Source organism: Prionailurus bengalensis, chromosome D1, assembly GCF_016509475.1.
Source record: "Prionailurus bengalensis isolate Pbe53 chromosome D1, Fcat_Pben_1.1_paternal_pri, whole genome shotgun sequence".
Taxonomy (NCBI): domain Eukaryota; kingdom Metazoa; phylum Chordata; class Mammalia; order Carnivora; family Felidae; genus Prionailurus; species Prionailurus bengalensis.
The window spans coordinates 91,757,881-91,829,969 of NC_057346.1; positions in this window are offsets into that span (position 1 = coordinate 91,757,881).

Genomic DNA, 72,089 nt, shown 5'->3' on the forward strand with positions numbered 1-72,089 from the left:
AACAAAACCAAAAAACAAAATGGATCGATGAAACTAGAAGTTGATTCTTTGAAAGAATTAATAAAATTGATAACCCCCTAGCCATATTAATCAAAATGAAAAAGGAAATGACCCACATAAATAAAATCTCAAATGGTAAAGGAGGGATCACAACCCACACTGCAGAAATACAAACAATAATAAAAGAATATTTTGAGCAATTATATGTCAACAAATTGGGCAATCTGGAAGAAATGGATTAATTCCTAGAAACATATAAACTCCCAAAACTGAAACATGAAGAAGTACAAAATTTGAACAGACCCATAACAAGTAAAGAAATTAAATCAGGGGATTGCCTGGGTGGCTCAGTTGGTTAACCTTCCAACTTTGGGTCAGGTCATGATCTCAGGGTTTGTGGGTTCAAGTCCCACTTCAGGGATCTGTGATGACAGCTTGGAGCTTGGAACCTGTTTTGGATTCTGTGCCTTCCTCTCTCTCTTCCCCTCCCCTGCTCACTCTCTGCCTCTCTCTCAAAAATAAATAAACGTTAAAAAAATTTAAAAAAATTAAATCAGTAATCAAAAATTTTCCAACAAACAAGGAGTCAGGACTGGGTGTCTTCCCAGGGGAATTCTATCAAAGTATAAAGAGTTAATACTTATTCTTTTGAAGCTGTTCCAAAAAATAGAAGTGGAAAGAAAAATTCCAAACTCATTCTTTAAGGCTAACATTATCCTGATTCCAAAAGTACACAACGACCCCACTAAAAAGGAGAATTACAGACAAATATCCCTGATGAACATGGATGCAAAAATTCTCCACAAGATACTAACAAATCAAATCCAATAGTACATTGAAAGAATTATTCACCATGATCAAGTGGGATTTATTCCTGGGCTTCAGAGTTGGCTCAATATCCACAAATCAATCAATGTGATATATGACATTAATACAAGAAAAGAACCACATTATTCTTTCAATAGACTCAGAAAAAGTATTTGACAAAACACAACATTCCTTCTTGATAAAAATCCTCAAGAAAATAGAGATAGAAGGACATCCCTCAACATTATAATGTCCATATATGAAAAACCCACAGCTAATATCATTCTCAATAGGGAAAAACTGAGAGCTTTTCTCCTAAGGTCAGGAACACAACAGAGATGTCCACTCTCACTACTGTTGTTCATCAGGTACTGGAAGTCCTGGCCTCAGCAATCAGACAACAAAAATATATAAAAGACATCCACATAAGAAAGGGAGAAGTCCAACTTTCACTCTTTACAGACAACACGATACTTTATGTGGAGAACACAAAAGACTCCATCAAAAAACTGCTGGAACTGATCCATGAATTCAGCAATGTCTCAGGATATAAAATCAATATGCAGAAATCAGCTGCATATCTATACACCAACAATGAAGCATCAGCAGGAGAAATCGAGGAATGGATCCCATTTACAATTGCACCAAAACCACAAAATACCTAGGAATAAACCTAACCAAAGAAGTAAAAGACCTGTGTGCTGAAAACTATAGAAACTTAATGAAATAAATTGAAGACACAAAGAAATGGAAAAATATTTCACATTCATGGATTGAAAGAACAAACCTTGTTAAAATGTCTATACTAACTAAAGCAGTCTATACATTCAGTTCAATCCCTGTCAACATTACACCTGCATTTTTCTCAGAGCTAGAACAAATAATTTTAAAATTTGAATGGAACCAGAAAGGACCCTGAATAGCCAAAATAATGGTGGATAGTCATAGCTAAAGGCATCACAATTCTGGACTTCAAGCTGGATTACACAGCTGTAATTATGAAGACAGTATGGTACTGGCACAAAAACAGACACATAGATCAATGGAACAGAATAGAGAACCTAGATATGGACTCACAAACGTATGGCGAACTAATCTTTGACAAAGCAGAAGAAAATATCTAATGGAAAAAAAAATGTTTCTCCAGCAAATGGTGTAGGGAAAACTGGACAGTGACACACAAAAGAAACTGGACAATTTTTTTATACCATACACAAAAGTCAGCTCAAAATGGATGAAAGACCTAAATGTAAGATAAGCAAATGAACAAAAACCCATCAAAAGCCTAGAGGAGAAAACAGGCAACAACCACTTTGACCACGGCCACACCAACTTCTTACTCAACATGTCTCCAGAGGAAAGGGAAACAAAGCAAAATTGAACTATCAGAACCTCATAAAGTTAAAAAGCTTCTGCATAGCAAAGGAAACAATCAACGAAACTAAATGGCAACTGACAGTATGGGAGAAGATATTTGCAAATGACATTGGCTAAAGGGTTAGTATCCAAAATCTATGAAGAACTTACCAAAGTCAACACCCAAACAACAAACAATCCAGTGAAGAAATGGGCACAAAACATGAACAGACGCTTTTACAAAGACACATCCAGATGGCTAACAGACACATGAACAGATGCTCAACATCACTCATCATCAAGGAAATACAAATCAAAACCATGACCAGATACCACCTTACCCCCTGTCAGAATGGTTAAAACCAACAACTCAGGAAACAACAGATGTTGGCAAGGATGTGGAGAAAGGGGAAACCTTTTATGCTCTTTGTGGGAATGCAAACTAGTGCAGCCACTCGAGAAAACAGTAAGGAGGTTCTTAAAAAAATTAAAAATAGATCTACCCTATGACCCAGCAATTGCACCACTAGGTATTTATCCAAAGGATACAAAAATGCTAATTGAGTGGGCACATGCACTCAATGTTTCTAGTAGTACTATTAACAATAGCCAAATTATGGAAAGAACCCAAATGTCCATTGACTAATGAATAGGTAAAGAACATGTGGTATATATATACAATGGAATATTACTGGTGATAAAAAAGAATGAAATCTTGCCATTTGCAACAATGTGGGTAGAACTAGAATGTATTATGCTAAGTGAAATAAGTCAGTCAGAGAAAGACAAATATGTGATTTCACTGATGTGAAATTTAAGAAAAAAAATAGGTGAACATAGGGAAGGGAAGGAAAAGTAAGATAAAAACAGAGAGGAGGCAAACCATAAAAGACTAATAAATACAGAGAACAAACTGAGGGTTGCCAGAGGGGTATTGGGTTGGGGGATAGGCTAAATGAGTGATGGGCAGGGCACTTACTGGGATGAGCATAGGGTGTTATATATAAACTATGAGCCACTAAATTCTACTCCTGAAATCATTATTACACTATGTTAACAACTTCAATTTAAATTAAAAAAAAAAAATAAACCCTATCCCCCAATGTATTAGGACTTCCAGCCAAATCTGACTTCCAGCCTCCAGAACTATGAGAAATAAACCTTAGCTGGGAATATGTGCATGGTGCAGTTAAATTTGGGGGGGGTGGGTATGTACATGCATATGTCCATGAATGACCTCAAAAGCACCACAAATATTACTTTTCTAGCGGTTAAATTTGAAAATGTGGAATTCATGAATAATGAGCAATTACATGGTCATATTTAGACATATTTTAACTTACAACTATAATAAATGAGTTTCTCTATCCACAGATATTATTCCATCCTCTCAATATATGTCATCCAGATCAATTGGGAAAAAAAAACAAATAATTGACCTCTTTATGTCATAGAAATAAATTGAAAATAGCTATCTTTGTTCCTTGTGGAATTATACTATATGGGGAAATGATTTTTCAACTGCCATGTACTATGTATCTAAACAATCAGAGGAATGTTAGAATCCTAGGTAGGTTTTATAGTGGTTCACTATAAAACATCATTGCCTTTTATAAAAAGCAATTATGAATAGATTTTGTTGCTATACTAGTGTCTCCTTTAACACAATCTGATTTTAAGATATATGAACCTTTTTTATTTGTACTTAATTTAGCCACTATGTGAAACCAAAGTTTGTGTAACAAGATCTTACTGTGTTGGTAAGACATCTTCAAAGCAGTTTTACATCAATGTATCTCTTTCTTCCTTTTCACTCCCACATTCCTTTGACAATCTACTGTCCACTGAGATTAAAGTCTCTAGACAAGTTTACTTAGAAGAGCAAAGGATGAATAGAAATAGTAACTTCATATAGAGATCATTTGCAGGCTCACCAACTCCATTTCTTCTATTTTCTCATGCAGGAAATATATTTGAATTGTTAGACTATGAAGGCCCTGATTTTTTTAACTTTAATATGGAAATGAATTTCTGACTCGAGAAAATGCTGTCAATTTTTAAATTTATTTGGCTTCTTCCATATACATTCCTGTGAATCCTTCATAGTTCTGTTTAGTCCCTTGTGGAAATATATTATTTATATTGAACTAGGAACTGACACTATACTACAACTCTTTCTCCAAATCACTTAATTTTAAAAGATGGAGTAAAGGAAAGACATGTTTACTTGAAAGACCGTTTTTTTGAGCTAAGCATTTACTTTTTGCCTGTGTATATTTTCTTTGCTTTCACCCCTGAAGCAAAATGAGAAAGAAAAAAAAAAGTACTACAGAAAAAACTTATTGCTCTATCTGGCATTTTTGCTGCAATTTAGACAAATAGTGGAAACTTAAAATTATAAAGATCAAAATATCTAAGTTCCTGTCTGAAGAGGCTCCATGAACTATTTAGTGCAGTGAGCTTAGAGGAAATGAAGAATTGCTTAATATTCCCTTTTGTATTAGAGAATGCCATGGCCCTATAGAGCAAATTGTTCCATAGACTGAAATTTTTCTATCACTATTTATTATCAGTATCTCCCTGGGGAAAAAAATCTGATCAGCTATAAAATAAAGGTGGATGACTGGTGAGGTTAGATAATGTAGGGTGTTAGAACGGCCAACACTTTACCCATTATCTCATTTCCCCAAATCTGTCTACAAATAATGACCTATTCTTCACAGAGAAGAGTAACTAAATTCTGAAATTCTTCCATACTTTTTTGTGGTATAATAATCATAAAAAAACCTACTAAGAATCAGTATTTTGTACCAGTATTTTGCACTATTAAATTTTATACCTAGAACTTAATAGCTGTTTGACTTTGGTCAAGTCATTTTCCTTCTCTGGCCCCAGTTTCCTTAACTGCTTTAATGGATACAGTAATACTTTCTCTTTTTATGGCATAGAATTTTGGTATTAAATAAATGGTGCTCTATAAAGTTCAAGCTGTTCGACAGGTATAGTTCTCTAGAATATTTGGGCAATATGATTTGAATAATTCACACCTGTGAAATAAAAATGTGTAACCAAATTTTAATTGAAAAAAATTTAAGTTTACTTATTTATTTTGAGAGAGAGAGAGAGAGAGAGAGAGAGAGAGAGAGAGAGAGAGAGAGGAACAGACTGAGATTGGGAGAGAGAGAATCTCAAGCAGGCTCCACACTGTCAGCATGGAGCCTGATGTGGGACTTAAACCTATCAGCTGTGAGATCATGACCTGAACCTAAATCAAGAGTTGGATGCTTAACAGACTGAGCCACCCTGGCATCCCTAAATTGAAATTTCGAACAACAAATCTGCGAAAGAACCTCCCCCCCCCCACCGCCAAAATCACCATATGTAAAATTTAAAAAGGAAGTCAATCAAAAATGGTGTCATGACTTTTGGAACCTTGGATAAAACGAGGCAATAAAAATGGTTTGGAGCTGAAGATATCCTTCTGGGAAGAGTGATAGGCTTTAAGTCCTCATTTTACTTCATGTGGAAAGTAAAGGAGGAGGCTGACTCTTGCTTCTGTTGTAGGGATGGAAGCTTCTTATAGTTCCTGTTTCCTGCAGCTGAGCACAATAGATTCTTGTTACCTGACCCATTCTTACAAAGCCAGGTAGGTTACAGAAAAGGGAGAAGTGATAGGGTGAGCTTGCATTTCCAGAATTTGTTGGGGACAAAGGATGTATTAGTGTGTATCATGCTGAAAAAAAAAAAAAGAAGAATCACCTTACAGACATTTTTCTCCCTTTATAAGTGGGCTGCCTAGAGAGGTGGACAAACCCAGAATCAAGAAGCTGGAAATGAATATAGAATTCTTTGGGACTAAAAGAATAGGAATTGATCTATTGGAATAGATGCTATTCTGCCCAGGGAAGAGGACCCAGTAATTATGCCCAGTGAAAGTCATAGTTAAATATTAGCCATTCCCAGAGGATAAACTAAATTTTGAGATGAAACAGTTTAAGAAAACCTTACCTGTGCTCTTACTACTTTTTCTTCCTTTGCTACCATATTTGACCCATAAGGGTTCCCATTTGGTAGCAAGCCAAAAGGGAGGAGAAAAAGAGAAAAACAAGTCAGAGGAACAAAGAATCCAGCTTTCTAACTACATGTCATTTTCCTACTATGAGTTTTCATTTGGTATCAGTTTTAAGCTGTTCAAATGAAAATTTACTGTCAAACCAGCTTACATTTTATGATTCATATCTTTTAATGCACATCATATATATTGAATAGAGACTGTATCTGTGACACAGTGACTCTTAGCCTGCCATTTTCATGCACAAAGTGCATGAACTTCTTAAAGTTTTCATTTTATGTCAAGGGAAAACCTTCCCCTACCAAAGGAAGTTTAATGGAAACAGTGGAAGACACAAGAGTGAAGTTGAATTTTGACCATGCCATGAGTAAAGTGTGTGCAGCATTTCTGTAATGATGGAATAAAAAACAAGGAAATCAAGCCCATCCTTTTTTCCCCACTCTTAAAATTTTTTTTTTCTTAATGTTTATTTATTTTTGAGACCAAGAGAAATAGCATGAATGGGGAGGGGCAGAGAGAGAGGGGGACACAGAATCTGAAGCAGGCTCCAGGCTCCCAGCTGTCAGCACAGAGCTGGATGCAGGGCTTGAACTCACAAACTGTGAGATTATGACCTGAGTTGAAGTCAGACATCTAACCGACTAAGCCACCCAGGTGCCCTGCTTTACTCCCACCCTTAAATGGGATTCAGCTTAGAAACCCCGCAATGCTTCTCATAGTCTCTTTGCCCAGTCACTTTTACCTTTTCCCATTTTTCTTACCATTCATATTGTCTAGAACCTCTTAATCACGAATCTCTTACCCTTCAGAGCTCATTTCTGCCCTTAGCACATGGTGTTTTACATGTCTTGTCATGTCATTGTTCTTTTATTTTTTCATTGTGTATGTCCACATAAATTCTTCAACAGATTCTTATTTTTTCCTTATAATTGTTTAAAGAATTTAGGGGCACCTGGGTAGCTCAGTCAATTAAGCATGTGACTTAGGCTCAGTCACGATCTTGTGGTTCATGAGTTCGAGCCCTGCATCGGGCTCTGTGCTGACTGACATTTCAGATCCTTGAGTCTGCTTCGGATCTGTGTCTCCCTCTCTCTGCCCCTCCCCCTTCTCATTCTAATTCTCTCTCTCTCTCTCTCTCTCTCTCTCTCTCTCTCAAAAATAAATTAAAACATAATTCTTATTTATTTTTAATTTAATTTAATTTTTTATTTTTTTTCTCCAAGATTTTATTTAAAGTCAAGTTAGTTAACATATAATATAGTACTGGTTTCAGGAGTAGAATTTAGTGATTCGTTAATTACATAAAACACACAGTGCTCATCACAGCAAGTGCCCTCCTTAATACTAGCACCCATTTAGGCCATTCCCCCAACCACCTCCCCTTCAGCAACCCTCAGTTCCCTATAGTTAAGAGTCTCTTATGGTTTGCCTACCTCTGTTTTTAATTGTATTTTTCTTTTCCTTCCCCTATGTTCACTGTTTTCTTTCATAAATTCCACGTATGAGTCAAATCATATGGTATTTGTCTTTCTCTGACTCATTTCACTTAGCATAATACACTCTAGTTCATCCACATCATTGCAAATGGCAAGATTTCATTTTTGTTGATGGCTGAGTAATATTCCTCTGTGTGTGTGTGTGTGTGTGTGTGTGTGTGTGTATACACACACCACATCTTCTTTATCCATTTAGCAGTCAGTGGCTATTTGGGCTCTTTCCATAATTTGGCTATTGATGATAATGCTGCTATAAACACAGGGATGCGTGTGCCCATTTGAATCAGTATCTTGTGTCCTTTGGATAAATACCTAGCAGTACAATTGCTGGGTCATAGAGTCATTCTCAATTTAACTTTCTGAGGAACCTCCACAATGATTTCCATTTGGCAGCACCAGTTTGCATTCCCACCAACAGTACAAGAGGGTTCCCCTTTCTCTCCATCCTCACCAACATCTGTTGTTTCCCGAGTTGTTAATGTTAGCCATTCTGACAGGTGTGAGGTCGTATTTCCTTGTGGTTTTGATTTGTATTTCCTTGATGATCAGTGATATTGAGCATTTTTTTTCCATGTGTCTCTTAGCCATAGGTTTGTGTTCTTTGGAGAAATGTCTGTTCGTGTCTTCTGATCATTTATTTCTTAAATGGATTGTTTATTTTTTGGGTGTTGAGTTTGATAAGTTCTTTATAGATTTTGAATACTAACCCTTTATCCAATGTGTCATTTACAAATATTTTCTCCCATTCCATTGGCTGGCTTTTAGTTCTGTTGATTGTTTTCTTCACTATGCAGTGAAGTGCACTTTTTACCTTGATCAAGTCTCACTAGTTCATTTTTTTAAAATTTCCCTTTCTTCCACAGAAGCCACAGTTGCAGTGGCTAAGGTCAGAGGACTTTGATGGTTTCCTGTCTCACATTTAGATCTTTCATCCATTTTAAATTTATTATTGTGTGTGGTATACAAAAGTTGTCCAGTTTCATTCTTTTGCATGTTGCTGTCCACTTTTCCCAAAACTATTTGCTGAAGAGACTGTCTTTTTTCCATTAGATATTCTTGCCTGCTTTGTCGAAGATGAGTTGACCATATGGTTTTACATCATTTTTGGGTTCTCTAATCTGTTCCAGTGATCTATGTGTGTGTGTTTGTGCCAGTACCATACTGGTTTGATGATTACAGTTTGGTAATACAGTTTGAAGTCCAGAATTGTGATGCCTCCATCTTGGTTTTCCTGTTCAACATTACTTTGGCTATTTGGGGTCTTTTCTGGTTCCATACATATTAGAGAACTGTTTGTTCTAGCTCTGTAAATAATGCAGGTGTAATTTTATAGGGATTGCACTGAATGTGTAGACTGCTTTGGGTAGTATAGACATTTTAACAACATTTGTTCTTCCAATCCATGAGCATGGAATGCTTTCCCATTTCCTTGTCTTCTTTAATTTCTTCCACAAGCTTTCTGTAATTTTCAGCGTATAGATCGTTCACCTCTTTTGTTAGGTTTATTCCTAGGTATCTTACGGTTTTGGTGCAATTGTAAATGAGACTGATGCTTTAATTTCTCCTTCTGTTGCTTCATTAATGGTATTCATATGCAACTGATATCTGTACATTGATTTTATATCCTGCGACTTTTCTGAATTCCTTTTTCAATTCTAGTAGTATTTTGGTGTGGTATTGCAGCTTTCCCACATAGAGAATCATGTCGTCTGCGAAGAGTGAATGTTTGAATTCTTCCTTGCCAATTTGGGTGCCTGCCTTTTATTTCTTTTTGTTGTCTGATTGCTGAAGTTAGGACATCCAATAATATGTTGAACAGCAATGGGGAGAATGAATATCTCTGTCGTGGTCCTGACCTTATGGTGAAAGCTCCCAGTTTTTCCCCATTGAGGTTGATATTAGCTGTGGGTCTTTCATATATGGTCTATATGGTATTGAAGGATGTTCCTTCTGTCCCTACTTTCTTGAAGGTTTTTACCAAGAAAAGATGTTGTATTTTGTCAAATGCTTTTTCTGCATCTATTGAGAGAATCATATGGTTCTTATCCTTTCTTTTATTAATGTAGTGTATGATATTGATTTATTTGCAGTGTTGAACGCTCCCTGCATCCCAGGAATAAATTCCACTTGATCGTGGTGAATAATTCTTTTAATGTACTTTAATGTAATGTACTTTAATTTAATGTAATTCTTTTAATGAGTTTGATTTTCTAGTATTTTGTTGAATATTTTTTTATCCATGTTCATCAGGGAAATTGGTCTTTTTAGTGGAGTCTTTGGTTTTGGAATCAAGGTAATGCTGGCCTCATGGAATGAGTTTGGAAGTTTTTCTTCCATTTCTATTTTTTGGAAGTGTTTCAGAAGGCTAGGTAGTAACTCTTGTTTATAGTTTGGTAGAATTTCCCTGGAAATCTACCCAGTCCTAGAACCTTGTTTATTGGGGGCAGGTTTGTTAGGTTATGTGTTTGAGACTTTTCTTCCTTCTTGATAAGCACCTGTATTGCTATATATCTCCCTCTTAAGACCATTGCAACCCAAAGGTTTTGGACTCTCATATTTTCATTTTCATTGCTTCCATGTATGTTTTTTTTTAATTTCTTATTTAATTCCCTGATTAACCCATTCATTCTTTAGTAGGATGTTCTTTAATCTCCATGTGTTTGTGGTCTTTCCAAATATTTTGTTGCGGTTAACTTCAAGATTCATAGTTTTGTCGTCTGAAAATATGCATGGTATGATCTCAATCTTTTTGTACTTTTTGAGGCCTAATTTGTGACCCTGTATGTAATATAATCTGGAGAATGTCCCATGTGCACTCAAGAAGAATGTGTATTTTGCTGTTTTAGGGTGAAATGCTCTGAATATATCTGTTAAGTGCATCTGGTTTAGTGTGTCATTCAAAGTGATTGTTTCCTTGTTGATTTTCTCTTTAGATGATCTGCCCATTGATGTAAGTGGGGTGTTGAAGTACCCTACTATTATTCTATTATTATCAATGAGTTTCTTTAATATATTATTATTTGATTTGTATATTTGACTTCTCCCATGTTGGGGCATAAATATTTATAATGTTAGATCTTCTTGTTGGATAGACCCCTTTATTATGATATGATGCCCTTCTTCATCTCTTATTAAGTCTTGTTTAAAATCTAGTTTGTCTGATAAAAGTATGACTGCTCTACCTTTCTTTTGATGCCAGTTAGCATGATAAATGGTCTAGAAGGGTCTTGTGATTACACAGTTGGATTTAAGGAATTTTCACACTGGCTTTTTTTGTTGTCAATTTTTTTCCCCAGTTTGAGGAAGTAAGTTAGTGTATCTCACATATGGATATATGTTTAGAAACTGTCAACTTGTTTTTTCCCCAGATTTATTGAGGTATAATTGACAAATTGAAACTTTCAACTTTTTAAGTCCTGCAGATAGCTGTGGTTTGCATTATATTATTTTGTTCTGATCCTTTGTTGACCAACATATCTGCCTACCATTTTCTCCATCCCAAGGTTAGAGTTACCAACAGTGAGAATCTGGTTGTCCTTCATAGTATAAATTATTGTTTATTACAGTATTACTTATTATTTCTAATTGTATATTATGCCAATGTAATTTTAGCGTAAGTGCTTCTAAGCTTTGAAGCTTCACTCGTGCTTACTGACAGAGAGCCCATGAGTATAGTTCTTCCATTTGGAGCACAAAGACAGAACAATTTTCCCTGGGTCACTGGCATTCAGTATTGAATTCAGAATATGAATTCCAGTCACTGTCCACCTTGTCAAATACTTGTTGTATTCCTATACATAAATGTCAGGCTTTATGGATTTCGGTCAGAATTGACCCTTACGACAGTCACTGTAAACTCTCACAAGCTGGCAGTGGCTTTCGCTTCGTTTCTCCTTCTGTGATTTCCGAGGCATAGTCTAACCATAATTCAGAATCACTTTATTTGGCTCCTAGTTCATTAAATTCCTCCAACTTCTCAAGTTTTTCTATTACTGGTTCCTATGCCAGCAGTTCTGAAGCTTACTTTCTTCATAGGTCTATTATCTTTGCACTTGTCCCCCTAACAATAGTATTTGCAATAACAGAACCCAGCATTGACCTTGAATCAGCTTTAAGAAATCTGAGATTACATCTCAATAGTTATACAAAGAGACTCAATTTGTTAATGAACAGGGAGTGAAAGTTATTTTTCAGTCTACTTTTTAAAGTTTTTCTCTAAATTTAGCAAGCTTCTGCATCTCTGAATACATTAAGTTATCTGCATGAAACATACAGTTTCAAATAACACATACTGCATGATTTGCAAATTTGAATTCTTCATTCTTTCCAAAATACTGCTAAGATGTTTCACTGCTCCAATGCCTCATAATTAAAGATTCATTGCCGTGTCCCATGTTCCACAATTTGACTCAGGAGAGTGTAGAGGAAGGTGTTAACCTGGGTGTACCTGACCATCACTTGTCTCAGAGAAACCTATTGGCCTCCTCAAATCCTTCTTATTTTTCTTTCTTTCTTTTTTTTTTTCTTGTTTGCCTTCTCAGATTCTGAACCTGTTGAAAGAGGCCAATGTTGCTTAATTTCTAAACATTATCAGAGTCACAAAACACTTTTTAAAAGCAAGAAACTAATTTTAAAAAGGTTTCTATCATTTATATTTATCCTTTAAACATTATAGGAGGGATCCTAGAGGTAAAGCCACAGTATACTTTTTTCTTTTCTCCATTTCTTCAAGGCTTTTATTTTCTAGAGATTCTCATTTACTCACCCCTCCCACCTCCCTTATCACCACCTCCTCTACATTTCCTGTGCAGTGTGTAGCTCCTTCTCTGGGGTTCTTCTTTACTAATTACCCCAGCCCTTTGCTATGTAGATTTATTTAGTACTTCTTGCTAAACTGTTCTAGTTCTCTTCTTTCTCTCAGATTCTGTACTTTTCTGATTATTCTTTGATTCTGCATCATTCTGCAAGGCAGGAATGAAAATCGTTACTTATTACAGTCTTTTCTTTCAAGAGCATTGTGAATATTTCTGCTTCCATGGTTTTCTTTTTTCTTTTTTTAATTTTTAAATTTTGTTTAAATCCAAGTTATTTAACATATAGTGTAATAACGATTTAAGGAGTAGAATTTAGTGATTTGTCACTTACATATAACACCCAGTGCTCATCCCAACAAGGGTTCTTCTTAATGTCAACACGCCTCCAGCAACCCTCAGTTTGTTCTCTATATTTAAGAGTCTCTTATGGTTTGCCTCCCTCTCTTTTATTTTTCCTTCCCTTCCCCTATGTTCACCTGTTTTGTCATGAAAACTATACCAATAAAGAGATATAGATTATGTAAGAGTGTGACAAGACATTTTCATAGGATCAATTAAAATCTTTATGAAAATGGTCATATTGCCAGATACCTATTGGGAAGTCTAAAAATTCATGGAATTAAAGTGATTCTATATCGAGTTAATTTTTTTACATCAACTTAAATTTAAATGGCAATATCATGGTGACGGCCCGTGCCTTTCCAATGCCTTTTTATTCTGATAACATTTCTGAAATGAAATACTTCTCTTTATTTCTTGGGTTACCCTATTTGTATACAATTTAGTTACATTCACATTTAGGGAAAGATAATAATATCTATAAACTCTCTTTCGGTCCACTGAAGGACATTCCCAAGTGTCCTCTCTACAAATATATCTGGAATTGCTCAGGAGGGCTTATATGTTTTTATATTTTCAGTCCTGGTTAAACTGTTTTTTTCCATGTAGGTGGAGAGAGAATTGAGAGGTAGCCCTTAAGTCTTAACTTTTCAACTCCTGGTCTCCCAAGATAGCTGGACCAAAGAAATAAAATGCCCTTCTTAGTCTATCTCACTGTTACCACCAGTGCCTTTTCAGATGTGAGAGATGTAAATTGTTTGTATTATATTATTTGAGAACACTTGAATTTGTTCTGGAGAACAAAAAAATCAAATAAATAGAACAATAGGAAAAACTTATGTGTTCAGTAAGGATAGTAATTAAATAAGTATTTTGTGAGAAACAAAATTCATAATGTATAAAGTACAGATAGTAAGTTAGTAAAACTGGGGAAATATGATTAAAAACAAAATCACCTCCCAACCTAGAAATCATCTCCACAAAGGTAGTAAAGAAAGAAAATGACTGTATTATTAAATAAGCATTAAATGATGATGTCATGCACATTTCAGGTAATCTGCTCAGAGATTACAAAGACCAAAAGCAATCTCATCCTTTGATATAGTTAAGCAGATACAACACATTACATACATGTTTTCAAGATAAACAAAAACTAGTTCTCAAGAAAAAGGATCTGAGAGCACCATCCTAAATGTGTATGGTACTTGGGGTGACCACTGTGTTAGCTAATTGACTTTATCCAGAGGAGAAACAATTATACTCTTTAAAAAAGTGATGCATGTACATACAATATTTCCATCCTTCATTTTATATGTTGGGTAAAGTCAGTATTATCCGTTTTAGTTTGCAAACACCTGGATGCAGAGATTACATCTTCTGGACTTAGAACGAAGGATGATTAACAAATCTCATATTCCTGGCTATAGTTGAATACTCTCTTTAGTTCAGTTTCAATACCATATAATTTTTCCACATCTGAATTTTATATATGCCCTTTATGCACATGCGCACACACACACAGACATACACACACACATATTACTCAAATGGTAATAGTGATTGTCTGATATTCTAAAAAAATTTTTTTAAAATGATCCAAAAAATAATGTAGGCTGTTCTCTAATGTAATTTATTTCTGGAATGCATGCCATGAAATAGATTGCCATAAGATTTTTTATTTTTACAAATACATTGAGGGTTTGTATCTCTTATAAAGATGAAGGGATAAATTAAACCAAAGAAATGACTAACCATAAGCCGTGAAAAATACATATAATTTTAAAAATGGTTAATAATGTCACACTAGATATCTTATATAGGTTTGAATATATATAAATATGTTATAATTGTGTGTATATACAACATATATATTGCATATACATATACATGCATTTATATACAACATACATGTTATATATACAATATACAGATATATGTATTATTCAAACCTATATAAGACATATACTATTATATTATAAACATACATATATATACATATATAGTAAATGTCTTATATAGGTTTGAATATATAAAAATATAGCATGTATTTGTAGTATATATATTATAATGCTGTTCTCATTGAAGTCCCCAATTATTTCTCTGCCCATTATGCTTTAACCAACAATAGTAATTAATTACCCATTGTCTTTGATACTTCTGACCAATAAGTCTCTTTTTCCTGTATGTTGGTTTTGAGAATAAATTCAGATTTTTTTTGCATTGCTTTCCTCCCCACCCCAGCTTTATTGAAGTATGATTTACATGTAAAAATTCTATACATTTAAAGTGTACAATGTGATGATGCAATATGTATTGTAAAATGATTATCACAGTCAAGCTAATTAATGTATTCATTACCGTGTGTGTGTGTGTGTGTGTGTGTGTGTGTGGTGAGAACATTTAAGATCTACTCTCCTAGCAAATTACAAATACATAATACATCATTATTAACTATAGTCAACATGATGTACATTAGGTCTCCAGAATATTCGTCTTTCAAGTGGAAGGTTCTACCCTTTGACCAACATTTCCCCTTTCTCCCACACCTTGCCCCTGGTAACTACCCATCTACTCTCTGTTTCTATGAGCTTTAACTATTTTAGATTCCACATAAGCAGGATCATGAAGTACATGTCTTTCTCTGACTTATTTCACTTAGTGTAAAGACCTCCAGTTTCATCTGTGGTGTCGCAAATAGGGGGATCATTTTTAAGGCTGAATCCACTCATCCGTCGTTGGACACTTAGGTTATTTTCATATTTGACTATTGTGGAAAATGTTGCAATGAATGTGGGGATGTAGATATCTCTTTAAGATAATGATTTCATTTTCTTTGGATATACACCCAGAGGTGAGATTACTAGATCATATGATAGTTCTATTTTGAATATTTTGAGAAACTTCTGTATTGTTTGTAAATGACTGTACCAATTTACATTCCTGCCAACAGTGTATCAACGTTCCCTTTCCTCCACATCTCACCAACAATTGTTATCTTTTTATATTTTGATGATCACATTGGTAACAGTTGTTAGGATATATTAGGATATATCATTGTGGTTTTGATTTGCATTTCTCTGATGAGTAGTGATGTTGAACACCTTGCATATACCTATTACCCATTTATATGACTTCTTTTAAGAAATGTCTATTCATGTCCTTTGCCCATTTTAGTCATATGTATGTATGTATGTATGTATGTATGTATTGCTATTTAGTTGTATAAGTTCCTTATGTATTTCGGTTATTGACCCATTATCTAATACATATCTGATATCTGTCATTCTGTGGTTTGCATTTTCATTTTCTTAATGTGTTTTTGTTTGTTTTGCTTTGCTTTGTTTTTGCTGTACAGAAACATTTTAATTTGATGTAGTCCCACCTGTTGTTGTTTTGCTCTTGTTGCCTGAGCATTTGGAGATATACGCATAAACCACCCCAAGACCAATGTTAAGGAGCTTTTCACCTATGTTTTCTTGTAGGAGTCTTATGGTTTCAGGTCTTACATGACCATATGAGGGAGCGTGTGGGTGGCATAGTCAGTTAAGTCTGGCTCTTGATTTCAGCTCAGTTCATGATTGCATGTTCATGAGACTGAGCCCTGCATCAGGCTCTGTACTGACAGCATGGAACCTGCTTGGGATTCTCTCTCTCTCCCTCTCTCTCTCTGTCAAGAATAAATAAACTTAAAAAAATGAAGAATATGACTCTCTTTTACATTGATTCAGTGTTCACTATATCAGGAGGATTTCTGGTTACACACATTATCTTGGGTGTTAGCAGGCTAACAAAGCTTAGTTCCAGGGAACTCAAGGGGAATGAGCCAAGGATTACTACTGTTGATAATCTTCTAATCCCTAGCTCTACAGAATATGATGATAAATGTTTGTTTTTTTCCATGGCCCTTCCAAATCCACTGAAGTTAGGAAACCCATTTAGCCATCCAAGTCTCTCACTAATATCCATGATTTATAGAGAAAAACTATTCTAGCACTTTTTAAAAAATAAGTTGTTCCACTCCTCAGCAAATTTATCAATATCTTGGTGAAAACTATGTCTTCTCATAAGTTTATAATGGAAAGACAAAATCTGCATTCATAGCCTCCAAAAATGATAGATTCTTCCCTGTACCTTTTACTAAATAATTTCTGGAATTTGAAATCTTTGTACCATGGACTACTGGTGAGTTGAGATCTCAGAAACATGTAGGAAGAAATTAGATTGAAACTAAAATATTTAATCCATGCCCTCTGGTGATTACATCTATATTAATAAATATCACATAATCTGAAAATTCTAGTCTTCATTTGGTTGGACTGTTTCTGAATTCATTTCTATAAATACTCTTCAGATTTATATCATTATGAAGTGGCAAACCTGTTCTTCTTGGTATTTAGGCCCTCTCATATATTTACTATAAAATACTTGACGGTATACTTGTTATTTTCAAATGCCTTAATTGTTTTTATTAAATTTTCTAAATGTTTATTTATTTATTTTGAGAGGGAGACAAAACGCAGGAGAGGGGAGGGAAGAGAGAGAGGGAGAGAGAGAACCCCATGCAGGCTCTGCACTGTCAACGTGGAGCCTGATGTTGGGCTTCATCCCACGAACCATGAAATCATGACCTGAGTTGAAACCATGAGTTGGATGCTCAACTGACTGAGTTACCCAGGTGCCCCTTAAATGCCTTAATTTTTATATTAGAGCTGCATTAGTTGATATTAAAGGCAACTGATGTTATTATTTGGGAACTCCAGAATTGAATAGCAAGAGTTCTTTCTGTGTTCTTCAACTCTGTGCCTGTAGGTGATAAAAATATTGTTACCATGTTCATGGACGCTCCTTGCGCTTCAGTATATGATTTGACCTGAACGTTTTGGGAGTGAAGATTATAATACTCTTTTCTTAAGCCATCCAGTGCTGTTTGAAGTAGTTATTACATATAATAATTATTGAAGTCCTCATGCCCTTTATACTATTGTATATTATAAGTACCTCAGTCTCTCAAACTTTGTCTTTCTCCTAGCTGACACAGTGATACATGAACTTGTAGTTTCACATCTGCATGCTGTATGTTTAGAGTTTCCTATCACTAAATATGTAGGGATGTGGTTTTCATTGTCTTCCAGATTGTTCCTGATTGTTGTGAACTTTGTTACTACTTCCAGACCCAATTCATGGTGTCATAAGAGTTTTTGTTTTCAGACAACAGAAATTAACTCTGATTAATTCAAGAAGACAAAGTATTTGCCAGAAAAATAGCAGATACTCACAAATTAATTGGACATCTGATAAATGAGTGTTAAAAAATAGGGATGTAAGACTAGGCAGTCAAGAACAAAATCACATTGCCCTACAGAATCAGTCTTATAACAATGTGTTCTCTGAAATAACTCCTCCATGGTACTAGATACCTCCATGGGAACAGAATGAGCATGCTGCTACTGTCAATTCAGAATTGATGCTAGTACTACTAGTGGTAAGGTGAATTTTAAACATCCCTGCTTCTCTTAGTCACTTTTTCAAGACTTAAAATCCGTTCTAGTTATACCAGCTTGGCTGAGATTAGATTAAATGTATTATATGGATAGATACAGATGTAGAAATATATCCAAGTATGTGAGCATAAATAGAGAGATACAGGTAGAACTGATAGATAGATAGATGATAGATAGGTAGATAGATGAGAAAGTATGTGTGTGTGTATAATGCATTATATGCAGTATTTTTATAAATACAAAAAGTGCTTCACAAAGTACAGGCACAAAAACAGGGCTCAAAAATATTAGCTATTGTTTACTCAAAGAGACAAATGAACATTGTTTTCTTCCCTTAGATGTATTTATAATTACTCTTAACTGCTATTTATTCTCTACTCTGCCCAGGTAAGAGAACTAGACATAAAGAAAGGAAAGGAAATAATTTTTGCCATAACTATGGTCTACTCAGATCATGCCATTGTTATACATTATATGTACAAAAGTTATTAAACAAGAATACAAAATAATAAACAGAAAAAAGTATTTGAACGAAATAAAATGCACCATCTTATATTGACTTATAATAGTGCATTTAGGTGGCCTTGAAATAAATGTCCGTTCATATGATATGAAACTTTGAATTTTTTTTTTTCAACGTTTATTTATTTTTGGGACAGAGAGAGACAGAGCATGAATGGGGGAGGGGCAGAGAGAGAGGGAGACACAGAATCGGAAACAGGCTCCAGGCTCTGAGCCATCAGCCCAGAGCCCGACACGGGGCTCGAACTCACGGACCGGGAGATCGTGACCTGGCTGAAGTCGGACGCTTAACCGACTGCGCCACCCAGGCGCCCCAAGAAACTTTGAATTTTTGAATTAATCACACGAATGTTTTTGGGTGTTATATATATATATATATATATATATATATATATATATATGTTCTTAGGATCTTAGAGGTAAAATTATGCTGCTTCTCAGCACTTAATCTTTTTCTTGTTCTGTTCCTTTTTTGATATTCTATGACATAAATACAATTCAATAAAATGAAAAAATAGAAGAGTAAATTCAATGCATTATTGTTCATTATTATGTATTTTTACTTTCCAGTAATTGAAAACACTGACAATTAAAATAGGAAAACATCTATAATATAAAGAATTTAGTAATCATATAATAGAATAATGTTTTCAATGAGTCTTCAAGAAAACTAGAGGCCATAAAACTTTTACTAATCTTGATTAAGGGTAGTATCCAACATTAATGACACTAAAACTAGATACTACATCCCTTCTCTGAGTCAATATTATTACAGCACCAAATTAGCTTGCTTGTTAAACAGCCATCATCATGGGAGATGAGCGTTGTAGTGGTTTATTAGTGACTGTCAGATGAATAATCCAGAAATTCCTATTTCAAAAATGTAATTTATTAGACAATTTATATTCTTTTCTTCAGATGATGTCTTTCCTTTCGTGTCTGTAGAGTTTAACTTTCAAATTCAGTGAACTGTTATTACGGGTATCAAGTTTTAGAACTATTCCCTGCCTTTATATTTTTAGACACTCAACTGGTTGGATTATTTTAATAGAATTAATCACATATATCAGTCAATATGGTAATTCAGTCCAATCTTTTTTGTCTGACTTAATTCCACTGTCAAGACAGATAAAATGCCCCCAGCCTAGTAACAAGGAAACTGAAAATAACTAACTATGCTTTGGGATTCGATGTTTCTTCTGGCAAGTCAGGTCACGCCTCAAAAAAAAAAATCCTCCTACCATATGAAAGTTAAAAAAATAATAAAACCCAGAAAAAAAATTAAATTGAAAAATTCAGCAGCCTGGATTTCTTGGCTCTGAACAATGCCATAAATTCATTTCTGGTAGAGGCCATAGAGAGCAGTACTTTATTTCTCCCTTGAGTTCCATAAAATCAATGACAATGAGACAGATGTTTGTCAAAATTTTTTGGAAGGTAGATGGCATAGAAAGCAAAGATTCCAGGTGACGAACACAGGTGCTGAAACGTGGATATTGCTGAAGGATTATTTGTTACATTTAAACATTTGGAACCTAAGAGATGTACCAGTCTGGGGTCAGATTCATAAAAGAGTTGAGGCCTTTCCCTGAATAAAAATAATAATAAATACAATGAAATAAGCTATCCTGGAAGCAGAAATAAATTATACATTGAATGATGGAATAATGTTAAACGCTAACACTGCATGAGGAAGAAACCTCCTAAATGAATGAGGTCATTTTTACCATGTTTTCTATAAATTGGTGGGAAGTAACACATCTGAGGTTGGATACTTGCCATTTTCTTTGTAAAACTGCCCCATCCTGTGGAATTTCAATGTATGGATGAGAAAGATCAATAAAACAATGTTGTAATTCACAGCTATAAGCACAAAGAAATAATTCTATCAGAAAGTGAATCACGTGGGTAGAATATCATCATAGATTTGATAAATGGTAATGAATTTCCTTTCAGGGAAGTACCAAACACCAGAAGCAGAAAATATTACCTATGAATTTTGCACTATACAGAGAACTGTGCTTCTTTTTAAAAACCTTGGAAGCTAGAGAACAGAGTATTTTCAGGGAAATTTCACGCTATGTTGATTCAATGAAAGATGTCTGAAAACTTTTAGTTTGGAATATAAATAACTATAGTTATTATACAGTATCTTTTTGACAAAATCTATTTTTTTAATGTACTACTTAGCTTTCTTTGCTTCTCTTAGAGAACTTTTCTGAAGGTCTTCTTAATTACAAAGTTTGCTTGAGGGAAGAACTTTATTTTTCTTATTTGGCTTCTACCATTGAATGCCCACAATGTTTGGGATAAAAATGAAAGCTTCTGACAACCAGAAAATAAATGTCTATCAAATGACATGATGCTGAACATTCCATAGTATCTATATACTTTTGTGTCTCCAGGTGATTGATTGTTACATATTGGGAATGTAGAAAAGCATTGTAGTTATAGAAATCACTTTTGATGCTGAAAGAGGCTACCGGTGGGAATATATCTGGGTTTCATGTAGCACAAAGATATATGTTGATACCTCAGGGCACCTGGGTGACTCAGTCAATTAAGCGTCCAACTTTGGCTCATGTCATGATCTCAGGGTTGGTGAATTTGAGCCCCGAATTGGGCTTTCTGCTGTCAGTGCAGAGCCCACTTCAGATGTTCTGTCTCCCTCTCTCTCTACCCCTCCCCCACTCCCTCTCTCTCTCAAAAATAAACAAACATTGCATAAAAAATTTTAATAAAATAAAAACATTTAGTAAAATAAATTTAGTAAAATAAAAAAAATAAATTAAAAAAATAAAAAAAAACATTTAATAAAAAATGTTGACAGCTCAAGAAATTATTTTCATAGCAACAAAGGCAATAATACAAAGATAACCTTTGAAAATCCTGAAAATTAGTGTTACCACCCATGTTCTAGGATGTAATTATAAAGTATGAGAATGGCAGCAGATTTTCAGAGATAAGATACATCTACTTGTTACTATTTTTGCAGGAAAGTTGCCAATGTGTCCCTACCATAAATAGGTAGATAGATAGATAGATAGATAGATAGATAGATAGATAGATAATGTGCTTATTTATGACAATGAAACCAACAAAATGGAACTTACTCTATGAACCAATGAAAATGGTTCAGTTTTCTATCTGTTTAGCAAACTCACGTTATTAAAAATTCTGCACATCTCAAATATTGGGAAACTAATATGCCTTTATAAATTAAAATATATTCTTATATAGTGAGTTTATATGTGTCCATTTTTTACATGGCATTGTTCCAACCCATTATCATGGCATTCAGAGTAAGGAAGCAGGAACTGGTGCTGGCAGTTCTGTTACGTGGTCCTGGAGTAATCATTTGAGTATACAAGGGTTCCGTTCTGAGTTCTTTGCTATATTAGTTGTGTGACAGGCAAATGTTTTAAATGCTTTGAGCCTTGGGGGCACCTGGGTGGCCCAGTTGGTTAAGGGTCCAACTTCAGCTCAGGTCATGATCTCAGGGTTCATCGGTTCGAACCCCGCATGGAGCTCTGTGTTGACAGCCCAGAGTCTGGACCCTGCTTCAGATTCTGTGTCTGCCTCTCTCTGACCCTCCCCCGCTCATGCTCTGTCCCTCTCTCTCTCTCTCTCTCTCTCTCTCTCTCTGTCTCAAAAATAAATAAACATGAAAAAATTGTTTTTAAATAAATGCTTTGAGCCTTCAGAAAAAAAACAAAAACAAACTTTCAGGGGCGTCTGGGTGGCTATGGTGGTTGAGCATCCTACTTTTGATTTCTGCTCAGGTCTTGATCCTGGAGTCATGGGATCGAGCCCTGTGTCAGGACGGATGCTGAGTGTGGGGCCTGCTTGAGAATCTCTCTGTCTCTCCCTCTGTGCCTCTCCCCTAATTGTGCGTGGTCTCTCTCTAAAATGAGAAAATAACTAAAATTAATAAAAATAAAAAATAAATTAAAAAGCCTTTGAAACAAAAAGGTATTACTTTTTATGTTTATTTTAAGGATAGTTATATGCAAAATGTTGTACGTTATGGACTCTTAAAATGTTAGTTTTTTCACGTTTCTTTTATCCTATGGCCTGACATTTCATCAACGAATGATTCATTGCTAATAATAAACTACTTCATTTAAAATTGAAATGTCTCTGTGAAGGTTAAGATTTTAATATCATATTTTCAGTTAGTTTAATTAGGTTACTTTATGCTTTTATCTAAACTCAATCTCCAAAATAGACTATATTATGGAAACTAGAGTTTTTATAGGGATGGCAGGCAGGTGATAACTGTGATTTCTGTGTATAGAACTAGAAAGAAATTCCATTTAGCTTAAAAGAATTGAACTCAGAATTTTCAAGGTTGACACTGAGAAAGAATTTTCAAATTCAGAGTAGTAGCTGATCTATTTACTTATAGCTCTTTTCTGCTTGGGTTTTCACACACTGGGGTTCTCTTATCACAACATGCTTACCTAATAGGAGAAAAAGGGAAGAAGTGTCGAGGGCATTTTCCCTCCAAACACTAGAAAAATCTCTTTTTCATTTCTGAGAGCAGAATTGAGAGAGGTGAGTCTTCAAAAAGATTCCCTTAATAAAGTACTATGGGAGAATTTAAGAGCAATATGTACAGAGTAGAGAACGAAGTGTTTTAAACATCCGGTTTGTCATCTCGTGGGTACTGGTCCAGCCCTATCTTCCTTGTTCTCTGGAACTCCCAGGATTTAATCCTTGTCACATAGAGTCCCATTTCCTAATCCCTGTACTGTAAGGACATCCTAGGGGATTTCCCTAGGAGAAATCTAGGTTCCAAATAGGTGCTTCCAGATCTGGCCTAGTGGTTGATACATTGTCACTGTGCCGGATGCATTTATACCTCACAATAACCCTGTGGAATGGGCACTGTTTTTTTCATCATTACTATTTTACAAATAAGGAAACTGAGGCCAGGCTTACTCTCCTGCTAACAAGTAATAGAGCTGGGATTAGAATTTCGGTATTTTATTTTCAATTCCAGTGCTTTAAAATACTTTTTTTCTCTTCTCATAGAGTAGAACAATGAAAAATGGAAACCATACAGGTTACAGGAGAACAAATGACTAACAAACTGAAGGGTATTTTTTAAAAATGTATCAATTTAAAGAAGGGGGAACCACAGCTAAAATCTATTGCTGTGAAATATTGGTAATACCCTAATAACAAAAGCTCTCTAACATCTCGTGATTTCCCTGTATCTGTACTTGGGTGTGTGACATTCAGTCTTGACAATGTTGCTTTGCTTTGGCTAAGCAATTAAAATTTATGACAGAACAGGAGCACCTGGGTGGCTCAATCAGTTAAGTGTCCAACTTCGTCTCAGGTCATGATCTCACTGTTTGTGGGTTTGAGCCCTGAGTCGGGCTCTGTGCTGACAGCTCAGAGCCTGGAGCTTGCTTTGGATTCTTTGTCTCCCTCTCTCTCTGCCCCTCCCGCTCTCTCTCTCTCTCTTTCTCTCTCTCTCCTCAAAAATTAATAAACATTAAATTCTTTTTAAATTTATGACAGCACATAAATGATACGTATTAGAATTTTTAGCCATTGAGTAACTTTGTCTCACCATTTTTTAATGTATCTATAAGATAGAAGAACAACTCACCAGTAATATGCCTGAGCAATGCATACAAATTAAAAATGGGTTGAGTGTGCAGGCTTTACGAACACACACACACACACACACACACACACACACGTACACTCAGTCAGTTTTGGGGTCAGTTCTCAGCCTACCAGGAAGATGCCAGCAGCCTGCTAGTTGCCTATGGACCATGCATGAGAACATGTCTTCTCCTCTCCAGGGAAGATAAGGCCATAGAGAGTTACTTTTTGAATTTTTGGAGCTTAGTCTTCCCTCTCTGTGGAAGTCCATACTGCTAGTTAGGCAGGATTTCAGTTAAGAGACTGACCAGGGTGAGAAGATCCCCCTCTGCAGATCTCTTGGCAACAGATGACAGGGGATGCTGCTGGCACTGCCCTTCAGCCTCCCCACCAACACCACCCCCTCAGTGTGTTGGCGTTACATTAATTTGCAGAATTTAATCTGTGGAGCAGAGGAGCCTGGGGCTTTTCTAAAGCTTCCCCATTTTCCTATTTGAGAACTGTTGGAGAAGAAGTTACCCATTTTCATGCTTTATTTCTCTTCTTATAATAGATTTGGAAATAACTGGGGCACTCAGCAACAATCCTTGGAAAATCTGCAGTTTCTTTCACAGAGCTCTGATATTGCCTTGGCTATACATCAAGCAACATCTGAAAGAAACCAGAGCCAATGGGCTGACAAAGTCAGAGGGAGGCACCTTAGCTCCTTTAAATCATGCATTCTTTTTTATTCCTCTCTTCTGAACACCAACTAGAATAGCTGGTATTCTTCCTGAATATCAAATCTAAAGTAGACCAGGTTCACAAAATGCTAGCTCTAAAGAGATTTTAGAGTCTCAACTGCTACTTATGTTCTTCTTGTAATAGAAGAAGAAATTGAGTCTTGGCCTAAAAAGTGATAGGACATTCCTAAGGTCACAAAGATACTAGCAAACCTGGAGTAGAGCCCTTTATCCCTGAGTCCTGATATTGTATTCATGCTTCCAAATTGTTACCTCAGTAGAATTAAAGAGTTAGGCTTTATCATAGAACTAATGCAAGTGCATCCACCCTCCATATTAATTTTTTGGCAATGTTGCTTGAACACACACCATTAGTCAATTGAATACAGTCCTATTTTACCAGTTATTTATAATAATGCTTAATCACAGTGTCATGATTACTCTGCTGATAATAATGTACAAGACACTTTGTTAAACATTCATATGCATCATTTATTTCCTTTAATCCTCACAAGAACTTTATACAAAAATAGTATTACTATTTGAATTAAAGATGAGGAAACTGAGACAAAAAAAAAAGGAAAACAAACAAACAAAATGAAGTCTCTGAAGTCTGAAGCCCCTTATCTAGAAAATGAATCTCTGGAGGCATGTATCTAGGATTGGTACAAGGAATCTAACACAACTTCCTTTTTTTAGTGTCCCTGTTATTTATTTTATTTTATTTTATTTTATTTTATTTTATTTTATTTTATTTATTTTATTTTTTAATTCTAGTGCAATTAACATAAAGTGTTACATTAGTTTTAGGTGTACAATATAGTGATTCAGCAATTCTGTACATTACTCAGTGCTCATCATGATAAGTGTACCCTTAACCCCCATTGCCTATTTCACCTATTCCACCCACCCCCCCTCTGCCAACCATCAGTTTCCTCTCCATAGTTAAGAGTCTCTTTTTTTGGTTTTCCTCTTTATTTTTTCCTTTGTTTATTTGTCTTGTTTCTTAAATTCCACATGAGTGGAATCATATGGTATTTGTCTTTCTCTGGCTTATTTTACTTAGAATGATACTTTCTCGATCCATCCATGTTGTTGCAAATGGCAAACTTTCATTCTTTTTCATGGCTGAATAATATTCCAGTGTGTGTGTGTGAGTGTGTGTGTGTGTGTGTGTGTACCACATCTTTATCCATTCATCTATCGATGGACACTTGGGCTACTTCCATATTTTGGCTATTGTAAGCAGTGTTCAATAAACAACATAAACAACATAAAGATTGTATATATCTTTCAAAACAGTGGTTTTTTATTCTTTGGGTAGATATCCAGTAATGAAATTAATGAATCATGTGTTAGTTTTATTTTTAATCTTTTGAAGCACTGTTTTCCACAGTGGATGTACCAGTCAGCATTCCCACCAACAGAGTACAAAGGTTCCTTTTAGTCCACATCCTTGCCAACAGTTGTTTCATGTGTTTTTTATTTTAGCCATTCTAATGGGTATGAGGTGATATCTCATTGTGGTTTTGATGTGTATTTCCCTGATGATTAGTGATGATGAGCATCTTTTTATGTGTCTGTTGGCCATCCATAAATCTTCTTTGGAGGAATGTGTCTTCATGTGTTTGCCCATTCGGTTATTTGTGGGGGGTTTTGGTGTTAAGTGGTGTAAGTCCTTTCTGTATTTTGAATTCTAATCCTTTATCAGGTATGTCATTTGTAAGTATCTTCTTCCATTCATTCGGTTCATTTTGTTGATTGTTTCCTTCCCTATGCAGAAGATTTTTATTTTGATGTAGTCCCAGTAGATTATTTTTGCTTTGTTTCCCTTGCCTCTGGAGACATGTCTAGAAATATATTGCTATGGACAATGCCTATTTATTTTTTGACTAAGCCATCTCTTTCCCTCCATTTGCAGCACCTCCTTTATTATTCAGAGCTCTTCCCTTGTGTGGTGATGGAATTTTTTCCAAATAACACTCATTCTTTTGACTGAAGTTTACCCCTTTAATTTTTAACCTGCTTTGTTTCAAATTTCACACTCCTCGAGGGATTCTAGTCAAGATGGCGGCGTAGGAGGACGCTGGGCTCACCGCGCGTCCTGCTGATCACTTAGATTCCACCTACACCTGCGTGAATAACCCAGAAAAACACCAGAGGATTAGCAGAACGGAGTTGCCAGAGCCAAGCGCAGACGAGAGGCCCACAGAAGAGGGTAGGAAGGGCGGCGAGGCAGTGCGCGCTCCATGGACTGGTGGGAGGGAGCCGGGGCGGAGGGGCGGCTCGCTGGCCAAGCAGAGCCCCCGAGTCTGGCTTGCAAAAACGGAGGGGCCGGGCGGACTGTGTTCCGACAGCAAGCGCGAATAAGCGTCTGGGAGGACATAAGTTAGCAGCTCTGCTTGGAAAGCGGGAAGGCTGGAGGACAAAGGGAGGGAGAGCTGCTGAGCCCCCGGACGACAGAGCTCAGTTTGGCGGGGAACAAAGGCGCTCGCCAGTGCCATCAACCCCGCCCATCCCCCAGCCAAAATCCCAAAGGGAACCGGTTCCTGCCAGGGAAATTGCTCGCTCCGCGCAAACACCCAACTCTGTGCTTCTGCGGAGCCAAACCTCCGGCAGCGGATCTGACTCCCTCCCGCTGCCACAGGGCCCCTCCTGAAGTGGATCACCCTAAGGAGAAGCGAGCTAAGCCTGCCCCTCCTGCCCCATGCACCTTGCCTACCCACCCCAACTAATATGCCAGATCCCCAGGATCACAAGCCTGGCAGGGTGCAAGTAGCCCAGACGAGCCACACCCCCCCCACAGTGAATCCCGCCCCTAGGAGAGGGGAAAAGAAGGCACACACCAGTCTGACTGTGGCCCCAGCGGTGGGCTGGGGGCAGACATCAGGTCTGACTGCGGCCCCGCCCACCAACTCCAGTTATACACCGCAGCACAGGGGAAGTGCCCTGCAGGTCCTCACCACGCCAGGGACTATCCAAAATGACCAAGCGGAAGAACTCCCCTCAGAAGAATCTCCAGGAAATAACAACAGCTAATGAGCTGATCAAAAAGGATTTAAATAATATAACAGAAAGTGAATTTAGAATAATAGTCATAAAATTAATCGCTGGGCTTGAAAACAGTATACAGGACAGCAGAGAATCTCTTGCTACAGAGATCAAGGGACTAAGGAACAGTCACGAGGAGCTGAAAAACGCTTTAAATGAAATGCAAAACAAAATGGAAACCACCACGGCTCGGCTTGAAGAGGCAGAGGAGAGAATAGGTGAACTAGAAGATAAAGTTATGGAAAAAGAGGAAGCTGAGAAAAAGAGAGATAAAAAAATCCAGGAGTATGAAAGGAAAATTAGAGAATTAAGTGATATGCTAAAAAGAAATAATCTACGCATAATTGGTATTCCAGAGGAGGAAGAGAGAGGGAAAGGTGCTGAAGGGGTACTTGAAGAAATCATAGCTGAGAACTTCCCTGAACTGGGGAAGGAAAAAGGCATTGAAATCCAAGAGGCACAGAGAACTCCCTTCAGACGAAACTTGAATCGATCTTCTGCACGACATATCATAGTGAAACTGGCAAAATACAAGGATAAAGAGAAAATTCTGAAAGCAGCAAGGGGTAAACGTGCCCTCACATATAAAGGGAGACCTATAAGACTCGTGACTGATCTCTCTTTTGAAACTTGGCAGGCCAGAAAGAATTGGCACGAGTATTCAGGGTGCTAGACAGAAAAAATATGCAGCCGAGAATCCTTTATCCAGCAAGTCTGTCCTTTAGAATAGAAGGAGAGATAAAGGTCTTCCCAAACAAACAAAAACTGAAGGAATTTGTCACCACTAAACCCTACAAGAGATCCTAAGGGGGACCCTGTGAGACAAAGTACCAGAGGCATCACTACAAGCATAAAACATACAGACATCACAATGACTCTAAACCCGTATCTTTCTATAATAACACTGAATGTAAATGGATTAAATGTGCCAACGAAAAGACATAGGGTATCAGAATGGATAACAAAACAAGACCCATCGATTTGCTGTCTACAAGAGACTCATTTTAGACCTGAGGACACCTTTAGATTGAGAATGAGGGGATGGAGAACTATTTATCATGCGACTGGAAGCCAAAAGAAAGCTGGAGTAGCCATACTTATATCAGACAAACTAGACTTTAAATTAAAGGCTGTAACAAGAGATGAAGAAGGACATTATATAATAGTTACAGGGTCTATCCATAAGGAAGAGCTAACAATTATAAATGTCTATGCGCCGAATACCGGAGCCCCCAAATATATAAAACAATTACTCATAAACATAAGCAACCTTATTGATAAGAATGTGGTAATTGCAGGGGACTTTAACACCCCACTTACAGAAATGGATAGATCATCTAGACACATGGTCAATAAAGAAACAAGGGCCCTGAATGAGACATTGGATCAGATGGACTTGACAGATATATTTAGAACTCTGCATCCCAAAGCAACAGAATATACTTTCTTCTCGAGTGCACATGGAACATTCTCCAAGATAGATCATATACTGGGCCACAAAACAGCCCTTCATAAGTTTACAATAATTGAAATTATACCATGCATACTTTCAGACCACAATGCTATGAAGCTTGAAATCAACCACAGAAAAAAGTCTGGAAAACCTCCAAAAGCATGGAGGTTAAAGAACACCCTACTAACGAATGAGTGGGTCAACCAGGCAATTAGAGAAGAAATTAAAAAATATATGGAAACAAACGAAAATGAAAATACAACAATCCAAACGCTTTGGGATGCAGCGAAGGCAGTCCTGAGAGGAAAATACATTGCAATCCAGGCCTATCTCAAGAAACAAGAAAAATCCCAAATACAAAATCTAACAGCACACCTAAAGGAACTAGAAGCAGAACAGCAAAGGCAGCCTAAGCCCAGCAGAAGAAGAGAAATAATAAAGATCAGAGCAGAAATAAACAATATAGAATCTAAAAAAACTGTAGAGCAGATCAACGAAACCAAGAGTTGGTTTTTTGAAAAAATAAACAAAATTGACAAACCTCTAGCCAGGCTTCTCAAAAAGAAAAGGGAGATGACCCAAATAGATAAAATCATGAAGGAAAATGGAATGATTACAACCAATCCCTCAGAGATACAAACAATTATCAGGGAATACTATGAAAACTTATATGCCAACAAATTGGACAACCTGGAAGAAATGGACAAATTCCTGAACACCCACACTCTTCCAAAACTCAATCAGGAGGAAATAGAAAGCTTGAACAGACCCATAACCAGCGAGGAAATTGAATCGGTTATCAAAAATCTCCCAACAAATAAGAGTCCAGGACCAGATGGCTTCCCAGGGGAGTTCTACCAGACGTTTAAAGCAGAGATAATACCTATCCTTCTCAAGCTATTCCAAGAAATAGAAAGGGAAAGAAAACTTCCAGACTCATTCTATGAAGCCAGTATTACTTTGATTCCTAAACCAGAGAGAGACCCAGTAAAAAAAGAGAACTACAGGCCAATATCCCTGATGAATATGGATGCAAAAATTCTCAATAAGATACTAGCAAATTGAGTTCAATGGCATATAAAAAGAATTATTCACCATGATCAAGTGGGATTCATTCCTGGGCTGCAGGGCTGGTTCAACATTCGCAAATCAATCTACGTGATACATCACATTAACAAAAAAAAAGAGAAGAACCATATGATCCTGTCAATCGATGCAGAAAAGGCCTTTGACAAAATCCAGCACCCTTTCTTAATAAAAACCCTTGAGAAAGTCGGGATAGAAGGAACATACTTAAAGATCATAAAAGCCATTTATGAAAAGCCCACAGCTAACATCATCCTCAACTGGGAAAAACTGAAAGCTTTTTCCCTGAGATCAGGAACACGACAGGGATGCCCACTCTCACCGCTGCTGTTTAACATAGTGCTGGAAGTTCTAGCATCAGCAATCAGACAACAAAAGGAAATCAAAGGCATCAAAATTGGCAAAGATGAAGTCAAGCTTTTGCTTTTTGCGGATGACATGATATTATACATGGAAAATCTGATAGACTCCACCAAAAATCTGCTAGAACTGATACAGGAATTCAGCAAAGTTGCAGGATACAAAATCAATGTACAGAAATCAGTTGCATTCTTATACACTAACAATGAAGCAACAGAAAGACAAATAAAGAAACTGATCCCATTCACAATTGCACCAAGAAGCATAAAATACCTAGGAATAAATCTAACCAAAGATGTAAAGGATCTGTATGCTGAAAACTATAGAAAGCTTATGAAGGTAATTGAAGAAGATTTAAAGAAATGGAAAGACATTCCCTGCTCATGGATTGGAAAGATAAATATTGTCAAAATGTCAATACTACCCAAAGCTATCTACACATTCAATGCAATCCCAATCAAAATTGCACCAGCATTCTTCTCGAAACTAGAACAAGCAATCCTAAAATTCATATGGAACCACAAAAGGCCCCGAATAGCCAAAGGAATTTTGAAGAAGAAGACCAAAGCAGGAGGCATCACAATCCCAGACTTTAGCCTCTACTACAAAGCTGTCATCATCAAGACAGCATGGTATTGGCACCAAAACAGACACATAGACCAATGGAATAGAATAGAAACTCCAGAACTAGACCCACAAACGTATGGCCAACTCATCTTTGACAAAGCAGGAAAGAACATCCAATGGAAAAAAGACAGCCTCTTTAACAAATGGTGCTGGGAGAACTGGACAGCAACATGCAGAAGGTTGAAACTAGACCACTTTCTCACACCATTCACAAAAATAAACTCAAAATGGATACAGGACCTAAATGTGAGACAGGAAACCATCAAAACCTTAGAGGAGAAAGCAGGAAAAGACCTCTCTGACCTCAGCCATAGCAATCTCTTACTCGACACATCCCCAAAGGCAAGGGAATTAAAAGCAAAATTGAATTACTGGGACCTTATGAAGATAAAAAGCTTCTGCACAGCAAAGGAAACAACCAACAAAACTAAAAGGCAACCAACGGAATGGGAAAAGATATTCGCAAATGACATATCGGACAAAGGGCTAGTGTCCAAAATCTATAAAGAGCTCACCAAACTCCACACCCGAAAAACAAATAACCCAGTGAAGAAATGGGCAGAAAACATGAATAGACACTTCTCTAAAGAAGACATCTTGATGGCCAACAGGCACATGAAAAGATGTTCAGCGTCACTCCTTATCAGGGAAATACAAATCAAAACCACACTCAGGTATCACCTCACGCCAGTCAGAGTGGCCAAAATGAACAAATCAGGAGACTATAGATGCTGGAGAGGATGTGGAGAAACGGGAACCCTCTTGCACTGTTGGTGGGAATGCAAATTGGTGCAGCCGCTCTGGAAAGCAGTGTGGAGGTTCCTCAGAAAATTAAAAATAGACCTACCCTATGACCCAGCAATAGCACTGCTAAGAATTTATCCAAGGGATACAGGAGTACTGATGCATAGGGCCACTTGTACCCCAATGTTCATAGCAGCACTCTCAACAATAGCCAAATTATGGAAAGAGCCTAAATGTCCATCAACTGATGAATGGATAAAGAAATTGTGGTTTATATACACAATGGAATTTACGTGGCAATGAGAAAAAATGAAATATGGCCTTTTGTAACAACGTGGATGGAACTGGAGAGTGTGATGCTAAGTGAAATAAGCCATACAGAGAAAGACAGATACCATATGGTTTCACTCTTATGTGGATCCTGAGAAACTTAACAGGAACCCATGGGGGAGGGGAAGGGGAAAAAAAGAGGTTAGAGTGCGAGAGAGCCAAAGCATAAGAGACTGTTAAAAACTGAGAACAAACTGAGGGTTGATGGGGGGTGGGAGGGAGGAGAGGGTGGGTGATGGGTATTGAGGAGGGCACCTTTTGGGATGAGCACTGGGTGTTGTATGGAAACCAATTTGTCAATAAATTTCATATTAAAAAAAAACAAATTTCACACTCCTCTAGATTCACTACCATGTAGTTAAGGCTGTGAATTCAAAATCCTAAAAACATTAGAAAATTTAAACTGCTTCATGTCAGTGTTACAAAAAATGCAATGCTGTACAAACTCTTCTTGAGAAGACTTCTCAGATAATGTAACAAAATCCACCAGGTGAAATCATATCTATATAAATGCTCCTTTTGAAAAGCATATTCAGTCAAAGAGTATTTGGTTTGAAAGTTAGATTGGTGATTACGAATCATAATCATAATGTCAGTTATATATGGATATATAGGTTGTATATAGTAGGTTGATATAAAGTATAAAGTAGGTTGGTAAGGGCACCTGGGTGGCTTAGTTGAGTGTCCAACTGTTGATTTTGGCTCAGGTCATAACCCCAAGGTTGTGGGATCCTGCCCCACCTAGGACTCTGCACTATGTGTGGAGCCTTTTTAAGATTCTCTCTCTGCCTCACTCCCATGCTCACGCTCTCTCTAAAACTAAAAAAATAAAATAAGGTAGGTTGTAACCTCATAACCTTATAAAGTATTTTTTAAAGAATTAAGTAAGGAAATATGTATAAAATACATGGTACAATGCCTGGAACACAATAAGTGCTAAGTAAATGTTAGCCATGATTATTATTAGTATTCTGACTTCACTTTTTCTCCTATTATTCTCAACCCCTGTAAACAGTTTATTTTCCTTGTTTGTTATCACTACTTCATTGATACTATTCTAAGAGAAGTACTAACAATCAGATTGACAATAGTAGTTTTTTAAGTGTTCTGCACTTAAAATATTGCTCCAAAAATATTGTATATACAGTTGTCTTTTCTATTCCTCAAAAAACTCTATAGGGGAAGAAGATGTTAACTATTCTTGTTTTTTAGATTGTATCAGTTAATGTCAGTTATCTATCACCTTGATAATTCTTTATAACAAACAACCACAAAACCTCACTGGCATACAACTATAAACATTCATTGTTTAAGCATGTGGGTGTAGTTGAACTAATCTTGGCTGGGCATTTTCATGTCTAAGAATTTCACTGGTTATTGTAGCATCCAGACCCATGTTGTTGACATGGTTCTGCCCATAAGTCTTTTATCCTCCAGCAGTTTAGACCAGACATATTCTCATGGCAGTTGCAGTGGTACAGGAAGTGGAACTATGTTATGCCTTTTCAGGCCCAAAGTTTAAATTTGTTCTTTTTTAGCAAGTCAGATGACTAAGCTTGGATTCAAAATATGAGGAGGTAGACTTGACCTTTTTAGTGGTCAGAAGTGCAAAATCAAATGTCCAAGAGCATGGTTAGAGGAAGAATGAAGAATTGAAAAAAAAATAATAATTCATCCCTTCAAAGAAGAAACTGAGCCTCAAATAAATTTCCCAAGTTCAGACACCTAGTACATTGCAGAGTCAAATTTCAAACCAGGGTTGTCTGATTCCAGAATGATGATCCAATACGTTTTGACTTTTCTTTCCATTAAAACCTCTTTCTTCCCTTGTCTTCTAGAACACACTTTTCCTGGATCTCCTCTCAATTCACTAATGATTAGTTATTTCTTTTTTGCTGATTCTTCCTCCTCTGTCTAATCCTTAGTCATTAGACAATGTAGAGATAATCTTATTACTTTACTGTAGACTTTCTTCTTTATCATTTCATTGGATGGAGGAAAAACAAAAAGATCTTGGGGCACCTGGATGGCTCAGTCAGTTAAGCATCCAACTCTTGATTTCAGCTCAGGTCATGATCTCATGGCCATGAGATCAGCCCCGCGTGGGGCTCTGTGTTAGGTGTGGAGTCTGCTTAAGATTTTCTTTTCTCCCTCTCCCTCTGCCCCTCCCCAGCTGAAGCAGTCATGCATGCTCTCTCTCAAAAAAAACTTCTTTTTTCACTAGTCTCTGACTAAAATGTATCTTTCTTTTAAAGTTATAAATGTAGGCTAAAAAATACATTAGCATTAGCAAGATCCTAGAGTCTGTCATAAGTAGAAATAACTGATAATTTCACCTCACATTACAGTTTTTTCAAGCATCTCAAAATACTTATGCTCATCCAACTTTGAAATCATGACACTTACTAAACTTCAGATAAATCTTGATATTTAGTATTTTAATGAAGAAACATACACTTAATTATATTAAAATTTATTTACTTATTTTAATGTTTATTTTTGAAGAGAGGGGGAGAGTGTGAGTGGGGGGAGGAGCAGAGAGAGAGGAGACACAGAATCCGAAGCAGGCTCTAGGCTCTGAGCTGTCAGCACAGAGCCTTATAGGGGGCTGAAAGTCACAAACTGCAAGATCATGGCCTGAGTCAAAGTCAGCGCTCACAGTCAGCAACTGAACCCCAAGGTGCCCCTAAAACTTATTTTTGGTAGTATATATTTTAATGCAGTTGACTTGCTACATGATTCATTATATTTTATTTATTGTATTTAAAACATTGATATGATAAGCATTCTTAGATATTATGAAATTGGAAAAATCTACATAGTTAAAAAAAATACATTTATCCCAGAAATAAACCCACGCAAATGTGGCCAGTTCATTTATGACGAGAATAAACAAAGGAGACAAGAATATACAATGGGAAAATAACAGTTCTCTTCAATATGTGGTATTCGGGTAATTGGGCAGCCACGTGCAAAAGAATGAAACTGGGCTACAATCTTATACTGTACACAAAAATTAAAATAGATTAAGGGATTGATCATAAGACCTAAAACCATAAAACCCTTAGAAGAAAACATAGGCAGAGGTGTATAAGTTTGGAGAAGTTATACATTACTCAACTACACAGTAGAGACATTAATGGTTCTTCTTATATGGTCATTTCGGGGCTTGCCTTAAATGTAATGCAATATAACATAACGTAACGTAACGTAACGTAACATAACATAACATAACATAACATAACATAACATAACATAACAAACATGACCTAACATGACATAACATAACAACATAACATAACATAAATGTTGTATAATAATATAGCATGCCATATTATATAATATATATTATAATACAACATGTAAGACATTATATTATAGTATATTTATAGCTTATATATATAATTAATATTTTAAGCACTCAGTGACTGTGGTATAATAATAACTATTTATCATAATTTATTAAATTTGAGACATCACTTTTACAAATCATACCACTCTTTAATGAACATTTATGAAATAAGAAAATACTGCAAATTAACTATGATATGCCACTGATTACAAGAAGTATCCTGATTTTAATATGAAAAAAAAATGTGCATTTCAGACTCAAAGAAATTTTAACATCTCTTAAATAAACATATAAGCTTTGTTTTCTCAGGAGGGAAACAAGCATAATCACATTCATAATTCACAAAATAATATTAATAAAAATATTTCAACTAAAAGGATGTATAATAATTTCATTCATTCATTTACATGTTCATCCAGTTAGTCAATAAATAATTACTAATTACCTGATAGTAATATTTTTTCATAATTTAAATGAATAAGCTCGATAATTAGGTGGCACTTCATATGCTCTATTCATATTTAAACAGAACATCTAATTTGTATCTGAAGAATCCTTTCTATTTCTTATGTATTTTGTGTCATGAAAATAATCAAAGTCAGTCTTCTGGATAAAGGCAAATAAATACATTTCCTCCATATAAACCTTTATTGCTACTTGTGTTTTACTACCACCAATCTCAGAGTTTCTGTGCGATTTGGCCATATGGGTTTTGTCCATCTCCACATATGGTTGGCACCCAACATATCTTTTTAATTGTCACAATAATTTCTTCTTGACTCTGAATTTTAACTTTTTATTCATGAGCAAATGTGGTCTTTAAATATTTCTAAGAATATCTATAGTGACACAGGATAAATTTTCCTGATCTTATAATTCCCCCAAATTTCCCAATCCAGCTGTTTTCTTTGAAAAAAAAATCAGTATCTCTTGAATGTCTTTGAGTAGTTGATTGCTTGTCATAAATGATGATCTCACTACCTTGCATAGTATACAGAAATACGAAAATTGCCCTTAAGATGCTTAAATTTAATTGGGGAAGCAAGATTTATGGAACAACAAAAAAATGTAGCATGGTAATGCTAAGATTATCAGAGAAAGAAAAAGAGGGAGAAAGAACTGTGTGATACAAAAGGGAAGAAGGGAAAGTGCTTCCCATAGGAGGTAGAATTCAGGTTGGCTTTTGGGAAATGGCCAGGTGAGCTATGGCCAGAAAGGATAAGAGGGCCGACCTCAGTGAGAAGAAAAATATATCAAAACCAAAATCAAAGTAAAGCTATGGCATATTGATGGTGAATTGAGAGGGTTGGTCTGATCAGGAATAATGCAAATAAAAGGGAAGAGTATGAGAAATGCACAAGTATTGATAGGCAGCATGTTTCAGAGAGATTTCACTGCAGTGGTTTTCAAAGTGAACTGGAGAAATGAAACATGTAGAAAAGCAATAGAAAATTCATGATACTTATCCTGCCATTTAAACTCCCAGTTCATAGTCACATCTGTATCAATCACAGTACCCTTTCCCCCCAAGCAATATGGGGTCTCAAAATCCATCACACATGACATCCCAAGTATTACTGCCAGTCAGTCAGACTTGGCAGTTGAAACAAAACCTTGAAAGGGTGTTGGACACGGATCAGAAAATCTAAATTCAAATCTTACCTCTCCCTCTACTTCTATCACCTTTGGCAAGTCACAGCTTCCACAAACTGCATTGTTTTCATTGGTAACCTGGGAATAGTGGTTTCTGAGGCCACTTCAATAACAGCATCAAATAAACTGATAAATAAACATCAAATAAGCTAATGCATGTGGGACTATTTTGTAAATAAACAGAATTGTCATGCAAAATTTAAGGAGACATTATTCTGTATCTTTAAGATATGGAGATACTACATTTTACATCTTAATTTCCATATCTAGTTAAGTTTGGAAAGCACGTATTCTTTCTGCTTTGAACTATGTATGTAGATTTGCCAAGGAAAGCAGCACTCAGACACCGATTTTAAAATACTTGTTCTTAATATTTTCCAGTTCTTAAGAAGGAGCTGTTGTTCATATACTGGTGACCTGTCTTGGTACATTTGGATTCGTGCACATAGTTTATTTTTTTCTTGCATAAAACCTATTTATAAGTGGCCTTTTTTTTGCTAATTTACCAGAATAAAAAATACTTTTACCAGGATAAAAGATATTTATTTTATTCCTGTAAGTAATGAGCTGATATCTGTTAAGATTTGAAGGTGTTGATAATTATGGAAGTATGAGGTATTTTACTTTTTTCACTCAAATAATTTATGCAAGTTAAGAACACAATAGGAAAAATAAGAGGTCACTTAATACATAGGTGGATATTCTGTATTCAGATGGATTAAATATTATTCAGCTGTTTCTTCCTGTAAATCATTTCGAAACAAAGTGCCCTGTTATTGTCTGGTCAGCCCTTGGGATGTGCAATATATTTTTCTGTCGCCTTCCTTATTCCATTTGCCAATCAAGTATATTATTTGGGGGATAATGCTCTGTAACTATTACTGCATAAAACATAAAATTTCCATATGTACATATGGGCCTTTAAACAAAGGCAAACCAAGCCCTGGATTACAGTTACGCAGTCATGACACAGACAAAATTAGCAAAGGTGAAAAGAGACTGGTAGCCGCAATCCCGTCATCATTCAGGACTGGTACTCAAAATTATGGAGGGGGGTGATTACATGTCTCATGATAGGAACTTCTGATAAACAGGAGTTGCCAGCTTTAGTTGTTATTCCTTTAAAGAGTGTCAGGGCATTATGGAGAGAAGCCATGCGATACCAAGAATGCCTGAGCCACAGTCAGTAAAAGGAAGACTAAAACACTAAAACAGGAAATTATGGCCCATGTGAAGGGGACATACATGCGAGGTGGAACAGATACAGAGAACCAAACTTCAACCAGACATTACTAATGAGACTTTCTTGAGATATTTTGATGATTGGATGTGTCTACTGGTTCTTACAAAATTTTCTTTTTAACTACTGCCCTACATCAGTTTAGTCATGTCGACTTACCCATCCGAGTACATAATGATTTTTTCCTTTCTGCAGTGAGTGGGGGTCTGGTTGAAAATTAGCCCAGATGGATGGTCACATTTCCACTCAGTGTTGGCCCTGTTGTTACTGAAGATGAGGAAAGAAACACCAAAGTGATAGGATTGTCAAATTTGTTGAGCAAAATGAGTTAAGTCGACAGTTCAATGGGATAAAGTCAATTAGTTCCACTCCAGATTTGTTATTTATCCAACACTATTAATCTGCCTAGCACGACCCCAAGAAATGAAACATAGTGAAAGTACTGTTACATATGTTTGAAAACTCTGTGGAATATCTCTGACAGCTTCCTTATACCAAATGTTGATTCCATTTAAGATGTCTAAACATTTTTTCTTTTTTTTCATAATATTTTCTAACTTACGAAAGGTACATTTAGAAAGTTAGACGTTTATTTGGAACATCATTCTACCTTCATCCCTCCCTCCCTCCCTCCCTCCCTCCCTCTCTTCCTCCTTCTTTTCTTTTTTCTCCTTCCTTCCTTCCTTCTTCCCTTCTTTCCTTCCTTCCTTTTTCTTTTTCTCTCCATCTTTCTTCCCTCTCTCTCTCTCTCTCTTTCTTTCAAAAATATCAACCATATTTGCTGACCCAGTAGAGTGGAGTGAATAGGAACATTGACTTTGGAATTGGACTGTTTGTGTTTTATTTACAGACCGACACATTTTAGATATATGACTTTACATAAGTAACTTAATTTCTCTGTGCCTTAGTTTTTCAACTATAAAATGGTGATATTAATAGTATTTATATTCTGTTTGTAGTTTGGAGTTAGTGCACTTTAGTTGCTGTGCACAGTGCCTGGCACATATACAAAAAATTTGTTTATAGCAAGAGCAGGAGCATAGTGATGGTAGTGAGAGTGGTGAAGGTTCTAGTGTTACTGTGTAAGACCCTGTATTATAAATGCAAAGATAACTTTCTCTTACCTCAAGGAATTACATTCCTATAATGACTTCTGTATTATCTGTAATGTTTCCCTGCGGGTCCGTGTGTGTATGTGTGTGTGTTTAATTCCTCATGTCACAGCTTTGTGTTCCTGGGAAGAGGAATAGCATAAAATTAAATTTACCTATCTCATCACCAACCATATCATCACTTTTTACTTATCTCAGAGGTGGTAGTGAAAACCTAGCTAAATGAATCTTTCTGTAAAATAGAAACCTCATCCTTGAATAATGATTCCCTATATGTTTATGAGATTTAGAAGCTATTTTAAGAATGAATTTTATTTTCTTTTTTTTAATTTTTTTTTTCAATGTTTATTTATTTTTGGGACAGAGAGAGACAGAGCATGAACGGGGGAGGGGCAGAGAGAGAGGGAGACACAGAATCGGAAACAGGCTCCAGGCTCTGAGCCATCAGCCCAGAGCCGGACGCGGGGCTCGAACTCACAGACCGCGAGATCGTGACCTGGCTGAAGTCGGACGCTCAACCGACTGCGCCACCCAGGCGCCCCAAGAATGAATTTTATTTTCTAATTCCTATATATTGTAGTAAGTTACAGCAACACTTCTATATTTAAGATCAGGATCGCTAACTTCTATTAAACACACGTTCCAGTTTAATTCAATGTCCTGTCTTGTTTATGTAATGTTATTTGACCATGGCATCAAAGCCCCCAGTTTAGTCTAGTGCTTTTTTGTTTGAAACTAGTGGATAAGTGATAAATGCCTCCCATTCTTCTTCTGTCAAACTCTAGACAATTACTGACCATATAACAAAAAAGAAAAGCAAAGATCACCAAGAAAACTGTGTTTCTCTCAAATCTCAGGATGATTGACATACTTTCTTCTTGCAGTCTCTAGACAAAGAACTTCTCTCTATTTTGGTGGGAGGCAGGGGGTTTCTGTCTATGATATCTGGCCTGAATGGGTTGGCACTCTATCACAGTGGGGTCAGGATTAAAGACTGGTCTGCTGATGGCCAAGTTCCATACATACAAGGGTAAACAACACTTCTATTTGCCAGTAAGAGATGAACTTAATTATGCTCACAGCTGTGTCACTCATGAGGCCACTCATACAACGGTCTGGCTCTGCGTCTCCTTTCCTAGAGTTCTGTACCATGGAGATGAAACATTCTATTCTCTGGTGCTTGAGCTCATGCTGACTTGACTCATTAACTGATTCCAGCTGTTCTTTCATAGCAACAGACAATTTCACATCTGCAGGGCCATTTGAATCTCAGATGTCAGTGGCAAAGATCACTGCTTGACTATGTTTTGAAATTTCAGGTTGTAGTTAGAATTGGAGTCAATTTAAAATGAACAGTTTTGATTACCTTATATTCTGACTACATGTTGACTTTCAACAAGCATATCTTTTTCTGGGTTGAAAACTAAACTCTACAATTTGAAACCCACGTTAAAATAAGTAGAGACTGCACACATATATAAACGATAAAAATCAGGGCTTAAAACTAAAAATAAACTGAGATCTATGATTAACTGTGAATGAAAAAAAAATGTTGAATTTCCACTAATGAGTTATCTGGCCCTAACAAGTCAACCAGCATCTTGTGTTGTTGGTGTTGTTGTTTTCCCATTTATAAAACAAGGTAGAGTTAGATGATCTCTAATGATATTTTGGTTCTTCTTTTTATGATATTACAATTTATGCTAAATAGGGAATAAGCATACCAAAATATTACAGTTATATGAGAAATGGAGTTTGCATTAGAAAACACAGAGTATATTGTAAGTAGAAAAGACAGTTCTGTAGATTCTAGAAAACCATGTGCTTTGTACAAAAAGTGATGAACAGCAGTGATCAATCAATAAATGGGAAGTGAAGCCTGCAGAGTAATGGCAACAGAATGCGTTATTTGGAATCTATTATTTTAGGAAAAAAAAGTGAATGGCAAAACTAGTGAGTTTAGGAAGAAGGAGATGGATGGGTTTGCCAGACCAAAATTCTACTCAGTCCAAGGTCTCCAAATGAGTGATAACATTGTTATTTTTAAAAGAGGAAACCAGAAGAACAGCATGCATATGTTTCCATCACTAGTGAATGTTTTCTTTCAAGCTAACAACCTTGTCTTTGGACCATTTCCTTCATCAACATATTATCTACTTGAAAGAGAACTTTCAAAACCTTCTGTTGAGAGGATTGTTTTAAAGATAATGGATCTTCCTGAGAGGGTAAAATACTATGCTCTATTTGATTTCTGCAGACATTACCAATTCAGATACTTCTCATTCAAATTTGGATTTTCCCTTCCTCCCTCCCTTCCTCCCTTCCTCCCTTCCTCCCTTCCTCCCTTCTTCCCTTCCTCCCTTCTTCCCTTCCTCCCTTCCTTTCTTCATGTATTTTCACACTGTCTGAATTTACGAAAGACTTCAGTAGCTTCAGTAAAGACTTATGTAGCTTCAAAACTGAATTATCACAATAGTCTCCCAACTGGTTTTCTTCTTGCAGCATTGCAGCCATTGAAATTATTCTCTTCATAATTGCACAGTTGAGAACATTTAATTTTTCTTCTAAAATTCTTTGATGGTTTTACATGTTCTCACACCCCTTGAAAATTTACTGAAACATCTCAACCTGGAATTCAAAGCTTGATTCATGTTAGCCCTGATTTACATCTCATAAACACACAGACACACCGACACAGACACAGACACAGACACACACACACACACACACACATGTTTTTACTGTAAAATAGTGTGAACATTAATTGCATTCTCCTCTAGAGCCAAATATTCTAATCACTACCATTTCAAAGTATCTGAACATTTCTGAATAACGCACCTTACCTCGTATTATTCATTATCCCTAAATTCCTCAGCTTATTTCTCTTCAGTTATGTCAGCTCTTCCCTAGGAAAGGCTTATTCAAGTCACACAAAATACCAAGGAAGACCTGATTGCCAGGTGGATGGTGGAAACTCTATACAGTAGAACCTAATTTATATCTTCATTTGTTATATATTCAGAGGTATATTAATACACTTTGACCACTCTTGGGGGCTGGTAGGGGAAAGATTGGTTTTCAAAGCTTATAGACTGTTGTGCTGTAAATATTCTGTGGCTGATTACCAGTACAGCGTCCTGAATGGAGAGTTACAAAAAGACATGAACAATTGGTTCTCGTTCACCGGTACCAACTGCCTATAGCAAGCAGGACTTGCTTCTTCAAACTGATCATTCTCAGAACCTTGAGTGTAGGTGATAGTTTAAAATATTTGAGCTTTCCACCTCTCCTTAACAATACTCGAAATATATTTGACATCTATAATGTATATGCATTATTAGAAATTTCTGTAATGGCTTTTTCTAGTTCCCTGGGATGTATGAAGATAAATGTGATCAAATGCCCCTGCCCCTGCCCCTGCCCCTGCCCCTGCCCCAGCAGGAAGATCTGATAATTTGATTCTTCACAAATAATGGTCTTTTCATGAGCAGTTTACAATTCACATTATCTTTTATAATTATTTATCCTCTTGGCATCTGTGTAAATAAATGACTATTCTGTGTTCACAGATAAGAAAACTGTGGGTCAGTTGAGATGAACAGTTGCCGCTAATGAAAGAGATAATAAGTGACAGAGTCAGGACTTACTCCAGATGTTTTGACTTCAGGGTAAGGAAAACAACAACAACAACAACAAAATCCTCTCTAACATCTTAGCAGAAGATTCTTGACAAGTAAGATGTTATCCTAACATCTTTAAATAATGCAGTAATGCAATAATGTGAATATATTTCTATCCCTTAATATCAGAATTTTATTTTGACTTCTCAATCCAAAAGTCCCCTATTTATTCTCAATCCAAAAACCCACCATATAGAAAAAAAATTGATTATTTTTATAGTGACCTCTGATAACCATGTCTACTAGATTTAGATGGAATATATTTCTTTATCTTAGATTTTTTTCGGTCTTTAGAGCTGACAGCTTTTTTCTAAACTAAGAGTCAACAACTTAAAATAGGTAGAATAAGGCCATGCTACATAAATTCAGTCGGCAAAATCAATACTATTACTGGATGAACATTTGAAGGTAAGTAGTTGGTCTTTGACTCAGTTTCCAAAAGCTTCTTTCTTCTTCAATTTCTCTGGGAGTCTCTCCACCCATCTTAACTCATGGCTCTGTATCCATCCTAGTTATGAATTGTCTAATTTTGTCCAGCTCCTCCCTTTCACAGTTTTACCTGGCTAACCACTGCAGATGGGAAATTCATCTGAGCTTCAATCTCTATCAAAGGCATTTGAATTTTAGTAAAGGGCTAATGAAGATATAAAGGCATACAAGAAAAAAGACTAGAAACTCAGTGATTATATTTTCAGATAATGTAGAATAAAATGTCTTAGTTTATTTACTCATGAGATCTGTCCAATTAATCTCAATAATTCAAATGTTGGGTTGTAGAGAAATTCTTAATATAATGAAGGAGCTAGGTCTTTAAGACACACTGCACATCCTCACACCATTTCATCAATCTTCTGAAACAGGAGTCTGTTTGCATGAAACTTCAAAGTCTTTCAAGTTAAAAGAGTTTTACATGAACTTAGATATAGATATTGCCACAGATCTCAAAGAACTTAGTAAGTGTGCCAGTATGAAAAAACAATTGAATCACTTGTCATCTTTGTCACTTCCACTCTCTTCTATATAAAAGACATAAAGAAATAACATATTTGACCACAAATAAGGGCAGAAGATACATTCAGCTAGGTAAGACAATGATCCAATATTTAAGGGTCCTTTCAGATAGTCATATTAAGTGCATTTTAGGAGAGAGAGAACTAGGCACATTTCACTGAAGAAAGCTAACGTAAACTTTTAAGGAAACTCTAAAATTTCTATCTTCTCTCTTGTAACTTCTATGAATACATGAATTTATAAAAAAATGAGTTTTATTGGTATATATTTTATTTTATGTCATTTGGTATATACAATACACATTTAGTAATATGTGTGTGTGTGTGTGGATATATATACACACACATATACCTATACATATATACACACCCAAACTTTACATTTAGTAGTGTATATTAATCATTCTTCTAAGCAACCTATTTCAAGCATTGATAGATAATACCTGCTGATACTGGTTGGTGGCTAAGTATGTGCAGATTTTTCTATTATGGTTGATCTCATAAACCTTGCCCTAGATATATAATTGCTAATTTCCCAATAGACCTAAGTTTCTGTTGTACGGAAACCATTTATTGTCCTTATTTCATTTTGTTTTTTGTTTTTGTTTTGTTTTGTTTTTGAGAGAGAGAGAGAGCATGAGCAGGGGAGAAAGGCAGAGGAGAGAATCTTAAGCAAACTCCACACTCAGCATAGAGTCTGATGCAGGGCTCGATCCCATGACCCTGAGATCATGACCTGAGCCACAATCAAGAGTCAAAGAGTCAAAAAAAAAAAGATGGAACTTCTTTGTGGAATCAGGAAGAGTGTGTTGGTGGAAAGGAATTGCCTATCTAGATTGGATATTTTGATTGTGCCATATTTTCAAGAGTTCATTAGAGATGGCTCAAAGATAAAGGAATGCCTGGTACTTCCTCCTATTCTTGGTTTTATAATTGTGGAACATGGGGAGAAAACAATCACCATATAAAACATGTAATACAGGCTCAATGACTGAGCTACCCAGGCGCCCCAAGCCCCTGGTTTTACATTACGCATCTATGGATGCTGTCTAGTGTTTGTTTTTGATGTATAGTAACCAACCAAGCTATGCTAATCAGTGTGTGGATACAGTGAATTGCTTTTCCTATTTAGGGATTTTCATAATGAAAAGAAACATGATTCATCCACAAATTCTAAATTACTCATGGGAAAACATTTCTTATTTTCCTTTCTATAAGTAGCAACTTGTCACATTCATTTAATAATTTTTTTCTCCATTTCATTAACTTATAGAATGCACATTTTATTAGAAAGGACCACAGACATTGAAGCAGGTCTATTTTCTTTGAGGGATTAGTAATAGAAGTGTGGAACAGTCTTCTTCCCAACATTTTTCGGTCTACTTCTGAACATACTACTGCTAAACACCAGAGAACTTTTCAGAAGAAGATGCCAAAAATGTCTTTTTTTTTATTCTGACAATAAAAAATAGGACTTTTCTCTAGATTCCTCAGATGGTAAAGACTCAGCAATATATATAAACAGGACTAAACAGATTTGATTTCATTAATTAAACACCCATGCTTAAACATAAAGCCCATTGTGTCCTGAAAGAAGCAGAAGAGGCAGAACTCAGAAAACTTTCCACAAACCTGCCCTGTCCTTTTCTTTATTTTTCTCCTAAGAATACTATATATGTGTAAAAGAAAAAAAAGTTGAAATATCCATATATGTGAACAAATGAAGAGGAAAGGTATGAGGGATCAAATACATTTGAATTATTTTTTGAAACCCCTTGAAGATATTTAAACAACACAAGGAGTATGTATTCATCATTAGAAACACCATAGAAAATAGAATATCTAATTGGATTGGAGAAGCTCATTTAATTTTTCATGCTGTGTTTATTGAAAATAATCTGCCACTAATAAGAAGGAAAACTCCACCCAAAACAAAATACACTAGAAATAAGTGGTAATAATGTATGTCTTTGAAATAGGATACACACACACAAATACACACACACACACACACACACATACACACACACATATACAGGACACTATGGTAAAAGTATCACTGAGTTATATATAATTCATTCATACTTAATGAAGAGTATTTCTGTATTTCTACTTTCTTTCTTAAATAAAATATCTCACCAATTGTAGGTCAAAAATGTTTTACATCAAAAATTATTTGTTGCATCTTCTCTAGTGACAAAGTATTAATTAAAACCATAATCTATGATAAGCTTCTCAATATAGGCAGGATTTTGTTGTGATCAGTGACAGTTAGGCAGATAATAGATTTGATTAATTTCATTTCATTTTTTAGTGCATGGAACACTTCAGTGGCCTTGAATTCTTACATGGGAGAGAAAAAAATGTTATTTGTCATTTTGGTAACTTTAAATTAGAATCAAATTCTTGAAGAATATTTTCTCACCTAAATAATGATTTCTTTATTTCAGACATCTTTTAACTAATTTTACTTTTTTTTTTACTTTTTTTTTTTCAACATTTATTTATTTTTGGGACAGAGAGAGACAGAGCATGAACGGGGGAGGGGCAGAGAGAGAGGGAGACACAGAACCGGAAACAGGCTCCAGGCTCTGAGCCATCAGCCCAGAGCCCGACGCGGGGCTCGAACTCACGGACCACGAGATCGCGAGATCGTGACTGGCTGAAGTCGGACGCTTAACCGACTGCGCCACCCAGGCGCCCCTTTTTTTTTAAATTTTTTTTTCAACATTTATTAATTTTACTTTTTACTATATCTCAGAGGCTTACAATGTGAATGTTCTATTCACCATTTATAGTTATCACTAACACATATAATACATTTTCTTACAATTAATTCAGTTTTATCTTTTTTATTTAAAAAAAATTTAATGTTTGTTTATTTTTGAGAGAAAGGGACAGAGCATGAGTGGGGAAGGGGGAGAGAGAGAGGGAAACACACAATACCAAGTAGGCTCCAGGCTCTGAGCTGCCTGTCAGCACAGAGCCTGACACGGGCTCGAATTCACGAAGATCATGACCTAAGCTGAAGTCAAACACTTAACTGACTGAGCCACCCAGGCACTCCACGATTTACTCAGTTTTAATGTGACTGCTAACATTTGCACATTTCTTTATGGGTACCAAGTCATAAATCCATTTTATCTTACTTACTTCTTACAACATTCTGAGATGAGATTTTTTTTTCTTTTATTGGTTTGCAGATGAACAAACAGACAATCCAAAGGACTAAGTAACTTTCTCATAATCATATGGCTAGGATGTCAAAATCAGACTTTTGGCTTTTTTTTTTTTTTTTCACTATAACATGCCATTATGTAGTTGGTTAGGAGCTTAAGTTCAAGGTATAACTTGAAATGATTAATTCATTTACTGGTTTACACATTGGTTCCTTCATTCCTCCAACAAATATTTGTTATGCACTTACCATACCTGAGGCACTATGCTGGGAGCAAGGATACCTTGACAAGGATTAGAGGGACCATTTCCTCACTGATTTCAAGATAAATAAACAATTGGGTAATTTCAAGGCAACACACTAAATACTTTAAGGAGGGGTGTCTGTAAAATACATGGTTACATGGTAACAGACAGGAAGAAAGACCTATGTCTACCTTCTGAAGTCAAGACAGCTAATGGGAGGGTACCCCTTGAAATTAATCTTGAAAAAGCAGGAAAGTTAATACACAGAGAGTTGGCAATAAGGTTCTTAAGAGCGAGAAAATAACATATTCCAAGGCAGATTAATGTATAGTTGGTTTTATTAATACTTTTAAAATTCTCTTCAGAAAATACACTCTTATTGTCTATGCTTAAGGCAATTTCTTTCACATTTGGCACTCTCCATAATAGGTAGGATTTCCTTAACACTTACTACATGACAAAAATTGTTATAAATTTTTGTATAATTATATTTTTATTTACGGAAATCTCTTTTGTGCAGTTCTTTCCCCATTTTACAGATGAGGAAATTAAGGAACAAAATGTCTAGGTATTTTATCCAAGTTAACAAAAGCAAAAGAAGAGTGGATTCCAGGAAGTTTGATTCCCAGATCCTTGCTTTTAATCTACCTTCTTTTTCGAGATATTACCTTATGTTAAGTGTCACCCATCCATTTGTATTTTGAAAATCTAATCAAATTCTTAACACAGAAAAATATTTTCTTTAAAATTACATGTATATCCACAATGGAGTACTACGTGGCAATGAGAAAGAATTAAATATGGCCCTTTGTAGCAACGTGGATGGAACTGGAGAGTGTGATGCTAAGTGAAATAAGCCATACAGAGCAAGACAGATACCGTATGTTTTCACTCTTATGTGGATCCTGAGAAACTTAACAGAAACCCATGGGGGAGGGGAAGGGAAAAAAAACGTTAGAGTGGGAGAGAGCCAAAGCATAAGAGACTGTTAAAAACTGAGAACAAATTGAGGGTTGATGGGGGGTGGGAGGGAGGGGAGGGTGGGTGATGGGTATTGAGGAGGGCACCTTTTGGGATGAGCACTGGGTGTTGTATGGAAACCAATTTGACAATAAATATCATATATCGAAAAAAAATAAAATTTTGACATTTTTTCATCAAAAAAAATTATATGTATATCAACCCGACTTCAGTGTTGTATGAATTTATTCCTTCAAGTTTCTTAGACAGGCAGTGGTATGGCTACTTAAGAATGTAAGCCAAACAGGGGCTCCTGGGTGGCTCAGTCAATTAAGCATCCAGCTCTTGATTTCAGCTCAGGTCATGATCTCACAGTCTTGAGATCAAGCACCACATGGGGCTAGGTGCTGGCTGTGGAGCCTGCTTAAGATGATCTCTCTCCCTCTCCCTCTGCCCTTCCCCCACACATGCATGAGCTCTCTTTTACTGTCTCTCTCTCTGTCTCATAAATAAATAAATAAATAAATAAATAAATAAATAAATAAATAAGTTGGTCAGTTGGTCAGTCAGCCAGCCAGCCAGCCAGCCAGCCAAACCGAATAACTTAACTTCCAAATCTGTTTTTTTTAATATAAATGTAAGTGTACATCTCTTATTTTTGGCCTGATCAAAATCTTTTCTACATTCTAACAATTTCAGTGTTTCTTGACTTTGTGAATATTACTATCCTGAAGTAAAATTAAAAAAAAATAATAATAAGTAAATATTGAGAAAATAAAGTGCTATTTTAGCTTTTGTTGTAGCAAGGGTAATCTAAATCAGCTCTGCTAAAAAGATAAATTCATGAAAGACATTGGCTTGGAAGTGAGCCACTGATAGAACATGGTCCATTATGCTGGCAAATATGGTGATGGAGGCAACCTGGTTCTGGGGTCAGTAACAGAAGTCCACTTAAGTGTATCCCACAGAGCTCGTGAGTCTTCTAGGTAAGCTCAGCCTTCCTGGTATTGTAGATAAGATAGAGCCTATATTTTTCAACCCAGGGATCAACACACCTAGCTTTTAGGACTATTAGGAGGATTTAAAGAATGGCACAATATAAAGCACTCAATCTAATTGCTTCCCACGATGAGGGCTCAGAAAATTATAGCTATTTATATTCAAGTTTAAACTCCTGCTACTGTGATATGATAAACATCTGGCAATTCTGTTATTTGATAACTCAGGTTGTGAATTGTTCCAGCTATACTCAAAGTATTCTTTCAATTTTTGTTCTCTGCAGATACCATACTGAGTCAATTTTAGATAGACCTAGTGCTCACTATTCATATTTTTAAAAATAGCAAATTTTGGAATTTTTATAGTAATTATCTCATCCTCATTTTATCCTACATTTTGTTGAATTTTGTGTAATTCTTAATGTTAAAAACTACAAATCTGTGAAAAATCTATTTTCTCCTTTAAGATAGTAAATTACATTTAGCACTTTAAAAAACAGTAGCATGTATATGAGCTGAGTTTGATTTATTATGACATTCATTTTCATTGGGGTTCTTAGTTCCAACTGATAATAAGCTTTCAAAGAATATTGATGATGTAGACATACAAGGAAATTCTAATATGATCCAAGTGATTTTCAACTGTAGATGTCCAAACGGCCATCATCTATTTTGTTCTTTTTTAGAAAGAGTTCCAGGTGAAAAGCTATTAAGAATATCTACCTCCTGAAAAATTCCTCTAGAAAATACAGCCATTTTTTTCAGGCACATACTACTGGTTAAGAAAAAAAAAAGTCACATAAGGAATCAGAAGGTGGTTAATTTATATTCAAACATCTTAGAAAGGAAAAGTTGCATTAACAGAAAATTCTCTTTTCAACCCTCAGGTGTTAATCATTAGAATATGTAGAAAGACGGAAACTAGGAAAACTAAGATCCAGAAAGCCTCTAATGATCTCTTTGGGGAATCTGTATATAACTTAGCCTCTGCAGATCAGGATGGGTTGGTTTGGGGGAAGAAACTTCTATTGTTCCTTCCCTTCCCTTCCCTTCCCTTCCCTTCCCTTCCCTTCCCTTCCCTCCCCTCCCCTCCCCTCCCCCCTCCCCTCCCCTCCCCCCTCCCCTTCCCTTCCCTTCCCTTCCCTTCCCTTCCCTTCCCTTCCCTTCCCTTTGTGATTCTATTTACAAATATCTTAGACTTTGCACATTGGAGACTGGGGAGAAAATGCTAAATAATCACATGGATTTTTTTCTTAGGTTATTCTCCAGACTTTTACTATCATCTTTAGTGACTAGGTAGGGAAACAGAGTTTTGAGGTACCATTGTTAAAAACTAAAAAAAGGAACCACATTTGGAAAGTTTAACGGCAAAGCAAATATTAAACAACTATTTCTTCAGTGTAAACTGTATGTTCCAAGCAATGTGCTAGGAAGTGAGAGTTGAAAGAGCTTACCATATTTTGTTACCTTCATGAAATTTACTGAAATTGCTCAAAAACTTTAAAAGTCCTCCCTCTACTCCCCTAAGATTGCCAACGCTAATCAATTTAATACTTTTATTGGTACAATACTTCTCTTAGAGATTTGTTAGTGTCATTACTTCTCTGGGACACGGCACTTTCCATGTTCCATGGTGCCTACATGAGCATTTTTTATGCCTCATGAACCCATTCTGCCAGCTACAATGTATTGTATCCAGAGTGGACACCTTTTACAAGGGCAGATAAGTTATTTGTGTATGGTCTTTCTGAAAAGAGATTTTTCTGGCCAATTATATTCTCACTGGAGTGAATATGAATTGGGAAACAAATCAATGAGTGGAAATTGAAGCTAAAAAGTTCATGAAAATAAGTCAGGAGCAGCTAAAGACACAATGACAATGAGGGTAAAGTTTTGAGAAAGAAATGATGAAACTAATTGGAAGAGAGAAGGAGCCAAACATTGATGGAGAAATAAAAATACCCCTGGAGAAAGACCACACAGATAAGACAAAAGGGAAAGCATTCCTATTATTTACATCTTAGTCAATTTTTAGTAACTCTTCATGTCCTGTCATTGTTAACCCTTAAAATAATCATCCCTCTTCCATTTCTTAAAGTAGCTTGGAAAAGATCCCTGTTTCTTTTAACACAAAGAGCATAATTAAATTCTGTGAATTTTCTAGATATTTTGTCACATATAGAATCTCATCATATTTCTATTTATCATGTCATAAAACAGAGGTAAGTAGGTGCTATCTCAGGCTAAAAATATGTTTATGTTTAGCAATACTGCCTGGATTAAAAGACTATGTCTCCTGGTTTCTTGTCAATTATCCTTTAAGGTATAGGTATTTAATTGAAATATGCCAGTAATCATTAAATGCTTGAGGTGAGCTAACTCTCTCTCTCCCCATATATATAATATTCTGTTTTCCAGGAAAATATATTTACCTCTAAAATAATATGTGACTTTATTCTAAACAATATCACACTGCATTAGCAATGTGTGTACCACCTTAGAACTGAAGAATAATATACATTAAGGTAATATACAATCTGTTCTCTGAAGACTATCATTATTTGACACAAACATAACTTCAAACGAAGATGAAAGGTATACTTTCTTTTTATGCAATAATAAATTAACTACATAACTTCCTTTGCAGAATTAATTGAATGAAATCTAGTTTGTTTAAATACAGTGTGGTGTTAAGCAATAGTCTTTGGAAAGCTTAAAGCTTTGTTTTGAGTCCTTAGTGTTTATATACTAAATTCATCCATTAATTAAATTTGTTTGCTGGAGTCTTTAGTCCAATTCAGTGTGGTATTTGGTGTTGGTAATATCAAATAGTCTAATGGTTCTCTGAAGGTACATATAACTTTTCGATATGCACAAGCATTGCTACTACCTTTCAGATCTGATACCAGCAAATTTTGTGACTCTGGGCCTTATTTGCTTCATGCATATAGTGAAGCAATTGAACTTGATGTGATAACAAATGGTGTACCTGTTGCCTATTTATTCCTAGGTAGGCTTCCTTCCATTTTTTAGAAAATGTATGCAATTTTTTTTTACACTATCGTTGGTGTCTTTAAATTCCACTGGAATGTATATATATTTTTAAATTATGTTCTTAGAATTTGGTAGTCCTATTCAATATGAAGTATTCAATTCAGGTAAAGTTTCTTCTCATTTAATCATCTGTTACATATTTTATAATGTATTCCTAATGGTTTTATATTCTTTGGTTTTACTATTTATATCATACAAATGGGCAAATGAACATTTGGATATATCCTAAATAATATCTGTATTATGGGAAAGAACCTTAAAAATTAACATTATCTTAAAATAATCTTAAAATTATCTTCTATATCATTAGTTTGGTATTAAACTCTGTTCAGTATATTTTTGTGTATTTTGTAATGAACTATATTTTGTATTCTGAATTTTCCAGAAATTTTTTCTTAGTCTTTGATTTTCCTTTTTGCTATGTGACCATATTTATACATAAAATAACCTCTTAAATATCTTAGGAGTATAAATTGTAAGAATTTTTCAAAAAAAATTTTCTCTCTCCTAATTTTGTTTTTCTATTTACACTATGGTGAGTTATTGGATATTTTTATCTTGGCACTTTCATTTCATGATTTAAGCTTTCCTTAGATATCTTTCAACCCATCTTTTCATACCTGTGACTATAGGCTGAAATGTTGTTAGTTTAGGATGATAGTGTGGGAATGATCTACAGTTATGCAACCAAATATGGTTTTACATTGATTTATTGTTAATGGAAAGTCATATACCTTTCCTTCTTCATAATCTTCCATACCAAATATACCCCACCTCAATACCCTTAGAAAACTCTGTCCTTTACTGAGATATCTCTAGCTCTAGGTGTCTGATTCAATGTAATTTATTGGTGGAGATATCTGAACCTTATCTAAGATAAGCTACCCTATATGACTCCTGGGGCACCCTCCACATTTCTCTTGACTTCTCATATTTTAATTGTTTATCTGGTGCATATCTTCTGTAGTGGGCCAAGTGTGAACTCTGTGCCAACCTTGTTCATTTCTACATCCTCTTTTTCTCTAGTACTGTGCTTTCCATGTCCCCACATATAAATCTAAGCTGAGTAATTGAATAATTTGATGAATTATAAGGTCTGTATTTATAATGTAATGCATTGGATATTACCAGAAATGCAGAAGGTTATAGCTGTTATGTACTGGTGTCAAACTTCACTAGGTCTTAGTCTTACATATATGTGATACTTTATATTTTTTGAGGATAGAGCTCCACGAAATCAGAGATTTTGTCTGTCATGTTTACACTTATATACCTAGCATTTACAAGAATGCCAAGTACATCATAAGCAGTCAATATAATTATGAGAGCACTCTATTTATCCAAAAATATTTTAGTTTTGTTTCCCAATATGAATTTTTATTTTGTCTACTCATGTATAATGTGGTCCAAACACAGATGGGTGCCTGTGGGCTGATGAGTCTCATTATCTATCACATAAATGTCATTTTTAAAAACAAAACAAAACAGAAAGCATTCTCTTTGGTTGCTAAGGAAGTGTTTCCTAGGCTGATTACTGGTGTCAGAGATGATAGAATTATTCAATAATTATTCAGTTATTAATGATAGCAAGATGCCCTATATTTAAATAATATCAGAAAATATTTTAGTCTTAGCCATTTCATAAATAAAAATAATAGGTGAGGCAGAGGAAAAAAGGGAAACAAATACATTTATTGCTCTTTTATCCATAAGCTTCCACTCAAAGTTTTAGTTTTTATAATTTTATCTGAAGCTATTACTCTCAAAATATTTTCCTAAAAATACAGTCTTTGTGGGGACCTTGGTGGGTCAGTAGATTAAATGTCTGACTCTTGATTTCAATTCAGGTTATGGTCTCACGGTTGGTGAGCTTGAGTCCCATGTTGGGCTCTGTACTGACAGCACAGAGCCTGTTTGAGATTCCCTCTCTCTCTCTCTCTCTCTCTCTCTCTGCCCCTCACCCACTCATGTGCCCACTCTCTCTCTCTCTCCCTCAAAATAAATACACTTTAACAAATATACAGTATATATAATCTTTGTTGTGGTTTTATTGGGGGGAAGTAAGGAAAAATAAGATGCAGGGCAATCATAAAATTAAAATTTAGAAAATAATATAAACATAATTTTCTCTTATTTAAATTCAAACTGATGATCACATGAATCGATTGAGCAATGTGATCATCTCAAATAAAACTTAAGGACTTAAGGTTTATTCATTTCTAGTCTGTTTCTATTAAAACTAGACAATGACAAAAGTCATTAAAATTTCTTTAGCTATAAGTACCACTCATCAGAATTCACTCATTTTCCAAAAAGATTTTTTTTCCCTAGACATCTAGCATTTCTTAAAAAAATTTTTTTTTGTTTATTTTTGAGAGACAGAGCATGAATGGGGGAGGGGCAGATAGAGAGGGAGACACAGAATCTGAAGCAAGCTCCAGGCTCTGAGCTGTCAGCACAGAGCCCGACACGGGGTTCAAACTCATGAGCTGTGAAATCATGACCTGAGCTGAAGTCTGAGGCATAACTGACTGAGCCACCCAGGCACCCTGAGGCATCCAGCATTTCTAATACAAACTGTAGGAATCTCAATATAATCTTTTTCTTTAATGAGCATTCAATGCAATTTTAGCAAATAAGCTATTAAGGGTAGAAACCCATCAACTTATGCAGAAAAATGTTCTAAATTATGCATGTTTCAGTCACTTCAGGAGAGCAAAAGAATGATTTTCAATTTAATCAGAGGCACTTGCCAAAGTTCTCTCTGTTCTGTGCCGTGCTCTCTAAGTTTACAGTTATCTATTTGATTTGGATTTAAAGTTTCAACAGAACAGAATATGGAGAGAATTCCCTGACGATAAAGTTATTGCAACTTGCACTTCACCCAGAAGGCCTTTCTGTATTGAGTTTCCACTGCTTAATTTTGCCACCACCACTCTTTCTACTCAGAGGAGCTGACAAGAAAGTGCAGAAAAGAAAAAGACTAAATAGCTCCATTTGTCTTAGGCTCCCAGCACATAGTTGCAATGCAGTGATAAATGGGCACTAATAAATCTGCTATGGACAAACAGCACTGTCATGTGAGTGTATTTTCTGTTCTTTGAATAATCAGGGGAGGAGGGTAGAAACAACAGTATTATTGACAACAAAACAACAAAATAGAAACACACCCATACACACAATTTTTACCTACACAGGAAATGATAGTCCCCAAACTTTCTTCCCATAATGTGTATATATCATCTTCACCCCTCAGTGTTGTTGACAGGTAGTATTTCTTTGTTGTTGAGAAACAACAAAGTTAAAGTTCAAAGTTCAAAGTTAATCTTCAGGAAGGTGCTTTATAAACCTGAGGTCTGAAAGAAATCTTATCTTTGGGGAACCATCAAGCTATAAATACATACATACATATACCCATATATACTTATCACTAATTGTATTCTTTTAAATGCTTAAATGTAGCTTCATGCTATTGAATGAGAAGACACTAAACAACAAAACCATAATTCATGTCAATAGATCTTGCCAGAGTTATTTGAGGACATTATTAAGGAAGGGTTATGTCATTGTAAAATTTAATTCTAGTTCCAATCAAGAAGGTTCTGTTCATGACAAAGGAATAGGATGTATCATTTTCCCCATTCTAGCAGTGTGTTTGAAAACGTTCATGGCAGCAAATATGGATGCAGGACCTAGAGCTCAAGTTTCTGAAGAAGAGAAGTAGATTCAAGAAAACAGACCAAAAAGGCTTTCATAAATTATTATCTAGATTTTTACGGAATGAACTGGAGGCAAACAAAGTGTATGTAGAAATTAATCTAACATTTCAGTACCTAAGGAGACTTTGGAGCATTTGAAAATGTTGGGTATTTATATCAGAAATTCATTTTGTATAATGAGTAATTATAAAAGTTTTATATTCCCAGAGAGGTTGGACATGTTCATGGACGACATATGGACAATGGACATGTCTATGCTCCTCACAGCTCTAGAGTTTAAGAATATCTCTGACTACAATAGACTGTATGAACAGCAAAGATTGTGATGCCTTCAGACACATCTGACCACTGGCAATAACAATAGACCTAAACTCTTTGTTTTGAATCTCTCAAATGTCATAATACCATACAAAATACCATACCATCTTGGTTCATCTAAGTTGAACCTTTAGTAGCCTTGCGTTTCAAGATCCAAAAATAAATCTGTAATACCTATATCTCCATTGATTTTAGTTAACATAAGCTGCCCACTTATTCCAGAAAATATTACTGCATCAATGCTTACTTCAGTATTACTCAGTACATTATCTATTCTCACTCCTCTCCCAATCTTTCCTGCTTTCATAAATGCTGTGCTGTTAAGTACTCTCAGAATCATATAACTAAATTCCTCCACAAAATCAATAATCTGAACTTCTTTCTTCGTCTTCACGTAGAAAATAGCAGTTCATATTTTTTAAGAATATAGACTTTCTTGGTGCACTATCAAGTGGAAAACATTTTTCCTCCCACAGCTCATGTAATTAAAATTTTAAGGTCTGTTGTGATCTCTCTTTCTTGCTTCTCATTTCCCATTTCTGACTTTGCACTTCAAACATTCCATATGGAAATTTCCCCAGATTAATCTCCTTGAAACGTCATACGGATTAACTATATAGGAAAACACATACACACAAATGCACAAATATACACTCACACAACATTAATAATAGAACTAGACGATAGGATATACTCACAAAACCCTATATATAGACAGGTGGAGGTAATCCACCAAGAGCCCAAAGACTTGCATTTTATCAGCATCTTTGTGGGAAGAAGCTGAGGGGAAAATACTGTATCTGACCTATCTGGTAAAAGAAAAAGCCTATTCCAACCAAGAAGGATTCACAGGAAAGTATCACAGGCTAATTTGAGAATATCAGTTGAACTTGGGAAGGATTTTGCCCAATTCAGTATCAGGTAAGTTGAAAATGTAAACTTTCAAATTGACCATACACATATTCCCTTCTAGTAGAATCAAATTGAGAGGAAAAGACAGACATAGGTTTCATGCAAGTGAGGGAAGGAAAGAGAACTGGAACATTCCAGAAAGCAAGACATTGTATTTTTAACACTACATGAACACCAAAATATTGAAAAGCTTTATAAAGAGCTATTTGAACTTCTGAACCATGGCTTCTAATTGAGCCACTAATTTTAAAATTTCAGAAAAACAAATTCACATTAACTTGAATTAGAGCAAAAGATCAAGCTCAAATCACACAAAAATTATTATAAGAAAAAGGAAGAATAAAGCATAGAAAACATTCCTGCATAGAAAATATGGCTACAGACAATGAAAGCATGCCAGAAAAGACCAAATTACAACAACAACAAAAAACTATTTCAAAAGAAGACATAAAAAAATAACAGTTAAGAGGATGATAAAATATAAGAGAAAAATAATCAAAATAAAAATAATAAAACTCCAAAATGAGATGACGGAACTCCACAAAAAGTTAGACATAAAAATAAAAAAATAATGTTATATATGACTACATATCAGTAATTTCAACAGGAAATGCAGATAAGCATGAATGAGATACACACACACACACACACAAGATTGTGATGGTTACTTTTATACATCAATTTGGCCAGGCTATCATGCGCAGTTGTTTGATCAAGTGGTCTATATAGGTAGGTATTTTTTTAGATGTGATTAACATTTTAATCAGTAGACAATGAGTAAAGCAGATTATCCTCCACAGTTGGGTGGGTATCTTTTAGTCAGTGGAAGGCATTACAAAAAAAAAAGACCCAGTTCCTCAGAGAGAAAGGATTTTGATTCTAGGCTGCCATTAGACTCAAGAATGCTACATTAGGGGTGCCTGGGTGGTTCTCTATTGGTTTTGGCACATGTCATGATCTCGAGGTTTGTGAGTTCGAGCCTGGTGTAGGGCTCTGTGCTGATAGCATGGACCCTGCATGAAATTCTCTGTTTCCCTCTCTCTCTGCCCCTCCCCAGCTCTCTCTCTCTCTCTCTCAAAATAAATAAGTAAACACACGCACACACACACACACACACACACACACACAAAGAGTGCAACATCAATGCTCATGGGAATTTCCAGCCTGCTGGCCTGCCCTGCATATTTCATACTTGGCCAAACTCAGGGTATTTGGAGAACCCTAACACAAAGATAAAGGGATATTTGAAATGTGAAATCAGAACAAGATATCATTATGAAGTAATCAAATAGAAATATTCACTATGAAAAATATAATTTGATATAAAGGACACAGAGTGGAAAAGTGTGACTAAAGGGTGAATTAGCAGATTAGAAGATTGTTTTTAGAAGTTCTTTCAAAAGGTATTCATGAAGGATAAAAAACAGAAAATATGAAAGAAAATTTAATGGAGAGGAGTGATACAGGATTGCCAATATTTGAATGAGTTGTCCTAGCACACATGAAAAATAAATATGGATACGAAGAAGTATTTAGTTAGTGGAGATCTATTTTCCAGAATAAAGAATGGTGAATAACCCCAGGTTGAAAGAGCTCATAAGCTGTAACACAGATTATAGATTAGAGTCTGAGACTCTTCTTACCAACTAACTAGTTAGCATGGCAGCAGTTTCTTGAAAGCTGGCAATAGCTGGAGACTGAGTCAGAAACAAAGATACAGTGAGCAGCAGTGTATTTGTGTTACCTCTCCCTGGCTTTCAGTCTTAACAGGAGTGATGCAAATGGGTCCCAATGGATGCTTGAATGCAGTGAATTGCATCATATGGGAAAGATCCTGATAGAGGGGAACTTGGATCTTTTATAACAGGCGATAAATATGCCCACCTTTTGCTCCGTAGGAAACACTGTATCTGTCCTTCAAGTCTGTCCACTATATAAGCATCCTTGAAAAGATAGTCGGGAACAAAGGACATCTATGTGTGTGGAATTGTGAGATACCTGTAGAGAATTATCTCCTGACATACAAAACATCCAGAGTAAGGATGTCACCTAAAAATAGGCAAGAATTAAATTGCTTTTAGACTTCTCCATAAAAACATTAGATAGTAAGGTAGGAAAATAGGTACTAAAATATTGAAGGAAAATTTTTCTGAGCTCAGAATGGTAATATCGGGTGTGCTTGAGTGGCTCAATCAGTTGGGAGTCTGAGTCTTGGTTTTGGCTCAGGTCATGATCTCATGGTTCCTAGACTGAGCCCTGCATTGGGCTCTGCACTGTGAATACAGAGACTGCTTGGGATTCTCTCTCTGTCCCTCTCTCTCCCTCTGTTCCTCCTCTGCTCATGCTTTCTCTCCCTCTTTCTACTTCTCTCTTTTTCTCTCAAAATAAAATAAACATTAAAAAATAGCATATAATTTTTAGGTGACCTTAATGATGTGTAACTGACATAATAAAATGCACATAATGTAATTAAATGATTAAATGAGTTTTGACATATATGAACACCCCAGAACAATCTCCACCATTCAGATAATGACAATAATCCATCATTTCCAAAAGTTTTATCCTGGACTTGTTTGCAGTTTTGCAGATCTGTGCTTTGAGTATATTATATCCTTTCTTCTTCTGCTTTCTTTGGGTTTAATTTTCTCTTTCTTTTCTTGTTCATGAAAGTAGAAAGTGAGGTCATTGAGTCTTTAATTTTTTTCTATTATACATGCTAAGTGCTATAAATTTTCCTTTTAGTACTTCATTAACTAAACTGCACATTTGCATATATCTTATTTTCTTTCAGTTCAATATAAATTCTAATTTCCATTTTGATTTCCTCTTTAATCCATGGGTTATGTAGTAGTATATTATTTAGCTTCCATATAATTTTAGTTTTTCCAGATAACATTTTATTATTGATTTATAAGTTCCATTGTTTTCAGAAAACATACTTTATATATTTTGAATCCTTTTATATTTATTAATATTTGTTTAATGTCCCAAGTGAGGTCAATCTTGGGAAATATTTGTGTACCACTGAAAAGAATGTATATTCTGTTATTTTGGGTGAAATGTTTTCTAAATGACAATTGTGTCAGTGTAGGTGGTAGTGTTCAAATCTATACACTCCATGAATTTCTGTTTACTTGCTTTGTAAATTATTCCAAGAGTGATATGGAATATTTGAATGTGGGGAATAAGCTTAGGAATTCCCTGGGCTTATACCAGTGGGTTAACAAGGTGTAAAGAAGCACAAAGCCATAGGATGGTCAAACTCGAGTTTGGGTAAACAAGATTAACACACTAGAATAGGGAGGTGCAAAGGCACCAAAAATAGGGAGGTTCAAGGGAGCCCAGACTAGAGAAGGGTGCAGAGCCCCTAGAATAGAGAGGAAAGGGCAAAGGCCCCAAAATATAGAGGGACACAAAGGCACCAAATACAAAGGTATATGAGGTAAGCAAGATTAGGCTTTCAGGGTGGAAGCAACCCCCTATTTAGTACTATAGCTGAAAGCTGCTTTCACAGGAGGGAAGGACCAAGTTGGGCAAACAGGTAAATTGAGCTATATACCGCTGTGCTGCAGGTGAAGCAGTGCAGAGCAGAGATGATTAACAAAAGAGAAGGTACCTTGTTAACCCTGAGGTTATTCCCCCTACCTGTCTCATCCCCTAGGGTAGCTGAGATAAACAGACATGGTGCCTCCTGCCTGCCGTTAACAACCATCTGCCTATCTACCCAGTGCCAGGATTTTGTTTTATATTGACCCAAACCCCAAACACTGTATATCTTCAAAACCCCCTTTCCCCTTATGTCCCCAAGTTAATGTTCCCAGTTTCTTTGTCTCTTTGTGCATGCCCATCACATTGTAAGCCTTTTGATCTTAAAACATACAGGGCCAGGACCCTTATTCAGGGTTCTTGTCTTTTGCTGGATATTAGCCATCTCTTGCTTTTCATCCTGCATCCCACTCTTTTGCTAGCCAAAAAACTTTGGACTTCAATTCTACGACATATGAATAATAGTATATTTGTGTAATTCTCCTTAAAATGCTAGCAATTTTTGCTACATTTATTTTGAAGTGCTGTTAGGTGCATGATGGTTGAAAATTACAATGTTCTTTTGATGAATTAAATACTTTATTACAGATTATTTCAATCTATCCCTGCTAATATTTTTGCTCAGAAATGTACTTTGATGTTACTACAGATGTCTCAGCTTTCCTTGATTGGTTTGGAAAGGTATATATTTTGCATCCTTTTAATTTAAATGATTTGTGTCTATTGTTCTTTTTTTTTTAGTTTATTTTTTTATTTTTTACAGAGAGAGAGAGAGAGAGAGAGAGAGAGCATGTGAGCTGGAGAGAGGGGCAGAGAGAGAGAGAAAGAATTGTAAGTAGGCTCCCCAATCATCACAAAACCAGATCCAGGGCTTAGTCACACAACCTTGGGATCGTGACCTGAGCCAAAGTCAACAGTGGGACGCACAACCTACTGAGCCACCCATGTACTCCTGTATCTATTGTTAAAATGAGTCTCTTTAGGCTCCATATAGTTGGGTCTTTAACTTCTGCCTTTTAATTGGGGTGTTAAGAGAATTTTCACTTAATGTGACTATTCATAGTTGTGTGTTTAAATCTCCCATGTTCCTGTTTGTTTTTTATTTGTTCAGTTTTTCTGTCTTCTTTTGGATTGAGTATATTTTTATGACTTAACTTTATCAACTTTGATTATTAGCTATAAGTCTATTTTATGATGGTTACTTTAAGTGTTATACTGTAAACCTTTAACTTTTTTTAGCCTATCTTTAAATAATATTATGCCACTTTGTAGATAATATTGAAAGTTTATGAGCATGCCTCATTCCTGGTCTCTTTTTATGTTATTGTTTTACATTCAGTTGTACAAGTAAATTCCACAGTATTTGTTGTTACTTTGATTTTAAACAAATTATATGTTTTATTTATACTTTATTATTTAGAATAATTTTATACAAAAATAAAGCAGATAGTACAGAGAATTTCCATATAACTTGCAACTCCATACATATAACTTCCCCTATTATTATTTTGCATTAGCATGGTAGATTTGTTACAATGAATTTACTAAAATGGATATGTTATTATTAGCTAAAGTCTGTACTTTTTTTTGTACAACTCCTTAGTTTTTACCTAATGTACTTTTGCTATTCCAGGATGTCATTCAGAATACCCCGTTTTCTTTATTTGTCATGTGTCCTCTTCAGTGTAACAGTTTCTTAGACTTTTTTTTGTTGATGATTTTGACAGTTTTGAAGGGTACTGGTCAGCTATATTGTAGGGTTCTTCTTCATTGGAACTTGTCTGATATTTTTCTCATGATTAGACTGGGATTATGGGTTGTGGGGAAGAAGATGATAAAGTGCTGTTTTCATCATCATGTTATATCAAAGGTGCATGCCATCAACATGGTTTATGACTATATGTTGAACTTGATCACTTGACCAAAGTAGTTTTTGTCAGGTTTCCCAAGTGTAAGTTTCTCTCCATTCCCTTACATGCTATACTGTTGGAAGGAAGTCAGTATGTGCAGCACAAATTAAAAGGTGAAATGATCTTCTTAAGAAATTTAGAAATTAAGTAAATAGTCACATACTTCCCCATTATTTACCAGTATTCTTCATTCTCTTTTGTAAATTCATATTTTCGTCTTATATCATTTTCATCTTATATCATTTCAAGAAAGGTACAAATTAAGTAAAATAGCTCACATAATCCCCAACATATTTACCATGATTCTTCATTCCCTTGTATAAATTCATATTTTCATCTTGGATAATTTTCGTATGGACTGAAGCTTCCTGTTAATGTTTTTGTAGTGCAGGTCTGATTGTAATATGTTATTTCAGCTTTTATATTTATTTAATTGTTTTTATTTCAACTTTATTTTTGAAAGATGTTGTCCCACTGTCTTCTGGCTTGTGTTGCTTCTTATGAGAACTCTGCTTCTGATGAGAACTCTGATAAAAAAATTATTTTTGTTCATTATGCATAATGTGTTGGTTTTGTCCTCATTTTTAAGAAGTTCTTTTGATCACAGTTTTAAGTCACTTGACTATAATGTACTTTAATGTTATTTGCTTCAGATATATTATATATATTTTTTAACTTTAAAAAATGTTTATTTTATATATTTATTTTGAGAGGGAGAGAGAGAGCATGCATTCACTTGAGCAGGGAAGGGGCAGAGAGATAGAGGGAGAGAGAGAATCCCAAGCAGGCCCTGCACTGTCAGTGCAAAGCCCCAAGCAGGACTCGATCTCACAAACTATGAGATCATGACCTGAGCTGTTATCACGGTTGGATGCTTAACCATCTCAGCCAGCCAGGCAGCCCTCAGGTATATTATATTTAGAGTTTTTTTATGCTACTTGAATCTGTGGTGTATAGATTTTACTCTAAATTTGGATGCTTTTGTGCCATTATTTCTTCCTCTCCACAGGGCGCTCCAATTATGTGTAGATTAGGTTACATGGAATTTCCGCAGCTCATTCATACTTCTCTTAAAAAAATTATCATTTTTATTTCAATGTTTAACTTCGGGTAATTACTATTATTATGTCTTTATTAATATTTTTCACTGCATTATCTTATATACTGTTAACACTGTCCATTGTATTTTTAATGATAGTCATAGAAAAATTTTTTATTTCTAAAAGTTTGATTAAGGTCTTCTTTATGTTTTCCATTTCATTATTTAACATGAACTTCTCTCTTCCTGTGCATGTAAAATATAGTTATAATACCTCTATCAGAGTCCTCATCTACTAATCATCTGTGCCATCTTGAGACCATTTCTGTTGACTGGATTTTCTCCTCTATGTGAATCCTTATTTCCTTCCTTTTTTCATGTATGCTAAGTTTTGATTGAATGTAAGACACTGTAATTTTATCTTGTTAGGTGTTAGTCTTTTTTATACTCCTATAAATATTTTTTAGCTGTGTTCTGGGACATGGTTATGTAGAAACAATTTGATTCTTTCAAATCTTGCTTTTATAGCTTCCTAGATGAGATCTGAGTGACTTTTAGTCCAGGACTAATTTTTTCCCACTGAAGTGATAACTATCTGAGGTTCTTCTTGGTGCCCCAGAAATAATAAGGGTATCTGCTTTGGCCAGTGGAAACAGGGGCTGTTTCTGGCCCTTTGTGAGTTTTAAGATGGTTTTCTCTCTAGTGGGATGATCAGTACTCATCTAAGAAAGCAAGATCTCTCAGCAAATACCCTTTGTTCTCTCTTTGTACCATGGCCTGCAAATCACAGCTAGAAGACATCTTGATTACCCAGACTGCCAGCTCCATCTTTCTGACATTTGTAGATCCCCAATCTGTCTGTGACCTTCCATCACGCACTGTGGCCTGGAAAATCCTTAGGCAATCACCTGGAGTGATTACAAGGCTCACCAACTTTTGTCTTCTCTTCCTGGGCCTTCACTATATTGTACTTTTCTGATATTCCAACTTGGACTTAAGTGGTAGCTTTCAGATAAAAATTGTTTATTAGAGATAGAGAGGGATAGGTCATAAAATAATGGTTAAGTTAAAAATCAAAGTAAACAAAAAATATCAAAGTAAACAATTTAAACATGCATACAACTATAATCTCTTTTTCCATTTATCTGAAGTATGATACCAAACTGATCAGTTTTATTTTTTAATTACATCTCAATTATTTAAAAAAGAAACCATTTTAAAGAAACTAACTTTTAAATTTTACTGAAAGTATTTGATATTTTTCTCCAAAAAGCCCTAAAAATTTATTAATAATCAGCCTAATAGAGGTTTTATATATTTTATTTCTTTTAAATTATCCACATTTAATCAATTTCTCAAATATTCTGGTGTAAACCAATCATAAAAACCTATAAGCTAAAAGTAAAAATAGAAAAAAAAAAGTTTCCCTTTCTAAATTTTGCTCTCCAAAATAAATATTCTTAATCTTTTTTTTTTAACTTGGAGTCCATTTACTGAAGAGACTAGTTGAAACATGAGGTATGGAAGGAGCTTTACAAAACAAGAAAAGAAAACAATAAAAGCCACAGACAAAGTAGCATTCTAAAAGAGCCAAGAAACTTATAATAATTTTAACCATTTTGATACTATGTAATATTTTTATAATTATTAAATGTTTTTCTACTAGTATATACAAAGTAAATATATGATTGTTATAGAATTTTCTGGACATATACAATAAAAAACCTAGAAAAATTAATGTAATATATCTTAGTTTATTATTATTAATAATATAGGACATTTGAAAAACTGGTATATAGGTTAGGAAATCTGAGTTTTTAATATTAAAAGAGATTTTTGTCTAGATCCTTTCATAATCCTACCTGACTGCTTTCTCCTGATGTTTTCTAATTGTTTATTGTTTATTTATTTATTTGTTTTTCTGAAGAGCAAACTTAACCTTGCTTTAAACTCAAAAATGCTATTTTGGAAGCAAATATGTAATCATAATAGGCAAATCTTTTGTGTGTATTGTATGTAAGTAATATAAACACACAAAAATCTTCAAATATTATTGCTAGAATTTTATTAAATATTTTTTGAGCAAACAGGTGTAGTGAAGTTGTTCAGGAGTCTTGACAACCAAGGTAAAAATAAGACAATTCATAGTAAGAGTTGAGAAATCATAATATATTATAGTAATAATAATCACAATCAAAAAGAATGACTTAACATTGTTAAGTCATTTTAAACACTTACTCTGAATTGTCAAAAAATCACCCATGAGGACCACCTATCATCATTTTACTAATGAGGAAACGAAGGCACTAAGCATCTTAAGTAACCTACTTTTAATGGTAAGACAGGGTGAAAAACAAGCTTCTGGTTGGTTCTGCCAAGGCTATTTTTCTCTGAACAGCTTTATTGCTACATAATTCACATACCAGGATGTGGAATTTTAAGACAATGGCTGAGACTTCAAAAAGATTTGGATTTACAGTGGATGCTTCAAGCTACCCAACTCTGAGCTCTGGGAAACACGTTATTTACTCTTTTATTGGAACCTTCGAAAAAGCATTAATTTAGTTCAAGCTTTCAAGTCTCTCATACGTTGCAGATAAGGAAATTGAGCCCCAAGAAGTGAAGAGACCTGCGTAAGAACATACAGCATATTAGTGGCAAAGCAGAACTGTAGGCTTCAAGTTCAATACACCTAAACATACTAATACTTTAACATCTCTCTTTTTCTGGTCCTCGTCCATATTTGCATACAGGTTTTATGTTACTATCATTTTAATATAGACACAACTCAGGAGAATACGTATGGTTTAAAACAGTTTTTCTTCTCTCATGATTCCATTTTTATTATTCTTTACTCTTTCTATCCATTCTTTATACCTAATGAATTTGCTATATTTGCCTGCCTGTGGAGTATTTTTATAAAAGCCCAAGAAACTCAGCAGTCCCTTTTGCTAGGGTTTGTTGAAATCTCTGACTGCATATTTATATGTAAGATGTTTTGTTTTTCCTTTTAAGTAAATTTGTTTTTTTTTTTAAACAATGTTAGTTTCACAGCAAATTTGAGCAGAAAGTACAGAGAGTGTTTGCTTATATAGCCCCTGTCGCTAAACAGGCACATCCTTCCCCATTTGTTACAATTGGGAAAGCTACAGTGACACATTGTTATCACCCAAAGTTCAGAGTTCACATTAGAATTCACTATTAATATTGTATATGCTATGATTTTGACAAATATATAATGCCATGCATCCACCTTTGTAACATTACACAAAATTTTATATAGAAACTATTCTTTATGTTAAATAATTGTACTGCATAAAAATCCTTAGTGCTGTACCTTTTTATCCTCCCTCCCTCCTACCAGGGACAGAGAAATGTCTCTAAAATATTATATTAAAATATTATTGCACAATTTCAATGTTATATTTATGAAAAAACAGTCAAGACACACAATATAAACATAAAACCTGCTTTACAACAGCCTCCTTTGTATATTTGCAGAGATAGTTTTGATCATGGTCATATAAGAAATTAAGAGCAAGGTGCTTCTTGATTTTATGTTCCTTTCCTTTATCATACCAGATTTCACATTTGGTTGGCATAGTGGGGGATATCAAAATGTGATGTTCCTTTTGGAAATGGAATATCCTTTTGGGAATGGAAAGGTCCTGCTATGTGCTTTCATACACAAGAATCGTATGATCATTGAGAGAGACCTTCTCAACCTTTCATGCCATCACTTCTCTTTAAAGTCTGCTTGAAATAGATACCAGGCTGGATGAAACATGGAAATTCCTATTATCTTATCCCAAGGCGTTGTTTTTTTTTTTTTTTTTTTTTTGAGCTCACTGGTTTTCTAGCTGTCTCCTATTTGTTAATGTGTTTTATTTCAGAGCACAGAAACTTTAAAAGCATTTACTTTTCACTATATTGTATAATGGAAATGGAATGACACATTTTAGGAAGTTCTTTGTAATTCAGGCAAGTTTTCAAATTATGACATTTTTTTTCTTAATTATTAGCCTTATATCTTAATTGGGTTATAGTGCCAGTAAATGAAAATTCTTCATCTACATTTTTAAAGCTGACACTGGAAAGTAAAATTTCAGTTAGAGAAATTTCAAGTGGCTTTCTTAGTAGAGATAATAACAGGCCTCCCACTCAGTAATTTATTTCTTGAATGCTTAATATAAAAGGTTTTTGAACAGTAATTTTGTCAATGTGCCTTTTTCGGTAAGTGGTGTGGGGCAAACGTATGCTGAAAGTTACATGAGAAGAAGCAAAACTATTTTTTATTTCATCTATGTTAAAATTTCAATTAATAATTTAAAGACTTTTGAGAGTAATAAGGAATATCATTGGATGTTTTTGAAAAAGAGCTGTCGTTAATGTGTAGGCATTAGCAATAAGGAATAGTTGCTAATAGTTACTATTTTATACAAAATTTTATGTGCCAAACATTTTACATTCATTAATTTATTTTATTGTTATGGAAGCTATAAGGAGATATCTATTTTCTCTCCACTTTCCAGTTAAAGAAACTGAGGTTTGTTAAATTCACACACGGGGCTAACACTAAAGTGTGACTTGGCAGAGAAATATTTCAAAGCATCTATAATAAATATATTTAAAGAACTAAAACAAACCGTGTTTAAAAGTGAAGAAAAAGTAGGACAAGTAGAAAGCATTAATAAAAAGTTTTTTAAAGTTTTATTTTTTAAGTAATCTCTACACCCAACATGGGGCTCGAACTCATGAGCAGAAGTCAAGCATCACATGCCCTTCCACCTGATTCAGCCAAGCACCCCAGGAAGTAGACACTTTAAAAAGAGCAAAGGGGAAACCCTGAAGTTGAAAAATACAATTACTGAAATGAAAACCTCATGAGACACGTTCAACAACAGATTTGAGTTAGTATATGCATCCTTGCTCTTTTATGGTTATTGTTTGCACGATATATTTTTTTTCCTATGCTATTACTTTCCACCTATTTGTGCCTTTGAATCTAAAGTATATTCCTTATATTCAGCATGTAGATGGATCTTGGTTTTCATCCAGCCGGACAATATCTACATTTTCATCAGAGTATCTAGTTCAGTCACACTTAAAGCAATTATTGATTTAGTTGGGTGTATAGTTGCCGTTTTGTTATTTTTCTGTTTTTCTTGATATTTTAATGATTTTTAAAAATTGTTTTCTTACTGGTTCTAGTAAATAAAAGATACATCTTAATTATCATACATTATTTCATGTTGCTATCAACTTAAATTCTATTAAGAATAGGAACTTTGCTCCAGGATAAATTGTTTTTCCCCATCCTTTATGTTGTGATTATCATGTATATCACACCTGTCTTAAAACAAAACACTACAGTATTATATTCTTATTTTGTTTCATATATCCTTATGTTTTTTACAGAAATTAAGAGATGAAAAGAGAAAATATATATTAATGTAGGCTTTAATGGCCACATATTTACAATTTTTTCCACACTTCTTCCTCTAGGATTATGTTAGTTATACTCTGGTATCAATTTCTTTTAACCCGAAGGACTTCCTTTAGTATTACATGTAGAGTATGTACCCAAATAGTGAATTATTTTAGTTTTTATTTTTCTGGGAATGCTTTCATTGGTCTTTAATTGTGAAGGGTAGTTTTATAGATACAAAATATCTTCTTGACAAGTTTTCTCTTCCAGTGGTTTGAATATGTCATTCTACTGCCTTCTAGCCCTTATTTCTGTTCAGAAGTAAGTTGTTAATCCTGTTGTTATTTTCTTATACTGTTTTTTTTTTTATTTCATTACTTTCATGGTTTGTTGTTGTTGTTCTTGACTTTCAGTATTTTGGTTTATGATGAATCTAGGTGGGTATCTCTTTATGTTTACCTTTTTTGGGGTTTTATTGAGCTTTTTAAAGATCTTAGATTAATAGTTGTCATCAAATTTGAGAAGCTTCATTTTTCTTCCCTTTTCTCTGTCACCAACCTAGTCTGCACCCTCTGACAGCAGGGATTCTGACTGTCACAGCAAAACCTATCTGGCAAAGCTACTTTTCTTGCCAAATGAGTGGAAGTATGGGGATTAGGGGCATTCCTGGGCAAGAAGACTGTAGACTCCCATTGTTTTTAACTCAGATTTCTAGCAGTTCTTCTCTGATAAGTGCTTCTCAATTTGTTGTTTTCTTTTGATTTTCCAGAGCCCTACAATTATTATTTTTGAGACTTCTGTTCTGTTTTATACTTGTTTAGGGAGAAAATGATTTACTTACTTCTTCTTGCTGCCATGTATAGAATGCAGAGACTTTTCTTCTTTTTTGTATTTTAATTCAGCCACTCTCAGAATCCTATATAATTTTCCACAAAGCACAACTTTCTCTTATGTTATAACAAGAGTAAAAACCAGATATTCCCTACAATTAAATTTTTCCTGTAGAAGATTATTTACATATTTACATTTTACCTTAAAATCTGCAGAAAAAAAATGTGCACCTCCTATTATGTTTCAGTGACTTATTTTTTTTTTTAATTTAAAACATTTTGACATATTCTCATATATGGTGAGGTTTATATACACTATGTTTTGACAATAACAGGATATGTGAATTGACCCTGTTTCTGTACTTTTTTTGCTAACATGCCTGGACTGCTTTCATCACCTACCCTCTGAAAAGCCCTAATTCCTTTTTTTTATGTTTATGTAGTTTAGAGAGAGAGAGAGAGTGAGCATGTGTGCACACATGAGTGGGGGAGGGGCAGAGAGAAAGTACATGGGATCTGAAGCAGGCTCCGTGCTGACCATAGAGAGCCTAATGAAGGGTTCTAACCCACAAACCGTGAAATCATGACCTGAGCTGAAGTCAAGGGCTTAACCAACTGAACCACCCAGGTGCCCCAAAAATCCCTGATTCCTAATCCAGGATGACCTAGTTGTCTGACATTTTTTTTCTCCTTTATCTGGAAGCTGAATAACCCGCATCCACACACTTGCTTAAACTGCCTGTTACCAGGCTGATTCTTGCTGAGAATGGGAAATTGTTGGACCATAAGATTTTTTAAGATAAAAGACCTATGTGAAAAGCCATAATGGACAGCCCAATATAACAAGATTGAAAGAGAAAGGAATCATCAGTAATTAGGGAAGGGGATACAAAACCAACTTGAACCATTGATGAGATTTGTGTTCTGGTGGACTCTGCCCATCCAAAGCTGGGAGAAAAGTAGTAAAACCAGTCATTTTCTTTACACCTGACATTCTGAA